This window comes from Triticum urartu, chromosome 4A (assembly GCF_056163025.1).
Source record: "Triticum urartu cultivar PI428250 chromosome 4A, HENAU_Tu73, whole genome shotgun sequence".
NCBI classification, from domain to species: Eukaryota; Viridiplantae; Streptophyta; class Magnoliopsida; order Poales; family Poaceae; genus Triticum; species Triticum urartu.
The window spans coordinates 481,554,517-481,626,605 of NC_141876.1; the positions used below are offsets into that span (position 1 = coordinate 481,554,517).

Genomic DNA, 72,089 nt, shown 5'->3' on the forward strand with positions numbered 1-72,089 from the left:
CATAATTATTAGAGGGATTACTAGGATAAGGCCTAGGATTAAAATTTCCTCTATACGCATTGTTACCAAAATTGTTCCTACCAACAAAATTCACATCCATAGATTCATTATTATTATCAATAAAAGTAGACAAGGGCATATCATTAGGATCAGAAGAAACACTCTTACTAGCAAATAATTTCATAAGTTCATCCATCTTTCCACTCAAAACATTAATTTCTTCTATCGCATGCACCTTTTTATTAGTAGATCTTTCTGTATGCCATTGAGAATAATTAACCATAACATTATCTAGGAGTTTAGTAGCTTCTCCTAAAGTGATTTCCATAAAAGTGCCTCCCGCGGCCGAATCTAAAAGATTTCTAGAAGCAAAATTCAATCCGGCATAAAATTTTTGTATAATCATCCACAAATTCAAACCATGAGTAGGGCAATTACGTATCATTAATTTCATCCTCTCCCAAGCTTGTGCAACATGTTCATGATCAAGTTGCTTAAAATTCATAATATCGTTTCAAAGGGAGATGAACTTAGCGGGAGGAAAATACTTAGAGATAAAAGCATCTTTGCACTTGTTCCAAGAATCAATACTATTTTTAGGCAAAGACGAAAACCAAGCTTTAGCACGATCTCTAAGCGAAAAACGAAATAGTTTCAACTTAACAATATCATTATCCACATCTTTCTTCTTTTGCATATCACACAAATCAAAGAAGCTATTTAGATGGGTAGTGGCATCTTCACTAGGAAGGCCGGAAAATGGATCTTTCATGAAAAGATTCAGCAAAGCGGCATTAATTTCACAAGATTCAGCATCGGTAAGAGGAGCAATAGGAGTGCTAATAAAATCATTGTTGTTGGTATTGGTAAAGTCACACAATTTAGTGTTATCTTGAGCCATCGTGACAAGCAAGAAATCCAACACACAGGCAAACAAAAAGCAAGCAGGCAAAAAGAGGCAAATAGAGAAAAAGAGGGAGGATAGAGAGAGAGAGAGGGCAAATAAAACGGCAAGGGTGAAGTGGGGGAGAGGAAAACGAGAGGCAAATGGCAAATAATGTAATGTGGGAGATAAGGGTTGTGATGGGTACTTGGTATGTTGACTTTTGCGTAGACTCCTCCGCAACGGCGCCAGAAATGGCTCGTTGTCGGGAGTCAAATCTTGACTTGCGCGAACCTCCCGGCAACGGCGCCAGAAATCCTTCTTGCTACCTCTTGAGCACTGCGTTGGATTTCCTTGAAGAGGAAAGGATGATACAGCAAAGTAGCTTAAGTATTTCCCTCAGTTTTTGAGAACCAAGGTATCAATCCAGTAGGAGGCTACGCGCGAGTCCCTCGTACCTGCACAAAACAAATAACTCCTCGCAACCAACGCGATAAGTGGTTGTCAATCCCTTCAGGTCACTTACGAGAGTGAGATCTGATAGATATGATAAGATAATATTTTTGGTATTTTTATGATAAAGATGCAAAGTAAAATAAAAGCAAAGGAAATAACTAAGTATTGGAAGATTAATATGATGAAGATAGACCCGGGGGCCATAGGTTTCACTAGTGGCTTCTCTCAAGAGCATAAGTATTTTATGGTGGGTGAACGAATTACCGTTGAGCAATTGACAGAATTGAGCATAGTTATGAGAATATCTAGGTATGATCATGTATATAGGCATCACGTCCAAGACAAGTAGACTAACTCCTACCTGCATCTACTACTATTACTCCACTCATCGACCGCTATCCAGCATGCGTCTAGAGTATTAAGTTCATGAAAATAGAGTAACGCCTTAAGCAAGATGACATGATGTAGAGGGATAAATTCATGCAATATGATAAAAAAAACCATCTTGTTATCCTCGATGGCAACAATACAATACATGCCTTGCTGCCCCTACTGTCACTGGGAAAGGACACCGCAAGATGGAGCAACAGGGGCCCCACGAGGGTGGAGGGTGCGCCTAGGGGGGGGTAGGCGCGCCCCTTACCTTGTGTCCTCCTCCTTTGTTTCTTGACGTAGGGTCTAAGTCTCCTGGATCATGTTCGATGAGAAAATCACGTTTCCGAAGGTTTCATTCCGTTTGGACTTCGTTTGATATTCCTTTTCTTTGAAACCCTAAAATAGGCAAAAAATCAGCAATTCTGGGCTGGGCCTCCGGTTATTAGGTTAGTCCCAAAAATAATATAAAAGTGGATAATAAAGCCCAATAATGTCCAAAACAGTAGATAATATAGCATGGAGCAATCAAAAATTATAGATACGTTGGAGACGTATCAAGTACTTCCCTTCCTTGGACAACATCCCACTTATGATTAACCCCTCTTGCAAGCATCCACAACTACAAAAGAAGTATTAAGGCAAACCTAACCATAGCCTGAAACATATGGATCCAAATCATCCCCTTACGAAGCAACGCATAAACTAGGGTTTAAGCTTCTGTCACTCTAGCAACCCATCATCTACTTATTACTTCCCAATGCCTTCCTCTAGGCCCAAACAATGGTGAAGTTTCATGTAGTCGACGTTCACATAACACCACTAGAGGAAAGACAACATACATCTCATCAAAATATCGAACGAATACCAAATTCACATGACTACTTATAGCAAGACTTCTCCCATGTCCTCAGGGACAAACGTAACTACTCACAAATCATATTCATGTTCATAATCAGAGGGGTATTAATATGCATAAAGGATCTGAACATATGATATTCCACCAAATAAACCAACTAGCATCAACTACAAGGAGTAATCAACACTACTAGCAACCCACAGGTACCAATATAAGGTTTTGGGACAAAGATTGGATACAAGAGATGAACTAGGGTTTGAGAGGAGATGGTGCTGGTGAAGATGTTGATGGAGGTTGACCCCCTCCCACTGAGAGGATCAATGGTGATGATTTCCCCCTCCCGAAGGGATGTTTCCCCGGCAGAACAGCTCCGCCGGAGCCCTAGATTGGTTCCGCCAAGGTTCCGCCTCGTGGCGGCAGAGTTTTGTCCTGAGAGCTTGCTTATGATTTTTTTCTCGGACGAAAGACTTCATATAGCAGAAGATGGGCACCGGAGGCCTACCAGGGGGCCCACGAGACAGGGGGCGCGCCCAGGGGGTAGGGAGCGCCCCCACCCTCGTGGCCAGGGTGTGGGCCCTACCTGGTTAATTCTTTCGCCAATAGTTTATATATATTCGAAGACGTGCTCCCGTGAAGTTTCAGGACTTTTGGAGTTGTGCAGAATAGGTCTATAATATTTGCTCATTTTCCAATCCAGAATTCCAACTACCGGCATTCTCCCTCTTCATGTAAACCTTGTAAAATAAGAGAGAAAAGGCATAAGTATTGTGACATAGTGTGTAGTAACAGCCCATAATACAATAAATATCAATATAAAAGCATGATGCAAAATGGACGTATCAGTCTCCTATTAAATCTTTGTTTGCCAATATGAATCTTGTTAAAGATGGGACTGGAGATGAGTCAACTTTAGTTAAAAGGTGTCCCAATGATTCGGAGTTTTTAGATCTTGATGCAAAAATTGGTAAAAGTGGGATTGAAGAGGTCAAAACTTTACATGGCAATGAACCCACTATTTTGGATTTCAAGGAATTTAATTATGATAATTGCTCTTTGATAGATTGTATTTCCTTGTTGCAATTTGTGTTAAATTCTCCCCATGCTTATGATCAAAACAAAGCTTTTACTAAGCATATCGTTGATGCTTTAATGCAATCTTATGAAGAAAAACTTGAACTAGAAGTTTCTATCGCTAGAAAACTTTATGATGAGTGGGAACCTACTATTAAAATTAACTTTAAAGATCATGAATGCTATGCTTTATGTGATTTGGGTGCTAGTGTTTCCATGATTCCAAAAACTTTGTGTGATGTGTTAGGTTTCCGTGAATTTGATGATTGTTCTTTAAATTTGCATCTTGCGGATTCCACTATTAAGAAACCTATGGGAAGGATTAATGATGTTCTTATTGTTGTGAATAGGAATTACGTGCCCGTAGATTTCATTGTTCTTGATATAGATTGCAATCCTATATGTCCTATTATTCTTGGTAGACCTTTCCTTAGAACGATTGGTGCAATTATTGACATGAAAGAAGGAAATATTAGATTCCAATTTCCGTTAAGGAAAGGCATGGAACACTGTCCTAGAAAGAAAATTAAATTACCTTATGAATCTATTATGAGAGCCACTTATGGATTGCATACCAAAGATGACAATACCTAGATCTATCCTTGTTTTTATGCCTAGGTAGGGGCGTTAAACGATAGCGCTTGTTGGGAGGCAACCCAATTTTATTTTTGTTCCTTGCTTTTTTTCCTGTTTAGTAATAAATAGATCATCTATCCTCTGTTATTATCGTGTTTTTATGTTTTAATTAGTGTTTGTGCCAAGTAAAGCCTTTAGGATCTTCTTGGGTGATTGTTATTTGATATTGCTGAAAAAACAGAAAGTATGCACTCACGAGAATAATTTTCATTTTCTACCAGAGAGCTATAAAATACTGATTCCAACTGCACTGGATCAATATACAAATTATTAAGGATGTCCTAATTTCTCAGGATTTTTGGAGTTACAAAAGTATTCGAAACCCACATATTGCTACAGACTGTTCTGTTTTTGACAGATTCTGTTTTTCGTGTGTTGTTTGCTTATTTTGATGAATCTATGGCTAGTATCAGGGGGTATGAACCATAGATAAGTTGGAATACAGTAGGTTTAACACCAATATAAATAAATAATGAGTTGATTACAATACCTTAAAGTGGTGGTTTGCTTTCTTATACTAACGGAGCTCATGAGATTTTCTGTTAAGTTTTGTGTTGTGAAGTTTTCAAGTTTTTGGGTAAAGATTTGATGGATTTTGGAATAAGTAGTAGAAAGAGCCTAAGATTGGGGATGCCCAAGGTAAAATTCAAGGACAACCAAAATCCTAAGCTTGGGGATGCCCCGGAAGGCATCCCCTCTTTCGTCTTCGTCTATCGGTAACTTTACTTGAGGCTATATTTTTATTCACCACATGATATGTGTTTTGCTTGGAGCGTCTTGTATGATTTGAGTCCTTGATTTTTAGTTTACCACAATCATCCTTGTTGTACACACCTATTGGGAGAGACACACATGAATCAGAATTTATTATAATACTCTATGTGCTTCACTTGTATCTTTTGAGCTAGATAATTTTGCTCTAGTGCTTCACTTATATCTTTTTAGAGCACGGTGATGGTTTTATTTTATAGAAATTATTAATCTCTCATGCTTCACTTATATTATTTTGAGAGTCCTTTAGAACAACATGTTAATTTTCTTTGGTTATGAAATTAGTCCTAATATGACAGGCATCCAAGATGGGTATAATAAAAACTTTCGTATAAAGTGCATTGAATACTATGAGAAGTTTGATTCTTGATGATTATTTTGAGATATGAAGATGGTAATATTAGAGTCATGCTAGTTGAGTAGTTGTGAATTTGAGAGATACTTGTGTTAAAGTTTACGATTCCCGTAACATGCGCGTATGGTGAACCGTTATGTGATGAAGTCGGAGCATGATTTATTTATTGATTATCTTCCTTATGAGTGGCGTCTGGGGACGAGCGATGGTCTTTTCCTACCAATCTACCCCCCTAGGAGCATGCGCATAGTACTTTGTTTCGATAACTAATAGATTTTTGCAATAATTATGTGAGTTATTTATGACTAATGTTGAGTCCATGGATTATACGCACTCTCACCATTGCTAGCCTCTCTAGTAGCGCGCAACTTTCGCCGGTACCATAAACCCACTATATATCTTTCTCAAAACAGCCACTAAAAAATGAAATTGGCTGATATCATGACGGTATTAGGTAGTATAGATATCATTATGGGGGAAGTTGATCGTTGAAATGATAATAGATAGGGTAGAGGTAGAAACTATCAATTCTTTTTCAAAATTGAAATTATTAAAAGAAGTCTATGGACAGACATCGATTCTACCCATTTTGACCCTCCTTTTGGGAATAACAATAGAGGTACTCATAATTGTGTGGTTAGTAAGAAAAGGAATATAAATAGTTAATGGATTTTATAGGAAAAAGATCTATTTTAACGAATCACACATAGAGATATTGCTAGCACACAAAAAGTTAATGGTATTTCATAACTAATGGATTGAGCAGCAGCTCGTAGACCGCCTGAAAAAGAAATTTATTATTTGAGCTATATCCTGCCATAAGAAGACCAATAGGAGCTATACTTGAAATGGCAATCCATAAAAAACACCAATACTAAGATCGGCTAAAACAAAATGATATCCCAAAGGGATAACTAAAAAACTTAATAAAACTGATATGACTACTATAGAGGGTCCAATGCTAAATAAAGAAATATCTCCTCGGGATGGCAGAATATCTTCTTTAATAATTGATTTTTTTTAAGATTACTTCCAGATTTAGGTGTTTTTCTAGTGAGTCCTGGTAAAGCTCCTAGCCAGCGTATTTTTTTAAACGAGGTCCTTGATAATGGGACATGAAGACTCCTTTATTTTATTTTATTGAAATTTCATTTTACACAATTAATTTCACTAGTCAACAACACCGTGCAACTGCACGGGCTAGCAATTTTGATATACATTGTATGTGGAACGTTGTGCGGATTATTAATGTCATGAAAAAAATTATAACACATTTTTAAATATAATATTAGAGACACGCAAGCTACCGTTTTTCATGGTTGGATATGGAGCCATATGTTATAGTCCTTCAACCAATTTGTTGCAAGACAATTTCGGTGCCTTATGTTCTTCTGACAAACAAATTTATCATGATGTTCCACATGTGCCCATTGTCTCATGGCACACGACTTCAAATTGATAGATGGTGTAGAAGTTAATATGAGGGTGCAACTCTATTGTAATTGCATAGGTGGTCAACATGCAAAGTTGTGAATGGAAAAAATCATGCATGTTATGCGTATCTTATAAATTTGCAGAAGTTCTAGAAAACCAATGCCCATTGTCACACGTGTTTTCCATATTTCAATAAAAGATGAAATATATCTTTCGTTGGTTAGCCTTTCCAACATCCATGTAGAGGAGGTTTGGTCGGGGAGATCATTTAGTTTAATGTTTGACTCAACACTGAACGGTATCCCATAACAAATTGATATTCTAGACACGAAATATAAGAAAGCACATCATTGTAGTTTATTTTTCAAACGAACGTGCATAGGATAAATTAGTTGAATTGTTGGGATTTCCTTGGTCTAGATAAGTTTTTTGAACCATGCAGGAAAACTGCATGTATCAATTAATAGAAAAGGAAAAGAGACAGAACCCCATAGTACAAATGACGGTGAATATTAATGTCGGAAGTTTGAATAATTGTATGTCAAAAAGGTGATTCAACTATGAACATTATTCTCTAGAAGTTGCGAACCTTTCGGGACAACTTAAGATCTAGTACTTGACATAATTATTATGAGCAATATTTCATGCTTTTCCTTTTTTCTCATCAAAACATATTCTATAGAATAGCAGGTCGGTAGATGCATCTATCGGTCAATATCAGGCTCTCAGCAGTTCCAAACTTGAAAAGAAAATACCAAACACATGCTCTAAAAATATAAGCTCACTGAATGCATCAAGCAAATGTAGTAAACAAAAGAGCAAAAATCGTTCCATGTACCTACAACTAAGGCTCATACAGAATAGTAATCTCTTGCGAGTTTGGTCTACAATTAGCATGTTTATGGAGTGCAGACTAACATGCGTGATGTCCATACCTTACGCCTGGAGGCTAGAGCCATTAGCCAGCGAGATACTGGAGGAGTTACTCGAGTTGGCTGGCACTTGATCCTTCGGTCTTCACCTTCGTCTAGTATTGGTATGAGGACATATTAATCTACATCCGGCTCAGCGATCAGGTAGCTTTCTCTTCCAGTAATTAGGAGGATTTGTTCATGTGCATCCGACGTACTTGATCAAGACTGCTTATTAGGAGTTGTAGAAAACGTGGTTATGTGCCTTTATATTTTGCTGCAAGAGACAATGCAGGCTCTTACAGTTGCTAGATGCAGAAATTAGATCCATCAAGTATTTTTTTTTCACTGAAAAACAATGGATTAGATTTCTTCTCGTCGAGAGGTAATGTAGTGGCTCGAAATATGTGTCTCCAATTACTAAGTATTTCACATAGAAAAAAGATACGAAGGAAAACAAAGCCAATTAAGTCAATGGCCATGAAATTTAACCCTTAGCTAATATCTATCCTGAGTCTACTCATATCACAGTTGCATGTGAAAAAAATAAGGCATTCTCTTATATATTTAGCTAAACATTGGAGTCGTTTTTGTATCATTATGTTATTATTATGAAAAATAGTAGAAAAAAATGAGATGAAGAATGAATGTGTTTATACCTGAACTGGACAACTGCTATCATGATCACTTCATACTCCTTTCCAACTCAGTAGACATCCATTCAAGCATCGAGCCAAGCTGAGCAACAACAACAAACTCCAAGCGTTATGTAGCAACAACAGTAAGCAAAATGAGTATTCTTTTGCTAGAGCACTGCTTAATTAAAAGCATCTGAAGAAATCTAAGTACTCAAAATTTAATATTAACAGGTCTACAACGTGCATGTTTGGACACAGCTATCTGCACGCAATATTTTGCATCATCCAGTAGAAATTTGACAGTACGCACAATTAGAGAAAAAACATTTTTATAGGCATTATTGCAGGATTGTAAGCGGCACGAACCTAACCCACCTGAAACTTTGAATGTTCCATCAGCTCATGGTTTGGGCACCTTGGGCCATATAGTTTTAGCAGGATGAAGATGACACTGCTCCCTATGCGGTTTCCATCCAATTATTGTACAGAAGAAGCTTTACCAATAAATCTATAAGAATAAATCCTCAGCTAGATCCTCAATTTTTCTAGATTGATTTGGCACATGGTTCGATAAAGAAAGATGGTGTTGCTTAACTGGCCAATGTTATAGCTGCATAGATCTGATGTGGATGGTCCAAATTTCGACAATTGCTGCTGCCAGGTATGGAGCGTATATGATTCAACAGAGATGCCATGAGGAGGAAGACACGCTTCTGCATCTGGCTGATTCAATTGGACGCAGATTGCCAATTTCATCCTCAAAGCAGAGGAGATAACCTTGGCCTGTTGAGCTTGATGTGATCAGAAGTTGAGAACATGGAGGAGGGGCTGGACACCTTGGCAAGCTACACAGCAAGGGAGATGCGAGGAAGAAGACAACCGACGTAGAGGCCACACAGATCTTGAGGATACCATGGTGGAGCCGGCGAGGTTGATGGAGTGGAGGCTTTGGCCGGCTTCACGGCAAGGGCGAGGAGCAACGTAGACGCCACGCTGATCTTGAGGATACGGGACAGAGTCGGCGCTCGAGAAAAGAAATTGAGAGGTATGCATGGTTTTTTTTTACTTGATGCATTTTTTTAGGAAGAGGTACGTGTGGCTATTCATAAAGGGAGACTGTAGGGATGGAGCAATACGTGTAGGTTACTTTTTTTCTTTTTGGGGGGGAACACGTATAGGTTCAGGTTTGGTCCTTGTCACGTCTATATTGGGTCTTTTTTTTTCATCGCGAGAGTAACATAAATTGTGGGGTTAAGATTGACCAATTATCTAAATCAATGGTGTAATTAATTTTAGTGATGTGGACTGTTATGGTAATTCTTATGGTGCTTTCAATTAGTAAATATAAGATTGTATTTACATTACAGAATACATTGAAATTAAAACTGAATTAAACTACAGGATAAACAGAGTAAAATAAACTAAAGTACCCCAAAAAATGGAATTTCATCAAAATCTTTATTTTTTGTATATATATTATTTATTTTATTGTTTTGTATCTAGCAAAATTGTAAGGTAAAAAACATAAAAGATCCTGGATTCTCCATTTAATTTGGAAAAAAGAGATTCTTGTTCGTAGAACATCGATAGAGAAAAAAAGCCGACTATCGGATTTGAACCGATGACCCTCGCATTACAAATGCGATGCTCTAACCTCTGAGCTAAGTGGGCTTACATAACGGAAATAGTGTAACAAATAGAAATAGGTATGATATAGGAAATCTGTAAAATCTCAGATATTAGTTACCTACCTATTATGGCATTTCCATAGCCATTCCGAGATATATTGTCATGCAATTTTACACTGTTTTGTTTATTATGACACGCTTCATCATTGTCATATTGCTTTGCATGATCATATAGTTGACATCGTATATGTGGCAAAGTCACCGTTCATAATTCTTTCATACATCTCACTCTTGATTCATTGCACATTCCGGTACACCGCCGGAGGCATTCACATAGAGTCATATTTTGTTCTAAGTATCGAGTTGTAGTTCTTGAGTTGTAAGTAAATAAAGTGTGATGATCTTCATTATTAGAGCATTGTCCCATGTGAGGAAAGGATGATGGAGGTTATGATTCCCCCACAAGTCGGGATGAGATTTCGGACGAAAAAAAGAGGCCATAAAAAAGAGAAAAATGTCCAAATAAAAAAATGAGAGAAAAAGAGAGAAGGGGCAATGCTACTCTCCTTTTACCACACTTGTGCTTCAAAGTAGCACCATGATCTTCATGATAGAGTCTCATATTTTGTCACTTTCATATACTAGTGGAATTTTTTTACTATAGAACTTGGCTTGTATATTCCAATGATGGGCTTCCTCAAAATGCCGTAGGTCTTCATGAGCAAGCGAGTTGGATGCACACCCACTTAGTTTCTTTTTTAGCTTTCATACACTTGTAGCTCTAGTGCATCCGTTGCATGGCAATCCCTACTCACTCACATTGATATCTATTGATGGGCATCTCCATAGCCCGTTGATATGCCTAATTAATGTGAGACTATCTTCTCCTTTTTGTCTTCTCCACAACCACCATTCTGTTCCACCTATAGTGTTATATCCATGGCTCACGCTCATGTATTGCATGAAGATTGAAAATGTTTGAGAACATCAAAAGTATGAAACAATTGCTTGCCTTGTCATAGGGGTTGTGCATGATTTAAATATTTTATGTGATGAAGATAGAGCATAGCCAGACTATATGATTTTGTAGGGATAACTTTCTTTGGCCATGTTATTTTGAGAAGACATGATTAGTTTATTTGTATGCTTGAAGTATTATCATTTTTATGTCAATACTAACTTTAGTCTTGAATCTTTCGGATCTGAATATTCATGACACAATAAAGAAAATTACATTGAAAATTATGTTAGGTAGCATTCCACATCAAAAATTCTGTTTTTTTATCATTTACCTACTTGAGGACGAGCAGGAATTAAGCTTGGGGATGTCGATACGTCTCCAACGTATCTATAATTTTTGATTGTTTCATGCTATTATATTATCTGTTTTGGATGTTTAATGGGCTTTAATATGCACTTTTATATTTTTTTGGGACTAACCTATTAACCAGAGGCCCAGTGCCAGTTGCTGTTTTTGCCTATTTCAGTGTTTCGCAGAAAAGTAATACCAAACGGAATGATGCCTTCGCGAGGATCTTTTTTGGAACAAACGTAATCTAGGAGACTTGGAGTGGAGGTCAAGGAAGCAACGAGGTGGCCACGAGGTAGGGCGGCACGCCAAGGGGGGCCAGGCACGCCCCCCATCCTCGTGGGCCCCTCGTAGCTCCACCGACCTACTTCTTTCGCCTATATATATTCTTATACCCTGAAAACATCCAAGGGAGCCACGAAACCACTTTTCCACCGCCGCAACCTTCTGTAACCGTGAGATCCCATCTGGGGACCTTTTCCAGCGATCTGCAGGAGGGGGATTCGATCACTAAGGGCTTATACATCAACACCATAGCCTCTTTGATGATGTGTGTGTAGTTTACCATAGACCTTCGGGTCCTTAGTTATTAGCTAGATGGCTTCTTCTCTCTCTTTGGTTCTCAATACAAAGTTCTCCTCGATGTTCTTTGAGATCTATTCGATTTAATTCTTTTTGTGGTATGTTTGCCGAGATCCGATGAATTGTGGGTTTATGATCAAGTTTATCCATGAACAATATTTGATTCTTCTCTGACTTATATGTATGATTTGATATCTTTGCAAGTCTCTTCGAATTATCAGTTTGGTTTGGCCTACTAGATTGATTTTTCTTGTAATGGAAGAAGTGCATAGCTTTGGGTTCAATCTTGCGGTGCTCGATCCCAGTGACAGAAAGGGAACCGACACGTATTGTATTGTTGCCATCGAGGATAACAAGATGGGGTTTATATCATATTGTTTGAGTTTATCCCTCTACATCATGTCATCTTGCCTATTGCGTTACTATGTTTTTATGAACTTAATACTCTAGATGCATACTGAATAGCGGTCGATGTGTGGAGTAATAGTAGTAGATGCAGAATCATTTCGGTCTACTTGACACAGACGTGATGCCTATGTTTATGATCATGCCTATATATTCTCATAACTATGCGCTTTTCTATCAATTGCTCAGCAGTAGTTTGTTCACCCACTGTAATATATGCTATCTTGAGAGAAGCCACTAGTGAAACCTATGGCCTCCGGGTCTACTTTACATCATATTATTTTCCCGTCAACTAGCTATTTCTGTCGCCGTTTATTTTGTAATCTTCACTTTTCAATCTATACAACAAAAATACCAAAAATATTTATCTTATTATCTCTACCAGATCTCACTTCTGCAAGTGGCCGTGAAGGGATTGACGACCCCTTTATCGCATTGGTTGCAAGGTTTTTATTTGTTTGTGCAGGTACTAGGCGACTTGCGTGTAGTCTCCTACTGGATTGATACATTGATTCTCATAAACTGAGGGAAATACTTACGCTACTTTGCTGCATCACCCTTTTTTCTTCAAGAGAAAACCAACGCATGCTCAAGAGGTAGCAGCCCCCTTTGGTATCTTTTTCCACCAGTATTTTTTATATATTCCACAAAAATTCTTCGTAAATTTTCATGTCAATCCGAGAACTTTGATTTCTGCACAAAAATAACACCACGACAATTCTGCTGAAAACAGTGTAAGTCCGGGTTAGTTGCATTCAAAACATGCAAATTAGAGTCCAAAACAAGAGCAAAAGTGTTTGGAAAAGTAGACACGATGGAGACGTATCAACTCCCACAAGCTTAGCTCATTGCTTGTCCTCAAGCAATTCAGTTGGCAAACTGAAAGTGACAAAGAAAAGCTTTTACAAACTTTGTTTGATCTTGTTGTTGCAAATATGTCTAACCAATGTTCGGGTTTTCAGCAAAGATTATGAACTAACCACATTCACGATAACACTTAGGTCTCACATTTACTCATATTAATGGCATTACTAACTAGCGAGCAATAATAAGATATCTCTAATGACAACACTTTTTTCAAAACAATCATGATACCATATGATATAACGGTATCTCGCTAGCCTTTTCTGAGACCGCAAAACATAAATGCAGAACACTTCTGAAGTTCAAACACTGACAAGACATTGTAATTTATGGCAAAAGAGATCTAGTCACACTCGTACTCAATATCAACTAAACGCAAAGCATATAAATGACAGTAGTGCTCTACAGCTAGTGCTTTAATAAGAAGATGGTGACTCAACAATAAAAGTAAATGGATAGGCTCTTCGCAGGGGGAAGCATGGATTTGCAGAGGTGCTAGAGCTCGAAGTTTTTAAAACAGAGCTGAATATAATTTTGAGAGGTATGCTTTCATTGTCAACGTAACAACCGAGAGATCTCACTATCTTCCTTGCTAGACACATTATAAGCGGTTTCCAAACAGAATGGTAAAGTTTTACTCCCCCTCCACCAACAGACACAAGCCATGGCTAGCCTAATCCTCGGGTACCCTCCATACTAACAATAATCCGGGGGAGTTTTGTTTCATTATTATATTTTGATTTTGATCATAGGACTGACATCCCGATTACCAGCCACTTTCTCATGAATGACAAGTGAATAAACATTCATCATGAGAATAGCCCATCTAACATGGAAGATACTGACAACCCATTGTCGATGCATGAGCGATTTGGGCATACAAAATAGATTAATATTTGAAGATTTAGAGTTTAGCACATGCAAATTTACTTGGAATGGCAGGTAAATATCGCATATAAATAGGTATGGTGGACTCATATGGAATAACTTTGGGTTTAAGAAAGTGGATGCATAAGCAGTGTTCCCGCTTAGTATAAGTGAAGGCTAGCAAATAGATTGAGGAGTGACCAACTAAAGAGCGACAACGGTCATAAACATGCATTGAGATTAATAAACATTGGGTACTAGCATGATTATGATATAAATCACTATGAATATAAATATCCTGAAGGCTATGTTGGTTTTGATTCAACTACATGCGTGAACATGTGCCAAGTCAAGACACTCGAATCATTCAGATAAAGATACCATCCTGTCATACTATATTATAACCATTTTAAATGCATGTTGACACACAAGATAAACCATTATCCACTCCTACCTTCCTAGCTATTAAGTATGGCATAAGTAATTATAATCTCTAATTGTCATTGCAAACATGTTCATTCATAATAGGATGAATCAAGAACGATAAGCTAATCATATTTACAAAAACAAAATAGGTCAAATTTATACCATCTTTTCTTCATCTCAATCATTTTATCAAATTTCGTCATTATTGCTTTTCACTTGCACGACTAAACGATGTAAATAATAATTAGAGTGCATGTGCAGTGGACTAACCTGAAATCTGCAAACATTTATTTAAAGGAGAAGACAAGGTAATATGGGCTTTTTGTTAGTTTATTCTTCTGTTCGTCTTCAACCGTTGCTCGGCGCCTCGACCGCTCGGGATTCGGAATCAGGGATGCCTTGTTCGTTGTTGCCGTTGTGTGTGGCAGGCCAGCAACCTACTGTTGCGCCGTGCGCCTACGCCGGTGACCCGGCTATCCGGCATCCGACGGTAGCGAGTTCGTCCGGTCTTTCAAAAAATCACAGCTACGTATTCATCCATGATCCATCCCCCAATTTCAGTGTACATGATTAGGGTTTTGATGTATAAATTCTAATTTAGTCCGTCACAAGTACGTATTCATCGATCATAATTTTTTGTGTCCTATTCATGCATGGGGTTTTAATGTATAAATTTCTCATTCTTCGTATTCTCTTTTCTTCATAATTTTAGAACATTAGCCTGCCTTACAATGTTGTCTAAGACCCGTAAAGAACAATGGTGTCTAAAGCTTTGTACAATGCAAGGTGCTTAGTAGAGATGCTTGAAGAAATAAACCAGACTTTTCTTAAGCATCAATGCTCATTTATACATGGCAGACGCTTAATTAGACGTCTCTCCTATAAAAATAAGCACCGGTGCTTGAGAAAAATCCGATTTATTTTTGTAAGCACCTCTCCTAAGCACCTTGCATTGTACAAGGTCTTGGAGAAATAAACCAGGCTTTCTTTAAGTATCGGTGCTTATTTATACAGGACAAACGCTTAATTAGACGTTTCTCCTATAGAAATAGGCACCAGTGCTTCAAAAAAATCCAATTTATTTTTATAAGCGCCTAGCATTGTACAAGGCCTTAAGTATTTGTCAGGTGCTTAAAAGGGAAGAAAAAGAAAGAAAGAAAGCGATCTAGAAATTTAAACACTGAAGGGACCCATGTCGTCACCCTAGGGCCTTCCGAAACTTAGGACCGACCCTACACGCACCGCATTACGCCAATTATCTCTCCCTCTAATCCTCTTATAATTACCTCTATAACATCTGTCAATAACTAAATCATTATCACGAATGATACTGAATTCTTGACTGCTCCCTTGCTCTTCTGCTTCTTTCTCCTCCAAAGTTTGCTCTTCTCTCCCTGTATCCTGATCCTCACCAGATCAGGTCATGCATGATAATTGGCTCGGTATATCCTCCTGGATCACTTTATGCTTGCTTTTTTTTTGAGAATCCACGTTATGCTTGTTGACCTGTACATCTTGCATCACTATCCAAGCAACGAAGGCATGCAAGTCCCAAATTCCAAAAGCGCCATATCCCCTTAGCTGTTCTGAACCGAAATACACCTACTCCCAAACGGTCACACCGACCCATGCAACCTCCGTGCGTGCCGGGATAATATTGTCACGCTAGCTGACTCATGCAACTCCCGTGCATGTCGGTATATATTTTCGGGGCAAATCCATTAAGAATTTAAGATCACATTGCCCGCGCTTTTTTCGTCCGCATGCAAACCAGAGCCACTGCCCTCTACCTCCATGGAAGAGAAGAAGCCGCGGCGGCAGGGAGCCGCAGGACGCGATGGCATCGTGCAGTACCCGCACCTCTTCATCGCGGCCCTGGCGCTGGCCCTGGTCCTCATGGACCCCTTCCACCTCGGCCCGCTGGCCGGGATCGACTACCGGCCGGTGAAGCACGAGCTGGCGCCGTACAGGGAGGTCATGCAGCGCTGGCCGAGGGACAACGGCAGCCGCCTCAGGCTCGGCAGGCTCGAGTTCGTCAACGAGGTGTTCGGGCCGGAGTCCATCGAGTTCGACCGCCAGGGCCGCGGGCCCTACGCCGGGCTCGCCGACGGCCGCGTCGTGCGGTGGATGGGGGACAAGGCCGGGTGGGAGACGTTCGCCGTCATGAATCCTGACTGGTATTGGCTTACTGCAGAAAAACCATAGCTTACCTGTGTGTGTGCAAACTAAAATAGTTTTTTCGGAAAAAAAAAGGTCGGAGAAAGTTTGTGCTAACGGAGTGGAGTCGACGACGAAGAAGCAGCACGGGACGGAGAAGTGGTGCGGCCGGCCTCTCGGGCTGAGGTTCCACAGGGAGACCGGCGAGCTCTTCATCGCCGACGCGTACTATGGGCTCATGGCCGTTGGCGAAAGCGGCGGCGTGGCGACCTCCCTGGCGAGGGAGGCCGGCGGGGACCCGGTCCACTTCGCCAACGACCTCGACATCCACATGAACGGCTCGATATTCTTCACCGACACGAGCACGAGATACAGCAGAAAGTGAGCGGAGTACTGCTGCCGATCTCCTTTTACTGTTCTTGAGATTTGTGTTTGACAAATGACTGATCATGCAGGGACCATTTGAACATTTTGCTGGAAGGAGAAGGCACAGGGAGGCTGCTGAGATATGACCGAGAAACCGGTGCCGTTCATGTCGTGCTCAACGGGCTGGTCTTCCCAAACGGCGTGCAGATCTCACAGGACCAGCAATTTCTCCTCTTCTCCGAGACAACAAACTGCAGGTGAGATAAACTCAGGTTTTCAGTATGATCCGGCTCGAGAGATCCAGGAACTGATGACGCCTTTATTAATCGGCTCATGCATGCACACTAGGATCATGAGGTACTGGCTGGAAGGTCCAAGAGCGGGCCAGGTGGAGGTGTTCGCGAACCTGCCGGGGTTCCCCGACAACGTGCGCTTGAACAGCAAGGGGCAGTTCTGGGTGGCGATCGACTGCTGCCGGACGCCGACGCAGGAGGTGTTCGCGCGGTGGCCGTGGCTGCGGACCGCCTACTTCAAGATCCCGGTGTCGATGAAGACGCTGGGGAAGATGGTGAGCATGAAGATGTACACGCTTCTCGCGCTCCTCGACGGCGAGGGGAACGTGGTCGAGGTACTCGAGGACCGGGGCGGCGAGGTGATGAAGCTGGTGAGCGAGGTGAGGGAGGTGGACCGGAGGCTGTGGATCGGGACCGTTGCGCACAACCACATCGCCACGATCCCTTACCCGTTGGACTAGAGTGTGTAGTGTCTCATTTGATTTGCTGGTTTTATATTAGCAAGGAGGTGTATCAGTTTATGGTTTGCTTGTTTATTGGGTTCGTGTGATGATCATGTTGTGAATTTGACGATGGATTCTTTTTCTTTTGTGACAAGAACTCGGATCTTTATAAAAGCTCACGAGAAGTACAAGGCATAATAAAAATTACATCGAGATTCTATAATTGTAATGCAATTGTTTGAGTTTTCATGTATATATGAATTGATCATGTTTTTTGATTTGTTTGTACACCACCTCGACATACAAGGAACAAAGAGTATAAGGACTTATAGTTCTACGCAACGAGCTCAACCTCAAACGCATTGTCATCCCTTCTCTCCTTGAAATAAAAAAGCAATATTGATGCAAGCATGGGCGCGGCGTGCCGCCGCGCCAGGGCGTTGGCCCTCTACAGCTTGACATGTGTCATCATCTACTTGGTTGCCACGTACATGCCAATTTAGAAGTTTTTCTTAACTTTCTTTTTTCTATATTCATTGAGATTTACCGTTGAGGCCATGGAAATATTTGAATGGGTCTCGGCCTGCCCACTCCAAATCTCCCGCTCCATCCCTTTCTTTGTTCTTCTAGTCCAAACGGAAATATGAGAGAAGGTTAGAGTCTTGAATGTTGTGCCTAGAAAAAAACGATGCCTGAGTGGAGCCTGAGTGGGGGACCTTTTTTGCCTGGCCAGGCAAGCCTAGGCGTGGGTGTTTGGTTCCTTCTCTAGGTGGTCAGTTTGTCCTTTAGCACTTAGATAAATTTTACACTGCGGGCCATACTGTTTATGACTCGCTATCAGCGCTAGGCAGGCAGCTGGCCAGGCAGAACAAATAGAATGCCTGGGCGAGGCTAACCAGGTTGCCTGGGCCAAGCATGTTTCTTTCTTTTGTTTTTTAAATCTAGACCAAGTTAATCACGTTGCATGGACTCCCATGCCAGGAAGATGTTTCATTTTCTAACGACACCATCCAAATAAATAGCAGGCAGGGTCCAGGGAGAGCCCAAGCCAGGCGTGCAACCCCAGGCCTCAAACCAAACACGCCGCCACAATCTGAGTAGCGCCGGGTGATACGTCCATTTTGCATCATGCTTTTATATCGATATTTATTGCATTATGGACTGTTATTACATATCATGTCACAATACTTATGCCTATTCTTTCTTATTTTACACGGTTTACGTGAAGAGGGAGCATGCCATTGCCGCCTCCTCCTCCAAGAACAGCTAGGGTTCGTGCCTCTCGCCGGCTCCGCCGCAGGTCCGCCTCATCTCCGGTGGCCCTAGGGCCATGGGGGCGCGGTGGATCCTGGCAAGGGCCGGCGGGAGGGCTCCGTTGTTAGTCGTTCTTTCAAGATTTGTTAGGGTTTGTGTCCTACTCAGGAAGACGAGACGGCGGCGTCTCCCTGCAGATGGAATAAAGGTCTCCCCGTCTAGTCCCCGTTTCGGTGGTGCGTCTAGCATTGTTGGTGGGCGTGTGGAGGTGTGTCTCCAGCGGATCTATCCTCGGTGGATTTGCTCGGATCTGGTTGTGGTTCGTCTATGTTCGTGTGTCTTCAGGTTGGATCCTTTCGATCTACGTTATTCTTCATCAGCGACGGTTGTTGTTCTGGTGCGCTGGTCCTATGGGTCCTTAGCACGACGACTTCCCGACCGTCTACTACAACAAGTTGTGCCCGACTCCGGCGTGGGAGGGGTGATGACGGCGGCGCGCCTTCGGCTCGCTTCAGTGATTGTAGTCGTTGCTAGGTGGTCTACGGATCTGGATGTAATTTTTATTATTTCTAGTGTTCGTTGTACTGCCATAATAGAAGATGAATAGATTGAAAGTTTTCTCGCAAAAAAAGGGAGAATGCCGGCAGCTGGAATTCTAGGCTGGAAAAGTAGCAAATATTAGAGATCTATTCTGCACAACTCCAAAGTCCTGAAACTTCACGGGAGCATGTTTCAGAATATATAAAAAATATTGGGCGAAAAAAGTACCAGAGGGGGGCCACCCACCATCAATGAGGGTGGGGGCGTGCCCTACCCCCCTGGGCGCGCCCCCTGCCTCATGGGCCCCCTGACAGCCCTCTGATGCCCATCTTTGGCTATATGGAATCTTTCTTGGAGGAAAAAAAATCATAAGCTAGCTCACGGGACGAAACTCCGCCGCCACGAGGCGGAACCTTGGCGGAACCAATCTAGGGCTCCGGCGGAGCTGTTCTGCCGTGGAAACTTCCCTCCGGGAGAGGGAAATCATCACCATCGTCATCACCATCGATCCTCTCATTGGGAGGGGGTCAATCTCCATCAACATCTTCACCAGCACCATCTCATCTCAAACCCTAGTTCATCTCTTGTATCCAATCTTTGTCCCAAAGTCTCAGATTGGTACCTGTGGGTTGCTAGTAGTGTTGATTACTCCTTGTAGTTGATGTTAGTTGGTTTATTCGATGGAATACCATATGTTCAGATTCTTTATGCATATTAATACCCCTCTGATTATGAATATGAATATGATTTGTGAGTAGTTATGTTTGTTCCTGAGGACATGGGAGAAGTCTTGCTATAAGTAGTCATGTGAATTTGGTATTCGTTCGAAATTTTGATGAGATGTATGTTGTCTCTCCTCTAGTGGTGTCATGTGAACGTCGACTACATGACACTTCATCATTGTTTGGGCCTAGGGGAAGGCATTGGGAAGTAATAAGTAGATGATGGGTTGCTAGAGTAACAGAAGTTTAAACCCTAGTTTATGCGTTGCTTGTAAGAGGCTAATTTGGATCCATATGTTTCATGCTATGGTTAGGTTTACCTTAATACTTCTACTGTAATTGCGGATGCTTGCAATAGGGGTTAATCATAAGTGGGATGCTTGTCCAAAGAAGGACAGTACCCAAGCACTGGTCCAGCCACATATCAAATTATCAAAGTACCGAACGCGAATCATATGAACGTGATGAAAACTAGCTTGACGATAATTCCCATGTGTCCTCGGGAGCGCTTTCCTTTATATAAGAGTTTGTCCAGACTTGTCCTTTGCTACAAAAAGGATTGAGCCGTCTTGCTGCACCTTATTTACTTTTATTACTTGTTGCCCGTTACAAATTACCTTATCACAAAACTATCTGTTACTGATAATTTCAGTACTTGCAGAGAATACCTTACTAAAAACTGCTTATCATTTCCTTCTGCTCCTCGTTGTGTTCGACACTCTTACTTATCGAAAGGACTACGATAGATCCCCTATACTTGTGGGTCATCAAGGCTATTTTCTGGCGCCGTTGCCGGGGAGTGAAGCGCCTTTGGTAGATGGAATTTGGTAAGGAAAAATTTATATAGTGTGCTGAAATTTAATGTCACTTGTTACTATGGAACATAATCCTTTGAGGGGCTTGTTCGGGGTATCCTCACCCTGACCAGTAGAGCAAAGAGTTGCTCCTCAACCTACTGAACCTACTAAAAATGTTTACTTTGAAATTCCTTCGGGTGTGATAGAGAAACTGCTAGCTAATCCTTTCACAGGTGATGGAACATTGCATCCCGATTTGCACCTAATCTATGTGGATGAAGTTTGTGGATTATTTAAGCTTGCAGGTATACCCGAGGATGTTATCAAGAAGAAGGTCTTACCTTTATATTTGAAGGGAATGACATTGACAAGGTTTAGGCTATGTGATGATATGGGATCATGGAACTACAACCGATTGAAATTGGAATTTCATCAGAAGTTTTTATCCTATGCATCTTGTTCATCGTGATCGCAATTATATATATAATTTTTGGCCTCGCGAAGGATAAAGCATCTCTCAAGCTTGGGTGAGGCTTAAGTCAATGTTATATTCATGCCCCAATCATGAGCTCTCAAGAGAAATTATTATCCAAAAATTTTATGCTCGTCTTTCTCTCGATAATCGCTCCATACTCGACACTTCTTGTACTGGTTCTTTTATGATGAAGACTATTGAATTCAAATGAGATTTACTAGAAAGAATTAAACGCAACTCTGAAGACTGGGGTCTCGATGAAGGTAAGGAGTCAGGTATAACACCTAAGTTTGATTGTGTAAAACTTTTATGGATACCGATGCTTTCCGTGAATTTAGCGCTAAATATGGACTTGACTCTGAGATAGTAGCTTATTTCTGTGAATCCTTTGCTACTCATATTGATCTCTCATACGTCTCCAACGTATCTATAATTTTTGATTGCTCCATGCTATATTATCTACTGTTTTGGGCAATATTGGGCTTTATTATCCACTTTTATATTACTTTTGGGACTAACCTATTAACCGGAGGCCCAGCCCAGATTTGCTGTTTTATGCCTATTTCAGTGTTTCGAAGAAAAGGAATATCAAACGGAGTCGAAACGGAACGAAATCAACTGGAGAAGTTATTTTTGGAACGAAAGCCACTAGATAGACTTGGACTCCACGTCAAGAGATACGGGAGGTGCTCACGAGGGTGGGGGGCGCGCCCCCCTGCCTCGTGGGGCCCCCGTGGCTCCTCCGATGTACTTCCTGCACCCATATATATCGCCGTACCCTAAAACTTCCAGAACGGAGATTAGATCGAGAGTTCCGCCGCCAGAAGCCACCGCAGCCACCGAAAACCAATCTAGACCCGTTCTGGTACCCTGTCGGAGGGGGCAATCCTTCTTCGATGGCCATCTTCATCATCCCGGTGCTCTCCATGACGAGGAGGGAGTAGTTCTCCCTCGGGGCTGAGGGTATGTACGAGTAGCTATGTGTTTGATCTCTCTCTCTCTCTCTCTCGTGTTCTTGAGATGATACGATCTTGATGTATCGCGAGCTTTGCTATTATATTTGGATCCTATGATGTTTCTTCCCCCCTCTACTCTCTCGTAATGAATTGAGTTTCCCCTTTGGAGTTATCTTATCGGATTGAGTCTTTAAATATTTGAGAACACTTGATGTATGTCTTGCCGTGGATATCTGTGGTGACAATGGGATATCACGTGATTCACTTGATGTATGTTTTGGTGATCAACTTGCGGGTTCCACCCATGAACCTATGCATAGGGGTTGGCACACGTTTTCGTCGTGATTCTCCGGTAGAAACTTTGGGGCACTCTTTGATGTCCTTTGTGTTGGTTGAATAGATGAATCTGAGATTGTGTGATGCATATCGTATAATCATACCCACGGATACTTTAGGTGACATTGGAGTATCTAGGTGACATTAGGGTTTTGGTTGATTTGTGTCTTAAGGTGTTATTCTAGTACGAACTCTAGGGCTGTTTGTGACATCTATAGGAATAGCCCACCGGATTGATTGGAAAGAATAACTTTGAGGTGGTTTCGTACCCTACCATAATCTCTTCGTTCGTTCTCCACTATTAGTGACTTTGGAGTGACTCTTTGTTGCATGTTGAGGGATAGTTTTATGATCCAATTATGTTAGTATTGTTGAGAGGACTTACACTAGTGAAAGTATGAACCCTAGGCCTTGTTTCAACGCATTGCAATATCGTTTGTGCTCACTTTTATCATTAGTTACCTTGCTGTTTTTATAATTTCAGATTACAAATACCTTTATCTATCATCCATATACTACTTGTATCGCCATCTCTTCGCCGAACTAGTGCACCTATACAATTTACCATTGTATTGGGTGTGTTGGGGACACAAGAGATTGTTTGTTATTTGGTTGCAGGGTTGCTTGAGAGAGACCAACTTCATCCTATGCCTCCTACGGATTGATAAACCTTAGGTCATCCACTTGAGGGAAATTTACTACTGTCCTACAAACCTCTGCACTTGGAGGCCCAACAACGTCTACAAGAAGAAGGTTGTGTAGTAGACATCAAGCTCTTTTCTGGCGCCGTTGCCGGGGAGGTTAGCGCTTGAAGGTATATCTTTAGATCTTGCAATCGAGTCTTTTAGTTTTTTGTTTTATCACTAGTTTAGTTTATAAAAGAAAACTATAATAAATGGAATTGAGTTTGTCTCATATGCTTCACCTTTTTAATATCTTTCGTGAGTATGATGGAAAGGATAATTGTGCTCAAGTGCTAGAAGAAGAAATCTATAAAATGTTTGGCACTAAATATTTGAATGATGAGCATGATTGAAATGTTGTTAGTATGAATTCCTTGAATATCCATGATGCTAATGATATGCAAATCCACAAGCTTGGGGAAGCTATGTTTGATGAAGATGATATTTTTCACCGCCCAAGCTTTGATGAGCAAATTTACTATGATGAAAGCATGCCTCCTATCTATGATGATTATTGTGATGACACTTATGCTTTAAAGAATAATGATAACCATGAAACTTGTCATCTTGATCTTAATTTTCAATCACATGATAATTATTTTGTTGAGTTTGCTCCCACTATTATTCATGAGAAGAATTTTGCTTGTGTGGAGAGTAATAAAATTTCTATGCTTGTAGATCATGAAAAGAATGCTTTAGCTGCTGGTTATATTGTTGAATTCATTCATGATGCTACTGAAAATTATTATGAGGGAGGGATATATGCTTGTAGGGATTGCAATAATATCAAGTTTCCTCTCTATGTGCTTAAAGTTTCAAAGTTATGCTTGTTTTACCTTCCTATGTATGTTGATTCTTGTTTCCATAAGTTGTTTGCTCACAAAATCCCTATGCATAGGAAGTATGTTAGACTTAAATGTGCTAGTCATATTCTTCATGATGCTCTCTTTATGTTTCAATTCTTATCTTTTATGTGAGCATCATTGAAATCATCATGCCTAACTAGGGGCGTTAAACGACAGCGCTTGTTGGGAGGCAACCCAACTTTATTTTTGTTCCTTGCTTTTTGTTCCTGTTTAGTAATAAATAATTCATCTAGCATCTGCTTATATGTGGTTTTATGCTTTTAATTAGTGTTTGTGCCAAGCAGAACCTTTGGAAGACTTGGGGAAAGTCTTGTTGATCATGCTGTAAAAAACAGAAACTTTAGCGCTCACGAGAATTGCTGCCATTTTTATTTGGAGAGTGCTATTTAGTTAATTCTTTTTGAACATGATTAATAGATAAATTCCTCAGGTCCAGCAATTTATTTGAGAATTTTATGAGTTTCAGAAGTACACGTTTGATTTAGATTACTACAGACTGTTCTGTTTTTGACAGATTCTGTTTTTTGTGTGTTGTTTACTTATTTTGATGAATCTATGGCTAGTAAAATAGTTTATAAACTGTAGAGAAGTTAGAATACAGTAGGTTTAACACAAATATAAATAAAGAATGAGTTCATTACAGTACCTTGAAGTGGTCTTTTGTTTTCTTTCGCTAACAGAACTCACGAGTTTTATACTTTAAGTTTTGTGTTGTGAAGTTTTCAAGTTTTGGGTAAGGATTCAATGGACTATGGAATAAGGAGTGGAAAGAGCCTAAGCTTGGGGATGCCCAAGGCACCCCAAGGTAATATTCAATAATAGCCAAGAGCCTAAGCTTGGGGATGCCCCGGAAGGCATCCCCTCTTTCGTCTTCATTCATTGGTAACTTTACTTGGAGCTATATTTTTATTCGCCACATGATATGTGTTTTGCTTGGAGCGTCAATTTATTTTGTTAGGATTTTCTTGCTGTTATTTAGAACCATGTTTTGCATCTTTTATTTCAATAAAAGTGGCATTAATAGTCTTTACTATGCCTATGTTACAAGTATACATGTTGCTATTTGAAAACAGAAAGTTTACCGCTGTTGCAATAATTCCCTAGAAAAGTCAGAATGTGATAAAATGTTGAAACCTTTTGCATATTAAGATCTGATAAATTTAATACATTGGGAATTTTCTTTCATAATTTTTGTAGCTAGGTAAGTATGGATGTTGCTGCATTCTTTACAGACTGTCCTGTATAGGCAGATTGCTGTTATGTTTGCATTGTTTGCATATGTTTGCTTCTTTAATGATTCTATTTGAGGATAGGACTATTAAATATGCAGTGGCATTTAGTATGCAATGTTGAATAATAATTTGCTACAGTAGAGTATGATAAGGTTTTGGCAATGGTTTATACTAACTTATCTCACGAGTCCTTGTTGAGTTTTGTGTGGATGAAGCTTTTGAGATTTAGGGAGACCGTGATATGAGAGGAATTAAGGAGACACAAAAGCTCAAGTTTGGGGATGCCCAAGGCGTCCCAATATAATATTTCAAGAAGTCTCAAGCATCTAAGCTTGGGGATGCCCCGGTTGGCATCCCACCTTTCTTCTTCAACAACTATCGGTTAGTATCGGTTGATCCTAAGTTTTTGCTTCTTCACATGATGTTTGCTATCCTTAGAATGTCATTTTATTTTGCTTTGCTTGCTGTTTGAATAAAATACCAAGATCTGAAACTATTAAATGTTAGAGAGTCTTCACATAGTTGCATAATTATTCGACTACTCATTGATCTTCACTTATATCTTTCGGAGTAGTTTGTCATTTGCTCTAGTGCTTCACTTATATCTTTTAGAGCATGGTCGTAGTTTTATTTTTAGATGAACTCTCATGCTTCACTTAGATTATTTTGAGAGTCTTAAATAGCATGGTAATTTGCTTAAAATCCTAATATGCTAGGTATACAAGATTAATAATAAAATTCTCTTATGAGTGTGTTGAATACTAAGAGAAGTTTGATACTTGATGATTGTTTTGAGATATGAGGATGGTAATATTAGAGTCATGCTAGTTGAGTAGTTGTGAATTTAAGAAATACTTGTGTTGAAGTTTGTGATTCCCGTAGCATGCACGTATGGTGAACCGTTATGTGATGAAGTCGGAGCATGATTTATTTATTGATTGTCTTCCTTATGAGTGGCGGTCGGGGACGAGCGATGGTCTTTTCCTACCAATCTATCCCCTAGGAGCATGCACGTAATACTTTGCTTTGATAACTTCTAGATTTTTGCAATAAGTATGTGAGTTCTTTATGACTAATGTTGGGTCCATGGATTATACGCACTCTCACCTTTCCACCATTGCTAGCCTCTCTAGTACCGCGCAACTTTCGCCGATACCATAAACCCACCATATACCTTCCTCGAAACAGCCACCAAACCTATCTATTATGGCATTTCCATAGCCATTCCGAGATATATTGCCATGCAACTTTCCACCGTTCCGGTTATTATGACACACTCCATCATTGTCATATTGCTTAGCATGATCATGTAGTTGACATTGTATTTGTGGCAAAGCCACCGTTCATAATTCTTTGATACTTGTCACTCTTGATTCATTGCATATCCCGGTACACCGCCGGAGGCATTCATATAGAGTCATCTTTGTTCTAGTATAGAGTTGTATCATCGAGTTTTAAATAAATAGAAGTGTGATGATCATCATTCAATAGAGCATTGTCCCAAAAAAAAGAAAGGCCAAATAAAAAAATAAAGGCCAAATAAAAAATAAAAATAAAAAAATAAAAGGGACAATGCTACTATCCTTTGACCACACTTGTGCTTCAAAGCAGCACCATGATCTTCATGATAGAGAGTCTCCTATGTTGTCACTTTCATATACTAGTGGGAATCTTTCATTATAGAACTTGGCTTGTATATTCCAATGATGGGCTTCCTCAAAATGCCCTAGGTCTTCGTGAGCAAGCGAGTTGGATGCACACCCACTAGTTTCTTTTGTTGAGCTTTCATATACTTATAGCTCTAGTGCATCCGTTGCATGGCAATCCCTACTCACTCATATTGATATCTATTGATGGGCATCTCCATAGCCCGTTGATACGCCTAGTCGATGTGAGACTATCTTCTCCCTTTTTTTCCCTCTCCACAACCACCATTCTATTCCACCTATAGTGCTATGTCCATGGCTCACGCTCATGTATTGCGTGAAGATTGAAAAAGTTTGAGAACATTAAAAGTATGAAACAATTGCTTGGCTTGTCATCGAGGTTGTGCATGATTTGAATATTTTGTGTGGTGAAGATAGAGCATAGCCAGACTATGTGATTTTGTAGGGATAACTTTCTTTAGCCATGTTATTTTGAGAAAACATAATTGCTTTGTTAGTATGCTTAAAGTATTATTATTTTCTATGTCAATATGAACTTTTGTCTTGAATCTTATGGATCTGAATATTCATGCCACAATTAAGAAGAATTACATTGAAATTATGCCAACTAGCATTCCACATCAAAAATTATCTTTTTATCATTTACCTACTCGAGGACGAGCAGGAATTAAGCTTGGGGATGCTTGATACGTCTCCAACGTATCTATAATTTTTGATTGCTCCATGCTATATTATCTACTGTTTTGGGCAATATTGGGCTTTATTATCAACTTTTATATTACTTTTGGGACTAACCTATTAACCGGAGGCCCAACCTAGATTTGCTGTTTTATGCCTATTTCAGTGTTTCGAAGAAAAGGAATATCAAACGGAGTTGAAACGGAATGAAATCAACTGGAGAAGTTATTTTTGGAACGAAAGCCACCAGATAGACTTGGACTCCACGTCAGGAGATACGGGAGGTGCTCACGAGGGTGGGGGCGCCCCCTAGGGTGCGCCCCCTGCCTCGTGGGGCCCCCGTGGCTCCTCCGACGTACTTCCTGCACCCATATATATCGTCGTACCGTAAAACTTCCAGAACAGAGATTAGATCGGGAGTTCCGCCGCCAGAAGCCACCGTAGCCACCGAAAACCAATCTAGACCCGTTCCGGCACCCTATCGGAGGGGGCAATCCTTCTCCGATGGCCATATTCATCATCCCAGTGCTCTCCATGACGAGGAGGGAGTAGTTCTCCCTCGGGGCTGAGGGTATGTACCAGTAGCTATGTGTTTGATCTCTCTCTCTCTCTCTGTCGTGTTCTTGAGATGATACGATCTTGATGTATCGCGAGCTTTGCTATTATATTTGGATCCTATGATGTTTCTTCACCCCTCTACTCTCTCGTAATGAATTGAGTTTCCCCTTTGGAGTTATCTTATCGGATTGAGTCTTTAAAGATTTGAGAACACTTGATGTATGTCTTGCCATGGATATCTGTGGTGACAATGGGATATCACGTGATTCACTTGATGTATGTTTTGGTGATCAACTTGCGGGTTCCGCCCATGAACCTATGCATAGGGGTTGGCACACGTTTTCGTCGTGATTCTCCGGTAGAAACTTTGGGGCACTCTTTGAGGTCCTTTGTGTTGGTTGAATAGATGAATCTGAGATTGTGTGATGCATATCGTATAATCATACCCACGGATACTTGAGGTGACATTGGAGTATCTAGGTGACATTAGGGTTTTGGTTGATTTGTGTCTTAAGGTGTTATTCTAGTACGAACTCTAGGGCTTTTTGTGACATCTATAGGAATAGCCCACCGGTTTGATTGGAAAGAATAACTTTGAGGTGGTTTCGTACCCTACCATAATCTCTTCGTTCGTTCTCCGCTATTAGTGACTTTGGAGTGACTCTTTGTTGCATGTTAAGGGATAGTTTTATGATCCAATTATGTTAGTATTGTTTAGAGGACTTACACTTGTGAAAGTATGAACCCTAGGCCTTGTTTCAACGCATTGCAATACCGTTTGTGCTCACTTTTATCATTAGTTACCTTGTTGTTTTTATAATTTCAGATTACAAATACCTTTATCTACCATCCATATACTACTTGTATCGCCATCTCTTCGCCGAACTAGTGCACCTATACAATTTACCATTGTATTGGGTGTGTTGGGGACACAAGAGACTGTTTGTTATTTGGTTGCAGGGTTGCTTGAGAGAGACCATCTTCATCCTACGCCTCCTACGGATTGATAAACCTTAGGTCATCCACTTGAGGGAAATTTACTACTGTCCTACAAACCTCTGCACTTGGAGGCCCAACAACCTCTACAAGAAGAAGGTTGTGTAGTAGACATCAATCTCCCTAAGGAGAAGTGGTTTAAATATAATCCTCCCACTGAAGTAAAAGTAGTTGCACCTACTAAAGTTGAAGAAAAGACTATCACTTATAATGATTCTGTTGTTCCTACTTCTTATATTGAGAAACCACCTTTCCCTGTTAGAATAAAGGATCATGCCAAAGCTTCAACTGTGGTTCATATGAGTAATACTAGAACACCTACACCCTCTGAGAAAATTAAAGTTGAACCTAGTGTTTCTATGGTTAAAGATCTCTTGGCCGATAATATTGATGGGCATGTTATTTACTTTTGTGATGAAGCTGCTAGAATTGCTAGACCCGATACTAAACATAAACATAGACCTGTTGTAGGCATGCCTGTTATTTCAGTTAAAATAGGATACCATTGCTATCATGGCTTATGTGATATGGGTGCTAGTGCAAGTGCAATACATCATTCCTTATACAAAGAAATTATGCATGATATTGCACCTGTTGAGATAGAGGAAATTGATGTTACAATTAAGCTTGGTAATAGAGACACTATTTCACCAGTTGGGATTGTTAGATGTTGAAGTCTTGTGTGGTAAAGTTAAATATCCTGCTGATTTTCTTTTTCTTGGTTCCCCACAAGATAACTTTTGTCCCATTATATTTGGTAGACCCTTCTTGAATACTGTTAATGCTAAGATAGACTGCAATAAGGATATTGTTTCTGTTGGTTTAGGGGATATGTCTCATGAATTTAACTTTGCTAAATTTCACAGACAACCCCATGATAAAGACTTGCCTAGTAAAGATGAAATTGTTGGTCTTGCTTCTATTGCCGTGCCTCCTAATGATCCTTTAGAACAATATTTGCTAGACCATGAAAATGATATGTTTATGAATGAAAGAAGGGAAATAGATGAAGTATTGTTTAAACAGGGACCTATTTTGAAACACAACTTGACTGTTGAAATCCTAGGGGATCCTCCTCCACCCAAGGGTGATCCCGTGTTTGAGCTTAAACCTTTGCCTGATACTCTCAAATATGCTTATCTTGATGAGAAAGAGATATATCCTGTTATTATTAGTGCTAACCTTTCAGAGCATGAAGAAAAGAAATTATTGAAAACTCTGAAGAAGCACCGTGCTACTATTGGATATACTCTTGATGATCTTAAGGGCATTAGTCCCACTCTATGCCAGCACAAAATAAAATTGGAGAAAGATGCGAAACCGGTCGTTGATCACCAACGATGGTAAAATCCTAAGATGAAAGAAGTGGTAAGAAAAGAAATACTAAAGATTCTTGAGGCAGGTATAATTTATCCCATTGCTAATAGTCAGTGGGTAAGTCATGTCCATTGTGTCCCTAAGAAGTGAGGTATTACTGTTGTTCCTAATGATAAAGATGAATTGATTCCACAAAGAATTGTTACAGGTTATAGAATGGTAATTGATTTTCACAAATTAAATAAAGCTACTAAAAAGGATCATTACCCTTTACCCTTTATTGATCAAATGCTAGAAAGATTATCCAAACATACACATTTTTGCTTTCTAGATGGTTATTCCGGTTTCTCTCAAATACATGTGTCAAAAGAGGATCAAGAAAAAACAACTTTTACTTGCCCTTTCGGTACCTTTGCTTATAGACGTATGCCTTTTGGTTTATGCAATGCACCTGCTACCTTTCGAAGATGTATGACTGCTATATTCGCTGACTTCTGTGAAAAGATTGTTGAGGTTTTCATGGATGATTTCTCCGTATATGGAATTTCTTTTGATGATTGCTTAAGCAACCTTGATAGAGTTTTGCAGAGATGTGAAGAAACTAATCTTGTCTTGAATTGGGAGAAGTGCCACTTTATGGTTAATGAAGGTACTGTCTTGGGGCATAAAATTTCTGAAAGAGGTATTGAAGTTGATAAAGCTAAAGTTGATGCTATTGAAATGATGTCGTGTCCTAAGGACATTAAAGGTATAAGAAGCTTCCTTGGTCATGCTGGTTTTTGTAGGAGGTTCATTAAGGACTTCTCTAAAATCTCTCGGCCTCTCACTAATCTCTTACAAAAGATGTTCCTTTTGTCTTTGATGATGATTGTGTAGAAGCATTTGAAATACTTAAGAAAGCTTTGATTTCTGCACCTATTGTCTAGCCTCCTGATTGGAATTTACCATTTGAAATTATGTGTGATGCTAGTGATTATGCTGTAGGGGCTGTTTTAGGACAAAGAGTTGATAAGAAATTAAATGCTATCCAATATGCTAGCAAAACTCTAGACAGTGCCCACAGAAATTATGCTACTACTGAAAAAGAATTTTTAGTTGTTGTATTTGCTTGTGATAAGTTCAGACCTTATATAGTTGATTCTAAAGTAACTATTCACTGATGACCCACAAGTGTAGGGGATCTATCATAGCCTTTTCGATAAGTAAGAGTGCCGAACCCAACGAGGAGCAGAAGGAAATGATAAGCAATTTTTAGTAAGGTATTCTCTGCAAGCACTGAAATTATCGGTAACAGATAGTTTTGTGATAAGGTAATTTGTAACGAGTAACAAGTAATAAAATTAAATAAGGTGCAGTAAGAAGGCCCAATCCTTTTTGTAGAAAAGGACAAGCCTGGACAAACTCTTATATGAAGGAAAGCGCTCCCGAGGACACATGGGAATTATCGTCAAGCTAGTTTTCATCAGGTTCATATGATTCGCGTTCGGTACTTTGATAATTTGATATGTGGGTGGACCGGTGCTTAGGTAATGCCCTTAGTTGGACAAGCATCCCACTTATGATTAACCCCTATTGCAAGAATCCGCAAATACAACAGAAGTATTAAGGTAAACCTAACCATAGCATGAAACATATGGATCCAAATCAACCCCTTACGAAGCAACACATAAACTAGGGTTTAAGCTTCTGTCACTCTAGCAACCCATCATCTACTTATTACTTCCCAATGCCTCCCTCTAGGCCCAAACAATGGTGAAGTGTCATGTAGTCGATGTTCACATGACACCACTAGAGGGATGACAACATACATCTCATCAAAATATCGAACGAATACCAAATTCACATGACTACTTATAGCAAGACTTCTCCCATGTCCTCAGGAACAAACGTAACTACTCACAAAGCATATTCATGTTCATAATCAGAGGAGTATTAATATGCATAATGGATCTGAATATATGATCTTCTACCAAGTAAACCAACTAGCATCAACTACAAGGAGTAATCAACATTACTAGCAACCCACAGGTACCAATTTGAGGTTTGGATACAAAGATTGGATACAAGAGATGAACTAGGGTTTGAGATGAGATGGTGCTGCTGAAGATGTTGATGGAGATTTACCCCCTCCCGATGAGAGGATCGTTGGTGATGACGCTGGTGATGATTTCCCCCTCCCGGAGGGAAGTTTCCCCGGTAGAACAGCTCTGCCGGAGCCTTAGATTGGTTCCGCCAAGGTTCCACCTCGTGGCAGCGGAGTTTCTTCCCGAAAGCATGCTTATGATTTTTCCCTCGACGAAAGACTCTATATAGCCAAAGATGGGCATCAGAGGGCCACCAGGGGGCCCATGAGGCAGGGGGCGCGCCTAGGGTGGTAGGGCGCGCCCCCCACCCTCGTGGATGGTGGGTGCCCCCCCTCTAGTACTTTCTTCGCTTAGTATTTTTTATATATTCTGAAAATAACTCCCGTGGAGTTTCAGGACTTTTGGAGATGTGCAGAATAGGTCTCTAATATTTGCTCCTTTTCCAGCCCAGAATTCCAGCTGCCAGCATTCCCCCTCTTCATGTAAACCTTGTAAAATAAGAGAGAAAAGGCATAAGTATTGTGACATAATGTGTAATAACAACCCATAATGCAATAAATATCGATATAAAAGCATGATGCAAAATGGGCGTATCAACTCCCCTAAGCTTAGACCTTGCTTGTCCTCAAGAGAAAGCCGAAATCGAAAAATATGTCCACGTGTTTAGAGATAGAGGTGTCGATAAAATAAAATACGGACATGTGACACCCCCGATTTGACCGTACACTAATCATACACGCAAATGTGTACGATCAAGATCAAGGACACACGGGAAGGTATCACAACACAACTCTAGACACAAATTAAAATAATACAAGCTTTATATTACAAGCCAGGGGCCTCGAGGGCTCGAATACATAAGCTCGAAAACACAAGAGTCAGCGGAAGCAGCAATATCTGAGTACAGATATAAGCTAAACAAGTTTGCCTTAAGAAGGCTAGCACAAAAGTAGCAATGATCGAAAAGGCGAGGCCTCCTGCCTGGGACCTCCTAACTACTCCTCAAAGTCGAACTCCATGTAGAATCATCCTCGGGATCCTATGGCTCCTGGACTCCATCATCTGGTCGCAACAATCGGATATAGAAAGGGGGAAAAGGGGGAACAAAGCAACCGTGAGTACTCATCCAAAGTACTCGCAAGCAAGGATGTGCACTACATATGTATGCATTGGTATCAAATGGAAAGGGATAGCATATGTGGACTGAACTGTAGAATGCCGAAATAAGAGGGGGATAGCTAGTCCTATCAATGACTACGCTTCTGGTAATCTCCATCTTGCAGCATAAGAAGAGAGTAGATGGTAAGTTAACCAAGTATCATCGCATAGCATCCTACCCGATGATCGTCTCCTCGTCGCCCTGTTAGAGAGTGATCACCGGGTTATATTTGGCACTTGGAAGGGTGTGTTTTATTAAGTATCCGATTCTAGTTGTCATAAGGTCAAGGTACAACTCCGGGTCGTCCTTTTACCAAGGGACACGACTATTCGAATAGATAAACTTCCCTGCAGGGGTGCACCACATTTCCCAACACGCTCGATCCCCTTTGTCCGGACACACTTTTCTGGGTCATGCCCGGCCTCGGAAGATCAACACGTCGCAACCCTACTATGATGGCTTGGCTTATTAGGGATGATAGACTACTCATATCAATAAGGAATTCCTTCTTTTCCAGGAGCCCATTCGGACAGAACTCCAAAGTTAAGTGTGCTCAGCTTGGAGTAGTGTCAGGATGGGTGACCGACCGGGAAGTTGCTCCCGGGTGCGCACGAGTGAGGACAAAGTGCGCAGAAAAGACTAGTATTGATCTGTGGGGCTAGTCTAGATCCCGCCAGGAGTAACGACCACCGGCGGGTGTGTCCGGGGCGTTACACCTACCTAGGCACAACAGAGAGGTCTGCGCGCCGGCCTAAATCCTATGGCTGAGGGGTCTGGGACCATCGCCCATTGCACACCTGCACGTTGCATAGGCGGCCGGCGAGCAGGCCTAGCCTCCCTCATACAAGAGAAGGCGTTCCAGTCCAACCCGGCGCGCGCCGCTCAGTCGCTGACGTCACGAAGGCTTCGGCTGATACCACGACGTCGAGTGCCCATAACTATTCCCGCGTAGTTGCTTAGTGCGTATAGGCCAGTGGCTAGACTCAGATCAAATACCCAGATCTCGTTAAGCGTGTTATTTTGAAATAACCACAGACGCCGACCAGGGCCAGTCCCACCTCTCTCCTAGGTGGTCTCAACCTACCCTGTCGCTCCGCCACAAAGGTCCACTCAGAGGGCTGTCCGGACAAACGTCCTTTCGGACCCAATCTGTGAATCACTCACGGGTACTCTACGAGCCGACCCGACTTTAGTCACCACATGTATCATGTAAAAAGTATATATCATATACCCGTGATCACCTCCCGAGTGATCATGGCCCGATAGTATAGCATGGCAGACAGACAAGAATGTAGGGCCACTGATGATAAACTAGCATCCTATACTAGACATTTAGGATTGCAGGTAAGGTATCAATAACTGTAGCAACAATGACAGGCTTGCATCAGGATAGGATTAACAGAAAGCAGTAACATGCTACACTACTCTAATGCAAGCAGTAGAGATAAGGATAGGCGATATCTGGTGATTAATGGGGGGGCTTGCCTGGTTGCTCTGGCAAGAAAGAGGGGTCGTTAACAGTGTAGTCGATCGGGGGACCAGCAGCGGCGTCAGTCTCGTAGTCTACCGGGGAGAAGAGGGGGAAGAAACAATGAATACAATGCAAACAGATGCATAATGATGCATGACATGACAAGTAGCGGTGCTAGGTGTGCCCTAACGCGATATGAGGTGATACCGGTGAAGGGTGGAAACATCCGGGAAAATATCCCGGGTGTTTCGCGTTTTTGGACAGATGAAATGGAGGGGGGAAGTTGCGTGTTTGCTATGCTAGGGATGCATGGTGGACGAACGGGATGCGTATCCGGACTCGTCTCGTCGTTCTGAGCAACTTTCATGTACAAAGTTTTTCCATCCGAGCTACGGTTTATTTTATATTGATTTTAAAAGATTTAAACCATTTTTAGCATTTATTTAATTATTTTAATTCAACATTATCCAGAATAGTGCCTGATGACGTCAACAGTCAACTATGGCCATTGACTGGTCAAACTGAAGTGTGGGTCCCACATGTCATACTCTGATAACTAATTAACTAAATTAATTAGTTTAATTAGCAAATTAGTTAGGTTAATTAAATAATTAGTTAATCTAATCAGGATTAATTAAGGTTAATTTATTTTTTATTAATTAATTAATTAATTAAATTAATTATTTATATATTTATATATATATATTTAGTTTAATTACATTTTTTATTAAATGTTCTGGGGCACTGGGGCCCCACTGTCTGTGGCCCAAGGGAGGCCTAGCAGTTTGGGCGCTGGTGCCCGCCTGAACACGCATGGGCGCGTGTGCGCTGGGGCGTCGGCGACAGTCGACGCGAGCTGGACAACGACGAGCGAGGCAAGCGCGGCCAGGGACGGCGATGAGAGAGGCGAGCGCAGCTGAGCGAAACGGCGAGGCCAGGCGGGGGGGGGGGGGCAGCGACAGGAGGCGAGGGAGGCCGAGAGCGGACGAGGCCGGCAGAGGACGGCGCTGTAGAAGGAAGAAGAGGCCAGGGCGCTGGGCGCGGGCTCGCAAGCCGGGGCATGTGCAGGAGAGCACCGGGCGCGGCCCCGAGCGGCGTCCAAGGGAGGAAGCAAGCAGCGTGGGAAGGCGGCGCACGACGAGGTCGACTTGGGCGCGGGGCGGGTGCAAGGCACCGCAGCGGGGCGTGTGAGGCCGCGCGGGGCTGCAGGCGCGAGGCCGCGGGCATGGAACGCGCGCGTGGTGATCGTTGTGCGCTAGCGGGGGAGCGGGAGCAGAGAGTTGCGGCCAGGGCGCGGACTGATACGTCCATTTTGCATCATGCTTTTATATCAATATTTATTGCATTATGGGCTGTTATTACACATTATGTCACAATACTTATGCCTATCCTCTCTTATGTTACAAGGTTTACATAAAGAGGGAGAATGCCGCCAGCTGGGATTCTGGCTGGAAAAGGAGCAAATATTGGAGACCTATTCTGCACAGCTCCAAAAGTCTTGAAACTTCACGGATGAGGTTTTCCAAATATATAAAAAACATTGAGCGCAAGAACTTCATCAGGGGGCCACACCCTGCCCACGAGGGTGGGGGCGCGCCCTACCCCCCTGGGCGCGCCCCCTACCTCATGGGCCCCCCGGTGGCCCTCCGGTGGCCATCTTCTGCTATATGGACTCTTTCGATGGAAAAATAATCATAAGCCATCTTATCGGACGAAACTCTGCCGCCACAAGGCGGAACCTTGGCGGAACCAATCTAGGGTTCTGGCGGGGGTGTTCTGCCGGGGAAACTTCCCTCCCGGAGGGGGAAATCATCACCATCATCATCACCAACGCTCCTCTCATCGGGAGAGGGCAATCTCCATCAACATCTTCATCAGCACCATCTCATCTCAAAACCCTAGTTCATCTCTTGTATCCAATTCTTGTCTCCAAGTCCAGGATTGGTGCTAGTAGGTTGCTAGTAGTGTTAATTACTCCTTATAGTTGATGCTAGTTGGTTTAATTGGTGGAAGATCATATGTTCAGATCCTATATGCATATTAATACCCCTCTGATTATGAACATGTTTATGCTTTGTGAGTAGTTACTTTTGTTCCTGAGGACATGGGAGAAGTCTTGCTATTAGTAGTCATGTGAATTTGGTATTCGTTCGATATTTTGATGAGATGTATGTTGTCTCTCCTCTAGTGGTGTTATGTGAACGTCGACTACATGACACTTCACCATTGTTTGGGCCTAGAGGAAGGCATTGGGAAGTAATAAGTAGATGATGGGTTGCTAGAGTGACAGAAGCTTAAACCCTAGTTTATGCGTTGCTTCGTAAGGGGCTGATTTGGATCCATATGTTTCATGCTATGGTTAGGTTTACCTTAATACTTTTGTTTTATTTGCGGATGCTTGCAATAGAGGTTAATCATAAGTGGGATGCTTGTCCAAGTAAGGGCAGCACCCAAGCACCGGTCCACCCACATACCAAATTATCAAAGTACCGAACGTGAATCATATGAGCGTGATGAAAACTAGCTTGACGATATTCCCATGTGTCCTCAGGAGCGCTTTACACCATATAAGAGTTTGTCCAGGCTTTTACTTTGCTACAAAAAGGATTGGGCCACCTTGCTGCACCTTATTTACTTTTGTTGCTTGTTGCTCGTTACAATTATCTTATCACAAAACTATCTGTTACCACTTATTTCAGTACTTGCAGAGAATACCTTGCTGGAAACCGCTTATCATTTCCTTCTGCTCCTCGTTGGGTTCGACACTCTTACTTATCGAAAGGACTATGATAGATCCCCTATACTTGTGGGTCATCAAGACTCTTTTCTGGCGCCGTTGCCGGGGAGTGAAGCGCCTTTGGTAGGTGGAATTTGGTAAGGAAAAATTTATATAGTGTGCTGAAATTTACTGTCACTTGTTACTATGGAAAGTAATCCTCTGAGGGGCTTGTTCGGGGTATCTTCACCCCGACCAGTAGAGCAAAGAGTTGCTCCTCAACCTACTGAACCTACTGAAAATGAAAATGCTTGCTTTGAAATTCCTTTGGGTATGGTAGAAAAACTGCTAGCTATTCCTTTTTTAGGAGATGGAACAAAACATCCTGATGAACATCTAATATATGTGGATGAAGTTTGTGGATTATTTAAGCTTGTAGGTGTACCCAGAGATGTTGTTAAGAAGAAGGTCTTCCCTTTATCTTTGAGGGGAGATGCATCGACATGGTATAGGCTATGTGATGATATGGAATCTTGGAACTACAAACGATTGAAATTGGAATTTCATCAAAAGTTTTATCCTATGCATCTTGTTCATCGTGATCGCAATTATATATATAACTTTTGGCCTCGCGAAGGAGAAAGCATCGCTCAAGCTTGGGGGAGGCTTAAATCAATGTTATATTCATGCCCCAATCATGAGTTCTCAAGGGAAATGATTATTCAAAATTTTTATGCTCGGCTTTCTGGTAACAATCGCACCATGCTTGGTACTTCTTGTGCTGGCTCTTTTATGATGACGACTATTGAATTCAAATGGGATTTATTGGAAAGAATTAAACGCAACTCCGAAGATTGGGACCTCGACAATGGTAAGGAGTCAGGTATGACACCTAGTTTTGATTGTGTTAAATCTTTTATGGATACCGACATTTTTCATAAATTTAGCACTAAATATGGACTTGACTCTGAGATAGTAGCTTCTTTCTGTGAATCTTTTGCTGCTTATGTTGATCTCCCCAAGGAGAAGTGGTTTAAATACCATCCTCCCATAGAAGTAAAAGTAGCTGCACCTATTCAAGTTGAAGAAAAGACTATTATTTATAATGATCCTATTGTTCCTACTTCTTATGTTGAGAAACCACCTTTCCCTGTTAGGATAAAGGATCATGCTAAAGCTTCAACTGTGGTTCGTAAAAGCAATATTAAAACATATACACCTCCTGAGCAAGTTAAAGTTGAACCTAATATTGCTATTGTTAAAGATCTCTTGTCTGATAATATAGATGGGCATGTTATTTATTTCTGTGATGAAACTGCTAGAATTGCTAAACCCCGTGATACAGATAAACCTAGACCTATGGTAGGTATGCCTGTTATTTCTGTTAAAATAGGAGATCATTGTTATCATGGCTTATGTGATATGGGTGCTCGTGCTAGTGCAATACCTATTGACTTATACAATGAAATTATGCATGACATTGCACCTATTGAGTTAGAAGATATTGATGTCACAATTAAACTTGCTAATAGAGATACTATTTCACCAATGGGAATTGTTAGAGATGTTGAAGTCTTGTGTGGGAAAACTAAATATCCTGCTAATTTTCTTGTTCTTGGTTCCCCACAAGATAGCTTCTGTCCCATTATATTTGGTAGACCCTTCTTAAATACTGTTAATGCTACCATAGATTGCAAAAGAGATGTTGTTACTGTCGGTTTAGATGATATGACTCATGAATTTAATTTTTCTAAATTTAGTAGACAACATCGTGAAGAAGAATTACCTAGTAAAGATGAAATTATTGGTCTTGCCTCTATTGCCGTACCTCCTATTGATCCTTTAGAACAATATTTACTAGACCATGAAAATGATATGTTTATGAATGAAAGAAGGGAATTAGATAAAGTATTCTTTAAACAGGAACCTATTCTGAAACATAATTTACCTATTGAAATCCCAGGAGATCCTCCTCCACCCAAGGGTGATCCCGTGTTTGTGCTTAAACCATTACCGGATACTCTTAAATATGCTTATCTTGATGAGAAAAAGATATATCCTATTATTATTAGTGCTAACCTTTCAGAACATGAAGAAGAGAGATTATTGAAAATTCTGAAGAAGCACTGTGCTGCTATTGGGTATACTCTTGATGATCTTAAGGGCATTAGTCCCACTCTATGTCAACATAAAATTAATTTGGAAGAAGATGCTAAACCAGTTCGTGATCATCAACGCTGGTTGAATCCTAAAATGAAAGAAGTGGTAAGAAAGGAGATACTAAAGCTCCTTGAGGCAGGTATAATTTACCCCGTTGTTGATAGTCAGTGGGTAAGCCCTGTCCATTGTGTCCCTAAGAAGGGAGGTATTACTGTTGTTCCTAATGATAAAGATGAATTGATTCCTCAAAGAATTATTACTAGTTATAGGATGGTAATTGATTTCTGCAAATTAAATAAGGCTACTAAAAAAGATCATTACCCTTTACCTTTTATCGATCAAATGCTAGAAAGATTATCCAAACATACACATTTTTGCTTTCTAGATGGTTATTCTGGTTTCTCTCAAATACCTGTGTCAGCCAAAGATCAATCAAAGACTACTTTTACATGCCCTTTTGGTACTTTTGCTTATAGACGTATGCTTTTTGGTTTATGTAATGCACCTGCTACCTTTCAAAGATGCATGATGGCTATATTCTCTGACTTTTATGAAAAGATTTGTGAGGTTTTCATGGATGACTTTTCTGTCTATGGATCTTCTTTTGATGATTGCTTGAGCAACCTTGATCGAGTTTTGCAAAGATGTGAAGAAACTAATCTTGTCTTGAATTGGGAAAAGTGCCACTTTATGGTTAATGAAGGTATTGTCTTGGGGCACAAAGTTTCTGAAAGAGGTATTGAAGTTGATAAAGCCAAGGTTGATGCTATTGAAAAGATGTCATGTCCCAAGGACATCAAAGGTATAAGAAGTTTCCTTGGTCATGCCGGTTTTTATAGGAGGTTCATTAAGGACTTCTCAAAAATTTCTCGGCCTCTGACTAATTTATTACAAAAGATATACCATTTGTTTTTGATGATGATTGTGTAGAAGCATTTGAAATACTTAAGAAAGCATTGATCTCTGCACTATTGTTCAGCCACCTAATTGGAATTTACCCTTTGAAATTATGTGTGATGCTAGTGATTATACTGTAGGTGCTGTTCTAGGACAAAGAGTTGATAAGAAACTAAGTGTTATTCAATATGCTAGTAAAACTCTAGACAATGCTCAAAGAAATTATGCTACTACTAAAAAAGAATTCTTAGCAGTTGTATTTGCTTGTGATAAGTTTAGACCCTATATTGTTGATTCTAAAGTAACTATTCACACCGATCATGCTGCTATTAAATATCTTATGGAAAAGAAAGATGCTAAACCTAGACTTATTAGATGGGTTCTCTTGCTTCAAGAATTTGATTTACATATTGTTGATAGAAAAGGAGCTGAGAACCCCGTTGCAGACAACTTGTCTAGGTTAGAAAATGTGCTTGATGACCCACTACCTATTGATGATAGCTTTCCTGATGAGCAACTAAATGTCATAAATGCTTCTCATACTGCTCCATGGTATGTTGATTATGCTAATTACATTGTTGTTAAGTTTATACCACCTAGTTTCACATACCAGCAAAAGAAAAAGTTCTTCTATGATTTGAGGCATTACTTTTGGGATGACCCACATCTTTATAAAGAAGGAGTAGATGGTGTTATTAGACGTTGTGTACTTGAACATGAACAGGAACAGATCCTACGCAAGTGTCACTCCGAAGCTTATGGAGGGCACCATGCTAGAGATAGAACTACACATAAGGTACTACAATCTGGTTTTTATTGGCCTACTCTCTTCAAGGATGCCCGTAAGTTTGTCTTATCTTGTGATGAATGTCAAAGAATTGGTAACATTACTAGACGTCAAGAAATGCCTGTGAATTATTCACTTGTTATTGCACCATTTGATGTTTGGGGCTTTGACTATATGGGACCTTTTCCTTCCTCTAATGGTTATACACATATTTTAGTTGCTGTTGATTACGTTACTAAGTGGGTAGAAGCTATTCCAACTAGTAGTGATGATCATAACACTTCTATTAAAATGCTTAAAGAAGTTATCTTTCCAAGGTTTGGAGTCCCAAGATATTTAATGACTGATGGTGGTTCACATTTTATTCATGGTGCTTTCCATAAAATGCTTGCTAAATATTATGTTAATCATAGAATTGCATCCCCTTATCACCCTCAGTCTAGTGGTCAAGTAGAATTGAGTGATAGAGAACTCAAATTAATTTTGAAAAAGACTGTTAATAGGCCCAGAAAGAATTGGTCCAAGAAACTTGATGATGCATTATGGGCCTATAGAACTGCAAATAAAAATCCTATGGGTATGTCTCCGTATAAAATGGTCTATGGAAAAGCATGTCACTTACCTCTCGAACTAGAACACAAGGCTTATTGGGCTATTTAAGAATTAAATTATGATTTTTAACTTGCTGGTGAGAAGAGGTTATTTGATATTAATTCACTTGATGAATGGAGAACCCAAGCCTACGAAAATGCCAAGTTGTTTAAAGAAAAGGTTAGAAGGTGGCATGATAAAAGAATACAAAAGCGTGAGTTTAATGTAGGTGATTATGTATTGCTATACAACTCTCGTTTAAGATTTTTTGCAGGAAAACTTCTCTCTAAATGGGAAGGTCCCTACGTTATTGAGGAGGTCTACCATTCCGGTGCCATAAAAATCAACAACTTTGAAGGCACAAATCCGAAGGTGGTAAATGGTCAAAGAATCAAACATTATATCTCAGGTAATCCCATAAATGTTGAAACCAATGTTATTGAAACCATAACCCCGGAGGAGTACATAAAGGACACTTTCCGGAATGTTTCAGACTTCAAAAAGGAATAGGTATGTGGTACGGTAAGTAAACCGACTCCAAAATAGTTTTTAAGGCAATATTTCTCCGTTTTGGAATATTTAAAAAAATAGAAAAATAAGAAGTAGTCAGGAAAGGACACTAAGGCCCCACGAGGGTGGAGGGCGCGCCCTACCCCCTGGGCGCGCCCCTACCTCGTGGGCACCTCGTGTGCTCTCTAGACTCCGTTTTCTTACAGAACACGTATTTTGGTCGGTAAAAATTCATTATATAACCTCCCGGGAGTTTTGACTCCCGTATCACGCAAAAATCTCTTGTCTTTGTTTCGAGTTGTTTTTCTGACAGATCTAGATTATCATGACTTCTCCAAGTGTACCCAAGGACAAGTTCTTCGAGAAGGTCATCAACCCTTACCTAGCGGAGGTGCAGCGACACCCTCAAACCATTGAGATGCATGATGGGTTGCTGCACATCCGTGATGCTGAGGGACCGAAGGGGACCGGAAGCGTGGAGACGAGGCTCGAAGCAATCGAGCAACAAGTTTTCAAGTGTCAGGGGATGGTGGAGCGTGGACTCAACTCCAACTACATGATAATCGCAGAGTTCACCAACAAACACAAGCTGGATGCCGACAACATCGGGGAGACCATCTTCAAGCTTCACGAGAAAATTGAGCACCTCCAAGCTCAAATCTGTGACCTACAAAACCAAAACTATGAGTATGAATATAGATTCAAAAGGATTAGTTTGGCTGCAGATTTGAGGATCCCGGAGACTCGGTCATCCTTCTATGATGGTGAGCCTATGCCTTGGAAGAAGGACGACAAGCCTATGCCATCAACAACATCACCACTGTCTCCTCCAACAAAGAAGAATTGAGTATCTAGTATGGGCACTCCACTTGGCGACTGCCAAGCTTGGGGGAGTGCCCCGGTATCGTATCACCATCACCTTTATCTTTACCGTTTTTCTTAGTTCGATCCTTTTGGTAATATCTTGATGTAGTAGAATAAAAGTTCTTAGTATGATCTAGTTGTGAGTTTTGCTTTATGATCCTTCTATGTAATCAAGTCCGTGAGCTATATAATAAAGATTAGTGTTGAGTCAAGGGCTTGCTTATTTTTGCCATGATCCCAAATAAAAGAAAAGAAAAGAGAAAGAAATAAAAAGAAACAAAGAGATCATGTGACTCTTATGGAGAGTAATGAGCTCACATAGAAAGAGTATGATGAATAAAAGTTATTGAGGGTTGACAAACATAGTTTTGGTCATCATTGCAAGTAATAGGAAGTAATAAAGAAAGAGAGTTCTTCACATATAAATATACTATCTTGGACATCTTTTATGATTGTGAGAACTCATTAAAATATGACATGCTAAAGAGTTGACATTGGACAAGGAAGACAACATAATGGGTTATGTTTTCTTACATCTGAGATAAATTATATCGTCTTGGATCCTCCAACATGTCGAGCTTGCCTTTCTCCCTCATGCTAGCCAAATTCATTGCACCAAGTAGAGATACTACTTGTGCTTCCAAATACCCATAAACCAGTTTTGCCATGAGAGTCCACCATACCTACCTATGGATTGAGTAAGATCCATCAAGTAAGTTGTCATAGGTGCAAGCAATAAAAATATTACTCTCTAAATATGTATGATTGATTGGTGTGGAGGAAATAAGCTTTATACGATCGTGTGATATGGAAGTAATAAAAGCGATAGACTGCATAATAAAGGTCCATATAACAAGTGGCAATATAAAGTGATGTTCTTTCACATTAGGATTTTGTGCATCCAACCATTAAAGCGCATGACAACCTCTGCTTCCCTCTGCGAAGGGCCTATCTTTTACTTTTATCTCCTTTACTGCAAAAGAGTCATGGTGATCTTCACCCTTCCTTTTTACATTTTACCCTTTGGCAAGCACAATATGTTGGAAAGATCCCCGTATATATGGCTAATTGGATGTGGGTTTTCATGAACTATTACTATTGACATTACCCTTGAGGTAAAACGTTGGGAGGCAAAACTATAAGCCCCTATCTTTCTCTGTGTCCGATTAAAACTCCATACCCATAAGTATTGCGTGAGTGTCAGCAATTGTGAAAGACTATATGATAGTTGAGTATGTGGACTTGCTGAAAAGCTCTTATACATTTACTCTTTCCTATGTTATGATAAATTGCAATTGCCTCAATGACTGAGATTATAGCTTGTTAGTTTTCAATGAAGTTTATGATTCATACATGATATTGTGATTGAATTATTACTCTAGCATAAGATATCATATGACAAGAATTATATAAGTTACTGCTCTAAGAATGATCATGATGCCCTCATGTCCGTATTTTATTTTTATCGACACCTTCATCTCTAAACATGTGGACATATTTTTCGATTTCGGCTTTTCGCTTGAGGACAAGCGAGGTCTAAGCTTGGCGGAGTTGATACGTCCATTTTGCATCATGATTTTATATCAATATTTATTGCATTATGGGCTGATATTACACATTATGTCACAATACTTATGCCTATTCTCTCTTATTTTACAAGGTTTACATAAAGAGGGAGAATGCCGACAGCTGGGATTCTGGCTGGAAAAGGAGCAAATATTAAAGACCTATTTTGCACAGCTCCAAAAGTCCTGAAACTTCACGAATGAGGTTTTCCAAATATATAAAAAACATTGAGCGCAAGAACTTCACCAGGGGGGCCACACCCTGCCCACGAGGGTGGGGGGCGCGCCCCCTACCTCGTGGGCCCCCTGGTGGCCCTCCGGTGGCCATCTTCTGTTATATGGACTCTTTCGATGGAAAAATAATCATAAGCCATCTTCTCGGACGAAACTCCGTCGCCACGAGGCGGAACCTTGGCGGAACCAATCTAGGGTTCTGGCGGGGCTGTTCTGCCGGGGAAACTTCCCTCCCGGAGGGGGAAATCATCGCCATCGTCATCACCAACGCTCCTCTCATCGGGAGAGGGCAATCTCCATCAACATCTTCATCAGCACCATCTCATCTCAAAACCCTAGTTCATCTCTTGTATGCAATTCTTGTCTCCAAGTCCGGGATTGGTGCTAGTAGGTTGCTAGTAGTGTTAATTACTCCTTATAGTTGATGCTAGTTGGTTTAATTGGTGGAAGATCATATGTTTAGATCCTATATGCATATTAATACCCCTCTGATTATGAACATGTTTATGCTTTGTGAGTAGTTACTTTTGTTCCTGAGGACATGGGAGAAGTCTTGCTATTAGTAGTCATGTGAATTTGGTATTCGTTCGATATTTTGATGAGATGTATGTTGTCTCTCCTCTAGTGGTGTTATGTGAACATCGACTACATGACACTTCACCATTGTTTGGGCCTAGAGGAAGGCATTGGGAAGTAATAAGTAGATGATGGGTTGCTAGAGTGACAGAAGCTTAAACCCTAGTTTATGCATTGCTTCGTAAGGGGCTGATTTGGATCCATATGTTTCATGCTATGGTTAGGTTTACCTTAATACTTTTATTGTATTTGCGGATGCTTGCAATAGAGGTTAATCATAAGTGGGATGCTTGTCCAAGTAAGGGCAGCACCCAAGCACCGGTCCACTCACATACCAAATTATCAAAGTACCGAACGCGAATCATATGAGCGTGATGAAAACTAGCTTGACGATATTCCCATGTGTCCTCGGGAGTGCTTTACACCATATAAGAGTGTGTCCAGGCTTGTCCTTTGCTACAAAAAGGATTGAGCCACCTTGCTGCACCTTATTTACTTTTGTTACTTGTTGCTCTTTACAATTATCTTATCACAAAACTACTTTTACCACTTATTTCAGTACTTGCAGAGAATACCTTGCTGGAAACCGCTTATCATTTCCTTCTGCTCCTTGTTGGGTTCGACACTCTTACTTATCGAAAGGACTACGATAGATCCCTATACTTGTGGGTCATCACGGACGTGCATGGCCAGTATGCGGGCGGAGCGCGGTGGACGTGCGTGGGCGTCGGGACGGCCATGGTGAGCACAAGGACGCGAGCCGGAGTGCGCATGCGCAATGGGGGCATCAGGAGGGAGTCGGACGGAGGGGGCGCTCACCAGCCCTGTAGAGGTGCAAAAGCGTGCTCGGGGAGGGTCGGAGTAGCAGCGCGGTGGCGACGGGGACGACCAGGCGATGGCGTCCAGCTCGGGAAGGAAGTAGCGCGAGGGAGAGGCGGGGATGGCGCGATCCGGCGCGACGAGGGCGGTTCTGGGGTGAGGTGGCGGCGGGACACGCCAGGAGACGGCATCGCGGCGTCGGGAGCGGTGGGGTTCGGGTGTCGGCAACCGAGGGTGGGGGGAAATATCACGATCCAGATCGGGATCGGGAGAGGGGGAGAGTGGGGAATTGGGAGAGTGGGCTAGGGTTTACGGTTGGGTAGTGGGGGTTATGGGGGAAGCAGGGAGAGGTGCGCCGGCCTGGTTCAGGAGGCCAGCTGGGCCGATTGGCCCTGTTGGGGCCAGGGGGCCTTTGTTATATTCTTATTTTTCATTTATTTATTCTTTTCTGTTTTGTTTTAGTTTATGATATTTTAGTTTTTGATATTTTAGTTTCTTTAAGATACCAAGTTAGCACCTAAATTAGTATCATCAAAAATAGGCCACTGCCAAACCTAGTTTGGACCCAAAATAAATTAGTTTAATATTTTTATACTTTCAAAAGCAATTAAATTATTATTTTAGCCACTGTTTCTTTTAATTAGTTTAGGGCATTTAAACACTTTGTAAAAGGTTGGTTCCACCACCAAAACTAGTTAGGGATTATTTACCACATGATGAACATTTTAGTTTTAATATTTGAAAAATTTTATTGTTTGCTTGATTTTAAATTTGAATTTGAATCGGTTTTGAACTAACGCAAGATTAGCAACAGTAATCGAAGTGACATGGCATCATTAGCAGAGGGTTGTTGTAGCTTAATTATCCGGGCGTCACAAATCTACTCTACTACAAGAAATCTCGTCCTGAGATTTAAGAGGGGAGTAAAGGGGAAGAATAGGTTACAAAATTCTAACGATTCTTTTTGGTCTTGGTTGCTCTTCCCGAAGAGGTCGATCCATTACATTGATGTCTTCATTTCTCTGCTTCAGGTCATCATGATGAAGTAGGCATCCTTTCTTAGGGATCTTCGTCATACGTATGTAGGACAAGGGGTAACTTCGGAAGAACTTTACAAGGTTGGCTATCTATTAGACAACTCAGGGAATGTGGAAGAAAGTAACTGTCGAATAGGTACTTAAGAAAATATAGAGAGTAAAGTAAGAAGGTACCATGAGAAGTTTCCAATGGGCAAACAATCATTCGATGGCCTAATTAGAAGGTGAAAGGGGTTCAGAGCAACGAGAATAAGTATTGCGTCTGATATCAGAGTAGATCACTAGGCAGGTGGCCCGTGAATTACATAAGAAGTCAAGCGCGAGGAATAACTTTGACAACAGGGTGTACAGGAGAGTCAGGTTTCGATCCTGGGACCTGTGGGCTATGGGCCCACCATGTGGGTTAAAAGTAGGAGGAGCGGTGACATCTTGCATGGTCAGGATATCAAGGCATGCCAGGGATAGCCTGTCGATTATGTCGGCAACAACGTCGGTACCAAGGGCGAGGGACGAAGAGAACCATTTTCATGCTCGTTGAACGAGGTGGATCAATAGGCAAAGTTCTCATCCATCGGTGGCTACCGGAATGTCATCAACAATAGTAACAGGGTCTTGTTGACAGAATTGTACACCGAGATGTTTACATAAGCAGGAGAATATTACTGCTTAGATCTTATATAGTTCACAAGAAAGGTCAAACAAACCAATGGAAAGGAAAATGTGATCATCAGGTTAAACAGAACAATGGAAAGGAAAATGTGTTTAAACACATATTTCAGGGGTATATCCTTCTCAAGGGCAAGCAAAGCATTATATCCATGACGAGATATAACATAGAAAACCCTTTAGGAAAGGGGAGAGAAATTTCATGCCATTACCCATACAATGGTGTTTGGATAATTGATAAAGAAAATTTAGCATTGTGCTTCAAATGTTCTTATTGAAATTCAGAGTACCACAGACACTACAAAAAATACACTTCCATGATGATACGTGTTTGTCACAGTAGGTCGCGTTTTTTGTCATGCATGTACATCCATGACAAATTTATGACAGAATCAAGATAGTCATACCTGTGCTGTCGTAGAAGTGTTCCATGACATTACCAAAATTATCATCACGGAAGTGTCCACTTCCATGATGATAAATCACGCGTCACATAAGTGCTTTCGTCAAGGGTGACCAACACGTGGCATCCACTGTAACGGAACGCCGTTAAGCTATCGGGTTGGGTTTTGTATCCGATAACCCGTTAACAGCACCGACCAATGGGGATTTTCCACATGTAAAATCATCATTGGCTAGAGGAAACATGTGTTGGCTCATCATTGGGACAGATGTCATCCACTCATTGGACAGGAGGCGCCTATGATAGGTCGACACGTGGCACGACCCAACAGTGGCCCATTCTGGTGAAAAATGCCGGCCCAGTAAAAATTAGCAGGCCGGTCCATATAAGCCAACTTGTGTCAGGTCCATTTAAGCCCACGGCCCATACGAGATGTGCCAATTCGGCCCGTTAAAGATTTGACACCATTGCAGCCCATCGTCAGTTCGAGCCCGTTAACAGCCCGCTATATATTTGGGCTCAATATCGGCCCGATGAGATTTTGGCCTGTTAACGGCCCATTTAATGGATGGGCCAATTTTCAGGATGTACATCTTTCGCCCTTTTAGCGACCCATTTAAATGTTGGGCTAATTTCCGTCCCGGTGTGTCTTTTAGCCTGTTGACGGCCCATAAATCTGATGGGCCATTTGTAGTCGGACCTGAGTTTCGGCCTTTTAGCAGCCCATTTAAGTGTTGGGCCAGTTTCTGGCCCGGTGTCACTTTCAGCCTGTTGACGGCCCATAAATTAGTTGGGCCAATTGTAGTCGGACCTGAGTTTTGGCCTTTTAGCGACCCATTTAAGTGTTGGGCCAATTCTCGGCCCTGTGTGCCTTTCGGCCTGTTATCGGACCATAAATGAGTTGGGACATTTGTAGTCGGACCTTAGTTTTGGCCTCTTAACGGCCCATGCCCTTCATGGTCCAATACCAGCCCGGTTTCTCTTTCGGCCTGCTTAAGGCCCACAACACAATACGACCTGACTTTCGGCCTCTTAGCGACCCATGCTCTTCATGGTCCAATACAAGCCTGATGTCTCTTTCGGCCTGCTAAAGGCCTACAGTATAGTTGGGCCATATGTAGCCCAAACTTAGTAACGGCCTGTTAACGGCCCGTGAAATAAATTGGGGCCACCTATTGCCCGCTTCGATGTCGGCCTATTAACGACCCGGGAGGTAAGAGGGCCGACCATTAACTTTCGGCCTAGTAACGGCCCATTAACTTAATGGGTCCACTAAAGTTCGTTCATGTCTTTAGGCCAAATTAGATAATTTGAGCCCATTACAACGAGCAAAGGTACGACATACAGGGAATAACGTTGCACATCCAAAATATATTACAGGAAATTACATCCACTGGGCAATCAAAGATTGATGCCAGTGCAAATAAATGAGCAGAACCTAACCATCTACAACGTCACAATCTGCAACCTCAGCACAGATGACGCCCATAAGCATGTGGGCAGGTTCTTGCTGCTTTGCCACACTGTCTCTGAAAACATTGATCAGTTGTTATGTCGCACGACTCTGCACCTCTGATTCATCCACCATTTCCATCATTGCTTCAGCCATTAATTGGTTCACAAACATACATTTATTCCATCGCATTCGAGACAGAGGATACTGAACAGATTCAGATGGCGATTTTGCCAGGCTTGTATTATTGATAGTGGAGAGTGTCTTGACCAAAGTATTCAAACCCACTGGTATGAGATAGTACACTCATGCAGCTCAGGATGCAAAACTACCAGGCAGTTTTCCTTGCAAAAATCAACATTGTGGCCTTTAATCATACATTTTGCTACAACTAAATTTAGATCAGATAAAGGTTGGATTCACGCCGATTAACAAAATACATGCTGATGTAAAAATATAGTGATATACAACAGGTACTTACATCTACATTGGAGCACAGAGAATTCCTGCAAGAATCTTTCCTCATAAATGATACCATTGCAGAAAATCTTCTATCTGTTAAGCTTATTTTCTAAAAGAGAGATGGGTAAGAAACATGTAGAAAATATGATCAGCATGCTATAAAATTTCATGATGCAAGGATACGCACACGCTTCTTAGAATTGAGTTGACATATTTTTGCTGGACTGGAGCGGACTAGTTCTTTGGCCACTGAAATCTGCTTATTATCAGTAGGAGTCGGGTTTCTCTGTGCTGGAGCAGTATCTATAAAAACTGGAGTTGGTTTATTATCTCCTGGCATTTGGATCTTTTGCAAAGGCCTTGTTTGTAACCCTCCAGATTCTAACATAGTCGTCTTCCCCTTGCATGCCTTGTATAGAAGAATGGTGCTTTAATTATAAAACATGTGGCAGCAGAGAGATGGAATAGGTACTGAAGAATAGAAAGGCATGACATATTGACATGTATTCCCTCCACCCGGAAAAAATGGATGGGTCTAGGCGTATTTCAGTTCTAGATACATCCTTTTTTATCCATTTCGACAACATGTAATCCGGACGGAGGGAGTATGGTGTAAGAGCTAGGGATACGGCATGACAACACAACAAAAAAACACTAGTTAAATGTAAAACGGTATGCTAGCGGAATACGTACAGAAATAACTAAGGCAACATACACGTGTATGATTGGGAAAATAAGATGGCATTGCAACAGAGCACTAGAACAACACTTCAATGTAAAAGAACATGGTATGGTAGACAGATGAAGTACATACTGATGAATAACAATGCATAAGATATCCAGAAGCATGATGTCCAAATTAAGCAGATGGCATTGCGATAGAGTAGAATGACAGAACTTGAATTTGAAAACATGTTATCATGAATGGAATAGGTACTGAAAAACAGGAAGGAATGACATATTTACATGCATGATCAGCATGCTAACCACATGGCATTGCAACAGAGTAGATACACTCCAGGACATTATATGCATGTTGTACCCATATCACAGGCCAAGTTAGAGCAAGGACCTTGTGGGGTGAAGAGGATTCATCATCTTTCTGCAAGTCTTCTGAAGAACTTCCTTTACATGTTCCATCATATTGGGTATCATTGACATCAAGTTTATTGGCCTTTACATTGCTCCGTGAGGTTCTTGTGGATATATCAGTGTGTGCTATTATATCTGACATGCATGGAAGACAACTAGTAGTTAGATTTATGTAATGAGTGCCTATAGGAGACGACATAAATAGTAGGACTGGGGTTAACTAGTAGCAGCAGGTCTCATAAACTAAAGGGAGAACACAGATGAAAGCTACAAAATATGTATCGTTTGTACTCGAGATTAACTAGATGGCACACAAAAGTATTAAAGAACAACATAGGAAATACTAGAAGTGGTATAATACTATAATCACCAGCCTGTGGGATAGCATTGGCTGATGGATGATAACTATGGAACAGTGTTACCTAAAGAACAAGTATCTTAGCTGAACTATGGAACAACGTTAACTCCTGAACAAGACCCGTAAGAGATCAGCATGAATATACAGTGAAATGTGATGATCTATTTTCCATGCTTAGCTGAATAACAAAGCCATAAATGTTGCACACAAGTAAGATGAGGGTACAACCTATCTGGCTGCTATCCATAGGAGTGAGCATCATGTGCTGACTTGTCGATGGCCCTGTAGTTGTTGTGGCTGTGCATGTCGAGAACGCGCATTCGATGCAGGGAACTATTGAGTGGGGACTATAGCTCCCTTCTGGTGTATGCTTCCCTTGTTGGAGCAGCTGCGATGAGTTGGAAGACGGTGTGTCTGAAGATGCAGATAACGCATAATGTTAAGAACGACATATCTCTTTGATCTGAAGAAATACACTAAGAGATCAACAACAAGGTACGAGAGTGGTCACACGTCTGTTGACTGAAGACTAAATTGGGGTCACACGATTTTATTTTATTTTGGTACTGTCCGATCTACGCCGGATGGCTGGCCGTCTTGTGCCTCCCGGCTGACACTGTTCGGAATCTTCCCCGAAGAGCCAGCGACCAATGACAGAGCAGCCTGCCTCCGCCGTCCGTGGCCCCGGCCAAAACCCCGCTCCCCGCCCCACCGCACCGCCGTGGTTGCGCCGCCCCCGGGCCAATCCACAAAGACTCCCCGTCATCTAGATCCGGCGGCGGCAGTACCTTCAACCCACGCAACTCTAAAAGATAGCCATCTAAGCGCTGCTTCCGCGGCGAACTTTGCGGCCCCGCACCCTTACGTTAGACACCAGCCAACCGACAGCCTAGGAGCTCCGCCGCCTCGAGGGGTGCTGCTTCCCATTGCAAATCGATTGGCCCAGAATAAAAATTCAGACAACTGACGCCTAAATAAAGTGATTTGAGATGAGGGTGCGACCTATATGGCGGCATGGTGAAGTAGGCAGGTCCAGTTGCCGAGTTAGTGAGGCCGGCGCGGTTGCGGTGCCAACCGGCGACAGGGAAAGAGCGATGTCGTGACGGTCGATGGCTACGCCGAAGCAGCGCCAGGACTCTGGACGAATCCGAAGTTGGAGCCGCTCTGGCGCCGTGAACAACGGCGGGGGTGAATCGGCCCTGGTACGGTTCACATGGCCGTCGTCGAGGAAGCACCAGCAGCACGGAGTAAGAGGCACACGACCCAGTGCACGACGACAAATGGACAGCGTCTCCGGCATTAGGGAGGAGGGAGGCTGTGAAATTGGTGCGGTGGGGGCGCCATGGAGGTGGGGCTGAGGTTTTGCGTCTGGGGAGAAGGGAGCTTCCCGGGGAGAAGGTGATTTGGTGCCCACGAGGTATGAATGGGGGCGGGCGGGGGAAATTGGGAGGGGAGTGGAACCATGTCTTACAGACGCATTTGTCTGAAATGTGAGGGGGAGTTACAGCTCTACCCTTGCCTATAGGCTTCTCGGCTTGGGTCTGTGTACTGAGGTTCGGGGATAGTAGTAACTTTGCTTCTCTGGGCGGGAGCGATTTCGGGCGAGGAGGGCGTGTTTTGAACTATAGTGGGCGCGAGCGATTTCGGGCGAGGAGAGCGTGTTTTGAAATAGTGGGCGCGAGCTATTTCGGGCGAGGAGAGCGTGTTTTGCCGACCATGGTTTATGAATTACTCGGCACATGTCATTTCGGCCAAGGAGAAGGCGCGCTTGGATGAAGTTACGAACCTACCCTCGATGTACAACAGGCCAATTGATGCGTGTCCCACATAGGACGGTAATTTCGCATCTCCCATTTATTTGCTCGGGCAAATTCCACCGAGCAGAGAGGATGTTTAACAGTTCGTTCAAATTTTGGGAGAACGAGCATCCACGTCTACCTTACCAAGTCGATTTGGATCAAATTTTGAAATATTAGCTTGCCACTTCTTTTTTAGATGGAGAGTTGATGCTGGGGAGTAATGTGTTTTTACATGCTCGTTGCTAGCGATTTACTATATGACAAATAGTCGACCCACTCAAAAACGCGAATCAAACCCAAAATGAAATATCTCGATTCAATGAAATAGCTCGTTCAGTAGGTCAAAATAGTGAACTAAATCCAAAATTGAACACCTCAATCGAGTAGCATGTTGTACAGTATTATAGTACTCCAGGAACATGTTGAAAGTCAAATTAATGAACTTGTTTGATGTAGCATATATCCGTTCATGTGTGGATTGCAGACAACATGTTCTCCAATTTAAATATTTGAATGCAAGTTTATATCGAAACATGGTTTATATCAGTCTTTGATGCATAAAACGCGACCTCCCCCTCTCCAGGACTCTTGTTCTCTCTCTCTCTCTCTCTCTCTCTCCGACAATCTTCAATTCTGTCGCACGCATCCGACACAAAAACCTTGTTCGTCCCTCTCCCTTTCTCTCCATCTCTCTCTCTTTGTGTGTGTGTGTGGGGGGGGGGGTCTTTCTAGTTCGCATGCATATATACACCATCTATAGGTCTCTCTCGCACACTATGTATGATACTCTAGCTAGTCCAAGCTAGTTATCTTGGGTGCACTCATCGTACGCACACAGATTCCTTGGCTCTTTGCCTATAACTCTCTCACGCACCACTATGTCGTCTCGGAGCTCTTCCCCCTCTCTCAAACTCTCCATCCACCTGGGTCACACATACACATGGATATCTCACTCGCACTCCATAGGCCCATCTAAAACTCTATCTCTCCCCCTCGTTCTCTCTCCATCTCACACGCGCACACACACAATATCATGCCCGGCTAGCCAAGTATGATGGTCTCTCACTCAATTGTAGGCACACGCGGTCCCCCCTATATGTATATGACTAGCTAATCTTAGTCTCCATCACAAACATGTGCATGGTCTATCTCGATTTCTCTCGGGGCATCTTTCTATCGCGCACACACTCCCTCGATCTCCCACCCATATAGTCCCCTCACGATCTCGATGGGATCTCTCTATCACAAACACACCCTCTCTCCCTCCCCATGCGTCCATGCCATCCATGTGTCCCTCTCGACCTTTGTTCCTTGTTGGCCACACCTCTATTGGACATGTGCTACAGGGGTGTCTCTCTCCGTTGCAAACAATCACACACTAGCTATCTTCGTGTATCTCCTCGCCTCGCTTTTCCATCTCAGAGATGCATGCGTGATATGTTCGCATAAGAAACGAAAAAACGCACACTCTCTCTAATTTATCGTTTGTTGTCACTTTCTCTTTCACACACATACTCTTTTTGCACACTTACTCATTCTCCTTCACACGCACTTGATCTGTCTTGACTGAGGCACTCTCCTCGGTCCATAGCATATAGATTTATTGAAAAGTCAAACATCACAAAGTTTGACCATGAGAAAAAGAATTACATCTAGTACGGCAAACATATACCATTAGATTCACCATGAGATGTAGTTTTGTATGATGTATCTTTGGTATTGTAGATATAAATAACATTTGCGTAAACCTGATCAAAGTTTCCAAAGTTTGACTTCTAAAAAATTTACATGCACTGCATTATCGAGCAGATGGAATATCTCTTTCCCCCTCTTAGCTATCTGACACACCACTCAGCCTTATCGGGGCTCCTCAATCTCTCTCAAACTTTATTGGTCAGTTTGGTTCATGACATGACCCTCATGCCTTGATGGCCGGTACTACCTGGTGTGGACATGAGATGTAAAATATTTCTGCCTGGCCAGGCTTGTGTGGTGCTGAAGCGTTGGTTCATGCCTGGGCCAGGCAAAGCATCAATGTCCCATCAATCAATCCATGCATCAATTATTTAATGCTAATATCCATCCATGTTGTTGTTAGCCTCATGGCCACACGACCAGGCACGACCAGGCGTTCGAAATCGGTCGCCTGGGCCAGGCTACTTGTAGTGTCTGGAGTTCAGCCAGGCTAATTAAAGTGCAAGGGAACCCAGGCCAGGCGAGCTTTCTTTTTCACAGGGTAGCAACCAAATAAGCATCCATGAAATCCAGCCACAACCCCAGGCCAGGCAAAAGATGCTCAGGACGCAAGCCAAACTGGCCTTATATCTCCCTGGTTCACACATACACATGTCTCGCTCGCGCTATACATATAGACCCATCCAACACTCTCCGCCCTTGTTCTCTCTCCATGTGACACGCACCCCCCTAAGTACCATAATCCCTCAATCCATCATAGGCGCAAGCACTCCCCCTCCTAAGTATGATTATCTCTTACTAGCCAACAGGAACACACGTATTGTCTCCTTCCATCCATACGTATATCTCGATATCTCTCGGGGTATCTTCTATAACGCACACACCTTGTCACTCGATCTCCCACCCATGTAGTCCCATCACGATCTCCAGGGGATCTCTATATGACAAACATACACTCTCTCCTCGCCATGTCTGCATTTTCTCCGTACGTCTCTCTCGACCTCTCTCCCTTGTTTGTCAGACCCCTCTTGGCCAGGTACTAGGGGTCTTGCTCTCTCGGTTCCAAACAACCACACACTATCTCCTCCCCTTGCCTCCGTTGTCAAAGATGCATGTGTGATATGTTTGCATAAGACACGCACGCTTTTTCTCTACTTTTATCGTGTGTTGTCCATGTCTCTTTCACACACGCACACACACTTTTTTCACTCACTCTCTCTCTCTCTCTTGTTAGGGACTCTCTCACATCCATAAACATATGGATGTTTTGAAAAGTCAAACCTCAGAAACGTTTGACTAGGTATATGTGGAGAAAAACATTTACATCTGGAACGATCATTAGATTCATCACAACATGTACTTACTTCATACTATCATTTATCTTTGGTATTGTAGATATAAGTAATTTCTTTATAAACTTGGTCAAAGTTTCAAAAGTTTGAATTAAAAAATGTTGGAACTACAGTATCGAACAGAGGGAGTAGCTCTTTCTCTCTCTCTGCTATCTCTCCCGAGCCTCCCCTCTCACTCGAACTCTCTATGTGGACGGATTATACACTCACTGTGTCAGCGTATAGCTCCGTATATTATTTAGTTGACCGGTCAACCAATCCACATGCTGCCTTGTCAGCTCGTGTTCTGTATCTTCGTGTGCTGGCCCATGTGGCAGTGGGTGAAAATTAGTAAACTAGAGGCCCATCTGACACGCGGTGAAGTAAAAAAGTTGAAACCACTCGGGGTAGCACCCCGCACGCTAGTACTCCCTCCGGTCCTTTTTACTCTGCATATTAGAATTCTCTGAAGTCAGACTTCACAAATTTTAACCGTATTTATATGAAAAAATATCAACATCTGCCATGCTAAAGTTATACAATATGAAACTTAAAGTCATGACACATCTATTGGTATTGATTTCAGATTGTGAATGTTGGTACTTTTTTCTATAAAGTTGATCAAACTTTACAAGGCTTGACTTCAGTTAAATCTTATATGCGAACTAAAATGGACTGGAGGGAGTAAATTGAGGGCGCATTGAGGACAAACTTCTTGCGCGCGAAGGACGCACTCACGCACAATTCACCACTGCGCGGCGGCATGCACAGAAGGACGCACTCGCACACACCCAGCACACAACACACACCAGCACACGTGTACACCGGCGTAGCCGCCGGTTGAGATGGACGGCGAGGCAGCCAACAAGCGGAGGCGACTCGAGCCAAAATTGCATCCGGCGAGCCTGGACTTCATCAGCAGCCTCCTGGACGACACGCTGCTCGTCATATCGGCCTCCTCCCCACCAAATCTACCGTGCGGACCGCCCTGCTCTCCCGGTGGTGGCGCCCCCTCTGGCGCTACGTCCCCCTCAACCTCACTGTCAATAGCTGCCTCTGCGACGGGGATTGCAAATGCATGGCCGCAGTCTCCAAGATCCTTTCATCGCACCCTGGGCTAGCCAAACGCCTTGACATCCGCATGTTCAGTACCAACTGCAAGGTCCAACCCAAGTTCGATGAGTGGTTCTTATCCCCCGCCCTAGATCAGCTTGAGGAGCTCAGCTTTGAAGCTGGACAATGTCGCTCTCTACCGCCGTCCACGCTCCGCCTCACGCCAACGCTGCGCCGCGCCAGCTTCAGCTCCTGCTATCTTCCCCAGATTAATGTCGCGCCCGCTCTTCTTCTCCCTCAACTCAAGCAGCTCGACCTCTTCGACGTTGTCATCTCGAAGAAGGCTATGGAGCACCTGGTCCGCAGCTGTACTGCGCTCGAGTACCTTCGTCTTGAGCAGATCCACGGGTTCATTACCCTCCACATCGCCTCAACGAATCTCCGATGGATTTATGTGTCTTGCTGGCCCCGCAACAAGACATCAATTGGGAAGAGATCACTCCAGCTGTTCCACATTATGGTCATTGAGAATGCGCCTTTCCTTGAGAGATTGCTTGTATCGGATCTAGAAGGTCCAACAAAAATCAGGGTCATTGACGCGCCGAAATTGACAGCGTTGGTGTACTCATCTGCCAAATTCTCCTGGTTTACTCTTCCAATTTTGTAGTATCAAAATTTGACCATAGATTTAACTGACAAAATGTTAATGCATGTCACTAAGAACTATATCGTTGGATTCGTATTTGAACATAATTTCAAATGGTGTAAATTTTAGTAACATGCATTGGCATTTTCTTAGGTAAATCTATGGTCAAAATTTTATACTAAATACGAGGTAGTATTACAAAAGTGGGCTATGTAGGCAAAAACATGTGCCAAATTCACTTGTGATGCATTTGGTATCGATGCCCCTCCATTGCTCACCTGGTGTCCCAATCTGGATCACCTACTTTGCTCTGGTGCCAAATTAACTCACGCAATGAAAAAACACTGCGTGGGAGAGAGAGAGGATTGAGGCAATAAAAAAACACTTGTTTGGGAGAGTGAGAGGCTGGTGTAGTTGGTTTGATTGATTTGTTTATACATGTGGGTCTGTGTGCACAGCGGTGCCAACTCTCTCACATCGCGAGAGCGGTGCCAAAATCTTTTGATTTGACATCGATGCGTGTTATGTGGCATACTTTTGCGAAATATGGCATCGGCCACATAGTGGACGGCAACAAATGCCCAAGCTCTTCACGTGCTCCTAGTTAAATGAGAGGAAACAGAGAGAGAGAGTGAAAAAATATCACTAGCCAGCCAACCCTATCGTATGAGCGAATGATATTGGTACCTCTTGATGACACGGCAATCTTATGCAGCCAGCTGCTCTAATATGTTCTCTTCTTTTGCAGATAAAAAAGACCCGAAAGTGAAAAATGTGCTGCACTATAACAATCTCATCGAATGCCTTGATCTCCATCTTACATAAATTGATTTGATCGACTACCGAGGCAGCACATCTGAGATTAAATTGGCCAGGTTCTTTGTTCTGGAGGCAAGTGTGCTCAAGGTAATGAGGTATGGCATTCTCTGGCGCAACAATGAATGGCATGCTGATCACCGCAAGCGTCTAAGCCTAAATGACAAAGTTTCCGCAGAAGCTGAATTTGTTTTTGAAACATCAAGTGGCCAGAGACTCGAAAACTTATTTACCCATTAGTGACTTGTCAGGGCGGTGGATTTTAGTTTGTACGATAATGCGGCATCCACCTAAAGTAACGAAAGTTCTTACATAAACTTCCTAGTAATTCCCTCTTCGTAGGTGCAGCATTACTCCTAACATTTGTAATATCAGTTTGAAACTTGTAATATTGCCGTGTCCTATTCCTGCATTTTCAAAATCCTGCGAATCAAACAGGTCCTGAGTTGGTGATGATGTTGTGCCTCCCATCTTTCACCAATAGCCGTCGGATCTAGATCTGACGCATACAAACCAAGCTTCTCCATTTTTGCAAAAAGATGCCCACACTTGTTCCCTATATACAAACAACTCCTTGTCTCTCACAATCAGCCTCATCTCCTCCCCGCCACATCTAGGAGTAGAAGGCCGTGGAAAAATCTGGCGCGATGGCCGCTGCCGGAGCCGTCCTGTCACACCCTAGTTAGTCCAAGCATTAGAGTGTGCATCATGTTTAAATTCCTCTTAAAATTGAAATGGGGAAGACAGAACCCCCAGCACCCCCTGGAAACAACTAGGGTTTACTAAAATTATTTTCAATGAACCTGAAATGCCCTTCTAAAAAGTTCACTCTCTTTGTCTTGGGTTAGAACCTCTGGCAAAATTGGTGCACAATTTTCTAGGTCAATAGAAGGTCATTGAATTAAATCATAAGTATTTGATTTTGGGCATTTAAATGCTCAAATAATTCTGGAAATAAATGTTTGCTGTTGGAAATATTCTAAACAGAGCCCACAATTATTTTCAGGATTTTTGGAAACGTTTTAGTATTTTTAATAAAGCCCAACAGTTACAGAGTAAATAAAAATAGAAAAACAGAAATTAAAAGAGAGGGAGAGAACTTACCTGGCCGCAGCCCATCAGCCGGCCCACCTGGCGGCCCAGCGCTGTGCTAGCCCATGCCAGCCAGCTGCTTCGTCTCTGCCAGGCAGGCAGAGAGCTGACGCCGTCGGGCGCGAGCTCGCCACGGCGCCAGCAGCTTGCCGCGTCACGCGCCTAGACGCTGGATAGGCTCCACGTCGCCGCCCCGACCCCGCGGACACCTCACTCGCCCCCCTGCCTCTCTCCCTCGCTCTCCCGCACCATGGCCGATGCACCTGTCGTCGTCTCACCGCCGTAGTCGCGCTCTTCGTCGTCCCCGCGCCGAGCCACCCTATCCGGAAGCTCCGCCGCCCTCCACTCCTTCGAGCAAGCCGAGCCCCGAGCGCTCGCTTGCCCCGCAGCCTCTGCAACAACCTCGCCCGACTCTGCCATCGCCGGAGATCCTCTTCATCGTCGCCACCGCATCAGCTCGTCCCCGACGGCGCCGTCCATCTCTACGTGACCGCCATGAGCCCAGCTCCGTCCTCCCCCTCTCCATTAACCCCCTCCTGCACCGTGTGCACCGTACCACGCTCACCTGAGCACCCGCCACCACCGAGCTCATCACCGACGTGTCTCCGGCCACCCACCGGCCACACCATTGCGACCAACGCACTCACCGCACCCGCAGGAGCCCGTAGCACCATTCGACGCGCCTCGCCATGCCCCGCAGCCTCGGTTTCGGCCTCGCCCGAACTCCGGCGGCCGCCAAAGTCATCGCCGGCGACGTTTCCGGCCACCCTAGCTCCACCCACTGCCACCACTCGATGCGGCTTGCTCCCAGCTATGCGTAGATGCTCTCCGCCGTCGTTTTGGTTGCCGGAGCACGAAACCCGCAGCCCTCCGCCGCGTCTGGCCTCGCCGGCGGCTAAACGCCGGCGAGTTTGACTCAGTTTGACCCCTGTGTGGGCCCAGGCAGACCCCCCCTGAGTCTATGACAGGTGGGGCCGGTCTGCTAATTAGTTTAGGATTAGTTTTAACTAAATTTAATTAGTTCAGTCACTGACATGTGGGCCCAGGCCCCACTGACAGCTAATTAGTGTTAATCTAATTCTGTTAACAAGTTGTGTCACTGACAGAGAGGGCCCACCAGTCAGGTTTGACCTGGCCGACCCAGTTGACCGCTGACGTCACACCTATGTCATGCTGACGCATTAATTCAATTACTGGGTTTATTCTTTAATAGGAAATTCCAGAAATAGTCAAAACTTCTAAAAATCATAGAAAATCAACCATAGCTCCAAATGCAAAGATTTATATATGAAAAATGATCAGAAAAATTCAATCTATCCATCTGTAATGGTTTCATGCATGACAAAACAAGTTTACCTTGCTGTTTAAGCAGAATAAGGTAATGCACTAATAAGGCCATGTTTAATGAGCTAATATTTGAATCTTTGATTCAAATGAGTTCATCCCCTTCTGTTTTATCTTGCATTAGGCCCAGACACTTTCATCTTGCCATGTCATAGCATGCATCATATTGTTGCATATTGCCATGTGTTGATTATGTTCGGTGTGTCTTTCGTGGTAGGTTCTGCCTCTGAGGATAACCCCGAGTATCCGTCTGAAGGGCAGTACCCTACTACCTCTACAACAGGCAAGCAACCCATTGATCCTTCCGATACAAACCCATGTTCTCGCTTCTGCTCTTGTTTACTGCACTAAGACAACGCGATTCAAACTGCTGTGTGCTACGGTAGTTGAACCCTTATCCTCTGCATGACCTGTCATTGCCACAGTAACTAGATGAAACCCACTAGCATGTGTAGGAGTTGATTGAGCCATGTATGTGATTCCTACCTTGCTATGCCTGCTATGCTTAGAGTTGTGTCAGGTCTGGTTCATCTGGGTGATGGGCTAGAGTGAAATGCTTATGTCGGTAATGTGAGGGATGTGTTGAACATATTTTGGTAAAGGTATCAATGAGAGGCCATGTAGGAGTACATGGTGGGTTGTTTCATTGAAGCCGTCCATAAGAACTGAGATCTGTATGCGTGATTTAAGATTCAGTTACTACCACACATTGGGCCCTGAAATATGACCCCGCTCGACTTACTGACCCATCTCGTCCTCTGTCCAGGAGTTGCAAATAGTTTCTGGTGTTTGTAGGTTATGTGTTGGCGGCCGTGCGTAGCGCTGACCCTAGGGGTGGGCTATGATGCGGTAGATACTCCGTGGCACGGTGTACTGAGTCGCCCGTTTGGTGTCTCGGGAACCCTGTACACATCGTTTGGGGCCGTTGAGGACACCCCGGATGGATTTCCTTGCGGATGGAACCTGAATAGGCGATAAACCTGGACTAGAGACTTGTGAGGTTAGTCAGGTCGTGGTCTACACCCACGTCGGTTTTCGCTTGAAGTCTGCCGAGCACATGTCGTGTGCAGACGCTAAGTGGTGGAAACATGTGTGACGAAGTACACCCCTGCAGGGTATAAAACTATTCGAATAGCCGCGTCCGCGGTAAAGGACTACTTCGTTGCCTATACAGTTCAAAGACAAATTAATGGATACTACTAAAAGACTCAAGATAAGTGTGAGTACTGAGGATGGCCCTCTCGTAGGATGACGAGGGAGGATCCACGGTGGAGTATTGTGTTGGTGAGTAGTGGACTCGTGTGCGAAAACTATTTTACTAGTGAAGTTCCGTAGGATAGCTTAGCCAAGAGTCAAAGCTGGCTTGCTGCAATAACCCCACCACCTTCTTGAGAATGAACATGTATATTAGGTTCTGATGTAAGACTTGCTGAGTACCTTTGTACTCATGTTTTCTTAATTACTATTTTCAGACGACAACACCGTCCCCTCCGATGGGTTCTACGTAGACCTTGACGTCGACGAGTGACTAGCCACCCTGGTGGTGATCCTGGCCATGGAGGGCCCTATGTAGATAGACAGGCTTCGAGAAGCCTTCTTTCTTTCTAGAGTCTGTACTCAGACTAGTTGCTTCCGCATGTGCTTGTATGATTGTATGACTTGAGTGTCGGGTCATGTGACCCCTATCTGTATGAACATGTTATGTATGGCTCTCTGGAGCCTTTAAATAAAGTACTTGAGTTGTAGAGTTTTGTTGTGATGCCATGTTGTATGTACTCATATCGGGCATATTGTGTGTATGATTGAAATGCTTGGTATGAGTGGGATCCGACAATCTAGTTGTTTATCCTTGGCAGCCTTTCTTATGGGGAAATGTAGTCTAGTGTTCCTCGAGCCATAGTAGTCCGCTACAGCCTGGTTCACCGGAGTCCTGCTAGCCCAGCACTACTGCTCAGGACACTTGACTGGCCGGCATGTGTTTCACTTCGTTCCTATGTCTGTCCCTTCGGGGAAATGTCACGCGGTGACTTCCGGAGTCCTGCCTAGCCTGCTACAGCCCGGGTTCCCCGGAGTCCTGTTAGCCCAGTGCTACAGCCCGGAATCACTCGCTGATGACTGACATGCTCGATGTGATTCATGTATGCCTGTCTCCATAGGTCTGTGCCGCTTTGGGTTCACGACTAGCCATGTCGGCCCGGGTTCTTTGTCATATGGATGCTAGCGACACTATCATATACGTGAGCCAAAAGGCGCAAACAGTCCCGGGCCATGGTAAGGCGACACCCGTGGGATACCGTGCGTGAGGCCGCAAAGTGATATGAGGTGTTACCGGCTAGATCGATGTGGCTTGGAATCGGGGTCCTGACACGTCCACACCCAATCTTGGTGTTCCGTGCAATGCACGGGCATCTACGCACGGGAAATTATGTCGAACAGGTCTAGTTGTAAGAAGGCTAGCTCTACAGCCATGATGATAGTGACTGCAGATGGTGAGGCTGACTATGGTATGCCGAACACGGCGCCTATACTCAGGTGTCATCTCCGGCGCATGGTCTTGTCACTTCACTTTGAGGAGCAGCACGTAATAATTTGACCAACGGATAGTACAGTGCTAGTACTCCTACTACTACTCCTACATTGGTAGTACTACTACTAGTACTAGTAGCACCACCGTCTGGATTTAGGAGTACTACCACGTCCATCTGGATTTTAGTATTTGACTAGCAATATCTAGTAATGTATGTCACCAAAAATGTACTACTTCCTCTGTAAATAAATACATGGTGTTTTATTCCTATCGGCGAGAGAACTTAATGTTTTTTGCTACTCCTAACTAGAGTACTAATAGGATTACATGCAATGAACTAAACACTGCATGTCATGTTTGGTAGTCTCAAGTCATTGAAAGCATGCATGACCCACATCTCTCATTGGTTGATATGTCACGAAATAAGAAACAAGGAGGGAGTTAATGCACCGTGCCTAAGTATTTTGGGATTATTTGGTTTTCGTAAGGTGACTTACACAACATTTTTGTTTACATGCATTAACATTTTATTAGTTAAATCAAAGGTCAAAACTTGGCGCAAAATGCAAAGGGGACCAATAAACCAGTAAACATCAAACTTCTCTCGTTTGGCCCCAACTAGAGGTCCGGTGAGATGACTATACTGCACCGGCACGGAGGGGGGCGCAGCTTCATTGACTTACGGCAACTGCCTTTGGGTGAACGACACATGGCCCCAGGGGGTGGCTGGCCCACCTATCATACAGCCAAAGGCAGGTGCAGTAGAGGGCCGAGGAGTATTACAAAATCCTACGCACCTACGCACGCTAACCAAGGGCTGAGTGATCATTTGAATCACAAGATCAGTTGACTAGAAGCTACACTAGACCCATGGAGGCGATGAGCGCGAGCATCAGCCGGCTGTGCCAGATGGTCCACGATGCCGGCCTGCGGCCCGGCATCGAGGAACGTCTCCAGGTAGTATTGCTTGAGGCCGCCAGGGCGAGGGGCCGCTTGGACGACAGCATCGTCTCCTTGTTCGATGAGGTCCTCGTCGGTTTCCTCGACAAGTTCACCGTCGTCAAGAAGCTTGCGGACGACTTTGACGTAAGCCTCCGGCCGACGCGCCCAGGCTCTGCGATGCCCGCCACCCTCAATGGACACTATGGTAACAACCTCTTCGACGCACTGGTGGCCCTGCGACTGCCCGCCGTCGCGCCGGAGAATGTCCACCTCGAGGTCACGCTCGCCGCGCAGCGCCTGGCGCAGCAAGACACCATTGACATAATCACCCACGTCTACGCGCAAATCGTCCACAAGGACTACTACATGCAAGAGGAGGACGATAGGACGCTGGCCTTCTTGGAGCGCAGGGCAACCTTGGACAGCACTGTTCAGAAGCACGTTGAGCTCGCCGCCAACGCTGCTGCTCCTCACACGTCGGTTGGTGACCCGGCGCACTAGGGCGTGAGGATGTCGTTGAACGTTGATGGATCCGTATGTATTTTTATCTTTCCGTCAAATCCATGTAGTAGTATATGATACTACAGTAATTATCTTACCTTTCTCATCAACTTCATAATTTTCGTACGTACTCCATGCATGAACGGCGCCAGAACCAAACTTCTCATTACTCTAGGAAAAATCGTTATTTTCTATCTATCGGTCACGCCATGGAGCAGAACCAAATTTTACAATTTACGAGTTCAAAAGGAAAAGCCAGCCGTGTCCGCATCGCACCCCCACACGGTTGGTCCGGCACGCCGCTCAAGCGGGAATGCATGCGGTGTTGCATTTTCACTTACAAGTGGGACCGCAGTTGAGCAAACCGACTATCGGCAAACCCCCACCCCGCCCACCGCGCGATGTCTGAGAAAACAGGAGGGAGAAGAGATGGCTGTAGCACGGACTCCAAGAAAATTGGTGTCGGATGGGACTTGTGTGGGTGGCGTGTGCCATACTGGTAGACGTGAATGCTAGTTATGGCCCATGCCACCCCACTATATCCAGCCTATATCGAGGTACGTAGAACAAATTTCCTGCAGTCCGTGCTCAGCCCTCCTCTATCTCCCTTCTCAGCCAGCCAGCGGACGCGAGGAGCCCATCGTCTGTTTGCTCACATGCGGCCCCACATGTCAGTGAAAATGCAAGAGGACCCACTGAACCTGCACATCTTTCACCTCGACGTGCTAGTGATGAAAAACAAATCCAATAAAGATCTTCGGTGGCCACTTTTGGAGTTACTCAAGAGTAGTAAGATTCTATTTATTGTTTAACCCAAGATGCACATCTCGTGGCTTGAACTACCACTCTATTTTCTTTCATGGCACGACCTGGATGCTGGATGTCCCACGTGTCGGCAAAAGGAGGAAGAACCCGACCAAATCTTCGGTTCTGCTGTCGGATTAGACTAGTTGTGCTAACTTAAAAATTTTATTGTGTACTCCCTCCGTTCCAAAATATTTGACTTCCATTTGTCCAAAAATGGATGTACCTATATACTAAGACATGTCTACATACATATATATTTTGACAAATAGAAGACATGTATTGTGCAACGGAGGGAGTAGAATGGATGCAAGTTTTTGTATTGGGAAGAAGAGTACATCCATATATTGATAGAGCACAATTTAGTAGATGTTCTATCACTTTTAGCTAGCACAGAGGCTATAGATGAGATTAGTGCACTTGTTGATACTCCTACTAGAATAGAGGCTAGACATGAGACTAGATGCGAGGAAGCAACGTCTACTTCTTTACACTCGAAGAAGAAAGAAGCACGCAAGATCGAGCCTCCGCAGATCAACAATGAATGCATCGAGAAGGCACTAATCCAACTTACAAGAGTAGTAAAATGTATTCTTGTGGTTCTTGTTTTCTTTGGTCTTGCTTTTCTAGTCAAAATTATCGTTGGAGTTCATGCAAAACGGAGGTGCGTTTGGGGTCGTGCGTTGGAGTTGGCCTTACAAGTGGGACCGCAGTTAAGGGAATCGACTATCGGCAAACCCCCACCTCGCCCGCCGCGCGATGGCTGAAGTTAGAGAAACGACGAGGTTGAAGAGATTGCTCTAGCACAGACTCCAAGAAATAATATGGTGTCAGATGGATGTCGTTGTGGCGGCGTGTGCCGTACTCCTGGACGTGAATGCTTGTTCTGGCCCATGCCACCCTACTACTCCTACTACTTACTCCTACTATATAGTACTAGTATCAAGGATTCAAGGTGCTTGTTACGTACAACGAACACATTAACATATGGCTATAGTAAAAACACCCGCCTGACGCGCGAAGCATGTGAAGCTAGTACAAATAGTGTACTACTATTGTTGATTGGCCTCATCCGATAACCTGTTGCAATGCATGTACAATTATGTATTCGGAAAATATTTTTTTGCCTCGTCGCACCACTCACTCAGAGAAGCGACTCGAAAGCCATTCATAAATTTAGTAAGTTTATCACAGGCATATCATTTTATTACATACAACAGGTCATCAACCCACATCGACAACGAGGATACATTAGAAATACTAAAGTTTTCACCACACAACAAATAACAAGCAATGAAATGAACTTCAACTCAACCATTCCTCGGTGTTGGAAACGCTTGCTTTGAACCACAAGTGATTCTCTGGGACGGGCCATCGATTGTCGATCTGGAAACCAATGCATGACTGATCATCCAAGCTGAAGCGGCCTACTATATCCCTACCAGGGTAGGGAACCACACAAATGTACGAGGTATAGACATAGTTGCTTCTCATAAATGGAACTGTTAACATTGTGTCAACAGCAGTTGGATCGCCTTTCACCATCATCGGATAGTTTTGTCCAAGGAAGAGCGAGTTTTCTCCAAGACTATCAATTCTGTACCAGGGAGAAGGAGTTGGCGCTAGCACACTAGTATCCATCCCGAATACCATGCAATGGGTGTTGGAATAGTTCTGGAGAGTGCGACCATGGGAGACACCTTCTTCCTTAGCAGTAACATCATCAGTGGGCTATATACACACAAGAAGAGGTGATCCATCAGAATTAGTTGCCAGGCGCCACAGAGTATATGGGCGCTGCTCGTCCTCATGCTCGTGATCATCACCATCGTCATCTCCCCCTTGGTTATAAAATTTTTCAAGTATAGGTGGTGGGATGTTCACAGGACCTTGGAAACACAAGAAGAAGGTTAATTAGTAAAGGGAAACTTGCTAACCCGCATGCATGTGGATGAAACAATTATAATTACGGTGGAAGACAAACGTACCGAAACTATGAGGATGCCATGCAAAAACAGTGCCACGAGTGGTGGCAGCAAACACAAGGCCCTTGTATTGAATTGCATCACAGTACTCATCCGTGTACAGAAACTGATTTTTGAGCAATATCCATCGAGTGAAACCATCAAGGACGGCAACAAGCTTGTCGAAGATAGCAACAACATCATAGTTGCTGTAATTCCAAGAGCGGTTGGGAACTCGACAAATTGCTATCTTTCATAGAATACAGTCACCATGATCGTATTTGAACGTGCGTACATTACCGGTGTGCTCAACCTCTAGGCAGTGTGCTGAGATTTTTGGAAGTGGAACCCGGTGACGAGTGTACACATTCACAAGTTCCCACTCGCAGTTGGACCCAATGTAAACAACCCAATCTCCATTTGCGCCCGCCCAAGCCTTGCCCTCAAGCGATGGCATCTTAACATCATACGTATCATTATCAAGCGGCATCAACTTGCACAGGGTGAGGCCTCCGTCGTGCCGGCGCCAGTCATCATCAGGGTCACGGCGAAGAAGATAGGGGAGATGAAACCGCTCCTTGACTCTTGGGTTCTTTGTAATGATGTTATTAGTTGAGTCGAGAATGGGCTTGAATGAACCTGCCATGCTAGCCGAGGTGATGACGTCGCACCGATCAATGAGTTCCTCCACCACGTCATCTTTCAGATCGGGGCAAGAATAACGGGGGTGTTTCCAGCCTGTTCCCTCCATGGAGAAGACGATCGAACAATGGCAGAAGAAAGGGTGAAGGGCTGAAGGAAAATGGAGGAAGGAGAGGAAGAGCGTGCGACAGCAGTTCCAAATCGAGAGGGAAAGGCAAAGAGTCGCTGGACGGTTGCGAGTTTGCCACTGTTCACGAAGAGGCGCCCCGGCCTACACGTCCATTCGGAAATACTCCTACTCGCCATCGTCTCACTGATATGTTGGAACGGGACCACATGTCAACGAAACATGGTGTGTAATTTCTCGTGCAAAATGCGATCTGGCCGTGTTGGCCCGACGTGCCGCATTAGTTATCGACCTTTATTTTTTTAATGGTGTGTCGATCAGTTTTGAAGCACGACTAACTGGTACTGTATGCAAAGAAAATATAAACTACTCTACCACTACTCCACCTCGAGTACTAGTAGTATAAAAAAGATATATAGGCTAGAGCTTGAGTGCTTTCTTGCTAAGGGCTGCCCACTTGCTTCTCACACTACCACCCTCTCTCCAGATCTAAAAAAGGCGGCCCCTCTCTCCCTCCTCACCGGTGGTCACAGATCCGCCAGGGAAGAAAAGGACGTGCAACGTTGACGCACTCATCGTCGGCGAGCGAGGTCACGCACTGACGACAAGGCCGTCCTCTCAGACCTAGCGCCCGCGCGGGATGGCCTTCGTCCCCAAGCTCGCTGCCATAGTGTGTGCGGAGGACGACGACCACGAGCTAAGCCACTTCCCGCCGACCCTCGGGTATGCTACCTCTTTTCGAACCATAACCTTGTTCTATTGCCCCATCTGCCACGTCGTTGCATGTGGATCTTTTTCCACTCCACCATCTTCCCAATTTACTATCCTCTGCTCTGCTGGCCATGCAGATGAAAACCATAATTTTCACTATTAAAGGAAACCCTACTTCATGCAGACTAATCCATGTCTGGGTTGAATAAGGAAAGGAAGGGAGACTGTACTGTCCAAGAGAGTAGGCATCGAACCCGCATCTAGGTTGAAAAGGGGAAAATCAATAGCTAAGGAACGAGTCTCGTGTCTCTTGGTTGAAGAAGGGTAGAAAGGCATGACAATGCAATAGAGAATGACCAGGTCGATCGGTTTGTTGTCCTCGCATAGGAAAAAGGTGGCTAAAGAGAGCAAACATGGGACGTAATCCACATATGCTGCCTGGATATTTGTTGCTCTGGCCGCAGCCCATCAGTCGGCCCACCTGGCGGCCCAGCGCTGTGCTGGCCCATTCCAGCCAGCTGCTTCGTCTCTGCCAGGCAGGCAGAGAGCTGACGCCGGCGGGCGCGAGCTCACCACGGCGCCAGCAGCTTGCCGCGTCACGCGCCTGGACGCTGGATAGGCTCCACGTCGCCGCCCCGACCCCGCGGACACCTCACTCGCCCCCCTGCCTCTCTCCCTCGCTCTCCCGCACCATGGCCGACGCACCTGTCGCCGTCTCACCGCCGTAGTCGCGCTCTCCGTCGTCCCCACGCCGGGCCACCCTGTCCGGAAGCTCCGCCGCCCTCCACTCCTTCGAGCAAGCCGAGCCCCGAGCGCTCGCTTGCCCCGCAGCCTCTGCAACAACCTCGCCCGACTCCGCCATCGCCGGAGATCCTCTTCATCGTCGCCACCGCATCAGCTCGTCCCCGACGGCGCCGTCCATCTCTACGTGACCGCCGTGAGCCCAGCTCCGTCCTCCCCCTCTCCATTAACCCCCTCCTGCACCGTGTGCACCGTACCACGCTCACCCGAGCACCCGCCGCCGCCGAGCTCGTCGCCGACGTGTCTCCGGCCACCCACCGGCCACACCATTGCGACCAACGCACTCACCGCACCCGCAGGAGCCCGTAGCACCATTCGACGCGCCTCGCCGTGCCCCGCAGCCTCGGTTTCGGCCTCGCCCGAACACCGGCGGCCGCCAAGGTCCTCGCCGGCGACGTTTCCGGCCACCCTAGCTCCACCCACTGCCACCACTTGATGCGGCTTGCTCCCAGCTATGCGTAGATGCTCTCCGCCGTCGTTTTGGTTGCCGGAGCACGAAACCTGCAGCCCTCCGTCGCGTCTGGCCTCGCCGGCGGCTAAACGCCGGCGAGTTTGACTCAGTTTGACCCCTGTGTGGGCCCAGGTAG

General features: G+C 43.2%; 1 protein-coding gene across 1 annotated transcript; it reads left to right on the top strand.

The window, feature by feature from the left end:
* The first annotated feature begins 16,219 nt into the window (after nt 1-16,219).
* Nucleotides 16,220-17,912, top strand: LAP3 (Calcium-dependent phosphotriesterase superfamily protein). The gene is made up of 4 exons (XM_048717613.2): nt 16,220-16,644; nt 16,721-17,005; nt 17,080-17,247; nt 17,339-17,912. Exons 1-4 carry the CDS (start codon nt 16,262-16,264, stop codon nt 17,742-17,744), a joined length of 1,242 nt encoding a protein of 413 aa, XP_048573570.2. The 5' UTR covers nt 16,220-16,261; the 3' UTR covers nt 17,745-17,912.
* The last annotated feature ends 54,177 nt before the right edge of the window (nt 17,913-72,089 follow it).

Excerpts from the sequence above, each read along its gene's own strand:
- LAP3 (XM_048717613.2), top strand. The coding sequence starts at position 16,262 with ATGGAAGAGAAGAAGCCGCGGCGGCAGGGAGCCGCAGGACGCGATGGC. Across the intron at positions 17,006-17,079 it reads AGCACGAGATACAGCAGAAA|GGACCATTTGAACATTTTGC; the intron begins GTGAGCGGAGTA and ends CTGATCATGCAG. Across the intron at positions 17,248-17,338 it reads TCCGAGACAACAAACTGCAG|GATCATGAGGTACTGGCTGG; the intron begins GTGAGATAAACT and ends CATGCACACTAG.